The sequence below is a fragment of the Passer domesticus genome, chromosome 11 (assembly GCF_036417665.1).
Source record: "Passer domesticus isolate bPasDom1 chromosome 11, bPasDom1.hap1, whole genome shotgun sequence".
Taxonomy (NCBI): Eukaryota; Metazoa; Chordata; class Aves; order Passeriformes; family Passeridae; genus Passer; species Passer domesticus.
In genome coordinates this window covers 2,482,299-2,543,246 of record NC_087484.1, presented here as the reverse complement: position 1 = coordinate 2,543,246, position 60,948 = coordinate 2,482,299, and the positions used below count along the sequence as shown (strand labels likewise).

At 41.0% G+C, this 60,948-nt stretch overlaps 1 protein-coding gene and 1 long non-coding RNA gene across 4 annotated transcripts; one reads left to right on the top strand and one right to left on the bottom strand.

Annotated features, from left to right (window-relative positions):
• The first annotated feature begins 977 nt into the window (after window positions 1–977).
• On the top strand, window positions 978–42,728 carry SI (sucrase-isomaltase). The gene is made up of 48 exons (XM_064385158.1): window positions 978–1,148; window positions 2,593–2,713; window positions 3,448–3,521; window positions 7,831–7,951; window positions 8,028–8,137; window positions 8,778–8,929; window positions 10,310–10,481; window positions 11,793–11,892; window positions 12,486–12,598; window positions 13,569–13,694; window positions 14,187–14,318; window positions 14,486–14,602; window positions 15,214–15,327; window positions 15,551–15,635; window positions 16,236–16,353; window positions 16,717–16,888; window positions 17,462–17,578; window positions 18,066–18,220; window positions 18,492–18,576; window positions 19,316–19,372; window positions 19,737–19,861; window positions 20,221–20,309; window positions 21,519–21,568; window positions 22,835–23,005; window positions 23,478–23,627; window positions 24,943–25,149; window positions 25,981–26,135; window positions 27,137–27,305; window positions 28,150–28,246; window positions 28,640–28,752; window positions 28,839–28,964; window positions 29,668–29,796; window positions 29,901–30,008; window positions 30,105–30,167; window positions 30,425–30,556; window positions 31,172–31,256; window positions 32,146–32,284; window positions 34,303–34,436; window positions 34,964–34,998; window positions 35,090–35,206; window positions 36,404–36,552; window positions 37,073–37,157; window positions 37,251–37,307; window positions 37,908–38,032; window positions 38,242–38,330; window positions 39,567–39,616; window positions 40,831–41,001; window positions 42,144–42,728. The coding sequence occupies exons 2-48, from the start codon at window positions 2,593–2,595 to the stop codon at window positions 42,204–42,206; spliced, it is 5,424 nt and encodes a 1,807-aa protein (XP_064241228.1). The 5' UTR covers window positions 978–1,148; the 3' UTR covers window positions 42,207–42,728.
• Window positions 35,358–47,761, bottom strand: LOC135278591 (uncharacterized). 3 transcript variants are annotated; one of them, XR_010346037.1, is made up of 5 exons: window positions 47,330–47,761; window positions 46,989–47,067; window positions 46,613–46,790; window positions 43,652–43,873; window positions 35,358–40,545 (listed from the first exon to the last, which is right to left on the bottom strand). It is a non-coding gene; the product is annotated as an uncharacterized LOC135278591 (long non-coding RNA). The 3 variants fall into 3 exon arrangements; XR_010346036.1 differs by having other exon boundaries at window positions 47,496–47,761; XR_010346035.1 differs by having other exon boundaries at window positions 46,989–47,761.
• Window positions 47,762–60,948: the final 13,187 nt, after the last annotated feature.

Sequence of the window (60,948 nt, the reverse complement as noted above, 5' to 3'; positions counted from 1 at the left end):
GTTTTGGTTTTTTATTGACACTCATTAAGCAACATTTCTAGCAATTTTTAGCAATATTTCTGGCTTTTTCTTGGACTTAGGGGTTGTTCCCATGGAAAGGAGGGGTGAGGTTTGTTTGGAATATTTGGCTGCTCACCTGAGTCCCTGGGGAGGGAAGGGAAGGAAAAGGAAAAAAGGAAAAAGGAAAAGGAAAAAGGAAAAGAGGAAGGAAGGCCCAAGTGCTCTGTGTGTGCCATTGATTTTCCTTCCTTTAAGTGCTGACTAAGGAAAAGGGGCCCATTCCCTCTGTAATTCATCCGGAAATATTCCAAATTTCTCATTCCCGGAGCTCCACAGGCAGAGTGAGGAATGGAGGAATTGGAGTAAAAAAAACAGTACAAAAAATACAAGTGGTACTTCTCAGCCATTTCTTTATTATTGAAAAATCGCTTGTAAATACTTTAATAATATTCATTGAAAGCTTTCCTGCGGAAAATGCAGATTTAATCTTAGAATCCCACCAATCATCTGCAAGAAAAAGACAACAACCAGTTAGGTGTGGAGCATTCATATTAAGGTTATGATTGAAGCCTCTTTGCTATAAAATTATAACACTTCTGTGTTAATCTTTCATCTTTTTCATCTGCTTTTGACATTTATTAGTACTATCCCCTGATATCTGTTTATATTGATTTAAGATTAATCTTTTATAGTTAATTCCAATGAAAATTTTAATGGTCATAAATTTGATTCTCCCCTGCAACATGTCCAACAGCTCATTCCCTCATTTGAGAACGTTTAATGACTTCTTGTGGTGATTAAACAGAAATAGTACATGAGGAACATGAGGGTTCCATGAAGGTTAAAGTAACAAAGATATGGAAAAAGAACAGATTAAATAAAAACCCAGTCATGCAACTGGATGAGCTGATTGGCATCTCATGGCTGCTTTTCACTCCTTTGCAGAACTTGATGCTTCATATTGAAGTCCAAAGAGTGTTTAGTCCAAAGAGTGTCTGTAATCTGCCTGTAATTCTGCTGTGCCTGCCATTGGCCCAGGGCTCTGCAAACACAGCTGAGGACTGATAACAGCAGCGCATAAAGCCCCAGGTTTGATGTTGAACTTCACAGTCAGGAGCTGCCAATGAAGGAAACACAGAAACTTTAAGGTAAGGCTTTCGTTTGGTTAAAATATATATTTTGTTTAAATATATATTATTATAATATATATTCTTATTATATTTTATGTTGTTTAAGTATATATTATATTGCATATTATTTATTCCAATGTTCTGGACAGCTTTTCCTTGCTGGTGAATGGTCATCACACAACAGAACTTAGATTTATAAATTATAAGGATTTATTTCCAATGTTTTAGAGTTTGGAGGGAGACCAGGAGAAGAAAGAACTGAAATTCAATGAGATAGAAGGCTTTAATGATAAGAACTTGAATAAAATCTTGCTTTTCAGATAAACGAACATTAGGGTTTTTAAGTTTTAGGATGATACCATCTGGGGCAACACAGCAAAAAGGGGATTTTAGGTTGTGATGGAGAGAGGGTGATGGGTTAAAAATAGCAACAGGTGCACACAATTATTTAAACTGTTCACGCACAAAATAGTTCATTCGAAAGTATTTTTCATTTCTGTGAGTCACCACTAAAACATGTGAAAGTGTTCTGATGTGCCAGTGCAATGCACACGTGCTCCCACACTTCCTTAGCTAAAAAGAACCAATTTCTCTGTATTTAACTCTGTTTTATGAGGTTAAATGCTCTTAACCACCAGTTAAATGCAGTGGTAGCTGCCAGTGTGTATAGATCTGGCTGCTGAGATTAGTTTTAATTAGTTTTAATTAGTTTTAATCAGTTTGATTGCTGGTGCACAGTTCAGTGTTGATGGCTCTGGGCTGTTCTCTGAGCCAGCACAGCCCCCTTGGCTCAGGACGCATTTCTCACCAAAAATACAAAAAAGGAATTTGGGAAAACCTCATGTTTTCCACAGTCTTTTAAGGCACTGACTCCATTTAGTTATTTCCCATAGTTCAGTTGTGATTCCAGCAGCAACCACTGTGCCACGAGCTTGTACACAACCTGCTCTGCCACTGTACAAAAAAGCAATTTATCTCTGTCTTGCCTTCCCCACGTGTCCTGGACACGCCCTCAGAGTTTATTCCAGCTTCTCTCAGGTGTATTTTTAACACATCAAGATCCTCCTTTTTTAAATGAATAACCCTTTGTATGCTCTAAAGGAGAAAATAAAGTTTAGAAAAGGAAAAAAGGAAGATTTTATTTGTTTTCTGTTTCAGGAGTTTTAGTAACCTGTGGGAAACTTCATGGCTAATTTCAGGAGCAAATTGTTCTGTGTTAAGTGATTTGCAGGGACCAAAATACATTTGTCAGGGTAATAATTTCATAATCTGCACTGGGTGAATTATCCTGAAATAATTTGCATCTAATATTTAAGGAGAGTTTTATTTAAGCCTCAGGATTAGGTGATGTGGCTCAAAACCAAAACAATTCAATAAATTAGCAACATTTATAAACTGGAAATGCAATTTACAGCTGTCCCTTGTGTTTCACTTCGGCTGATGGAGTTTCTCTGGTTTCTAGATGGGCAGGAAGTTCAGTGGGCTGGAGCTCACCCTGATTGCCCTCTTCACCGTGGTCACTGTCATCGCCTGTGTCCTCATTGGGCTGCTGGCCACGGGGCAACCCGGAGTCAAATCTCCAGGTGAGAGCTTCCCAGGGCTGTGCAGGAGCAGAAACTCAAGTGGCATGTGGCTCAGGGCTCCTGCTCTTATCAGCATCCAAATGCTCTTATCGTTACCCACGGGTGAATCATGGAAAGTCCTTCCTGTGGGTGATCCTATCAAAGTTATGAATGCAATAAATGGTGTGAGTCAGGGTTTATTGTCGTGAAAAACCTTTTATCTCTCCCTCCACTGATTGGACTTTCTCTGGAACATAGAGCCCAGATAATTTCAATTTTTTGGAGTATTAAAAAAAAGATAACTGAAAAAAATTTGCCCGATCCCTATATGGGAGCAGCCAAATTGTGTGGAGCATCATTATGATCCTAACATCCCCCAGTGTTTCTTGCTGATGTACTGATAAATCAGGAAACCCTTGTGTTCCAGGGATGTGATGCAGAGCACCTGCTTCACTTCCAGTCCCATTTTTGTTCACACACAGGGAGTGGAGCAAAAAACTTGGGGGTGAAAATGGCAGAAAAATAAAAATTGTTGCTATATGCTCAAAAATTTACAGTGAAGTTTTCATATCTGAAATAATTGTGTGCCATTTTCCAAAGGTAAAAATGAATCACAGAAACAATGGTTGATGGTGATTTGGATCTCTGTTGTTGTTAGGGAAGCAGGCAGCAGGAATGCTGAGTTCAGAGGGAGTCGAGTTATTCCTGCAGTTTAGAGATCCTGGTGTTAACCCGTTGCTTTATTTCCCTGACAGAATTCTACCCACAATGTCAGAATACACCAGTAGCAGAGAGAATTGACTGCATCCCGGATCAACTTGCAACAGAGGTCTGGTAACATTCTGGAAAACACTAGAAAAGATATTTCATCCCATAAAACTTCCTGCTTATTTATAAAAAGCTCATTTGTCTCTACCAGAGCAGGTGTTCCCTTAACCTGTTTAAATGTGTGATTTTGCCAGTGTTTGCAGGGGAGCTCCACTCCTCACAGCCATTTCAGCCCCACTGACAGGAGGTCGGATTTCTCTGGTTCGGGGAGAGGTGGAAAAAATTTTGGTCAGACATCAAGCAGTTAAAAGAGTCACCCTTGGTTTTTAACAACTTTTTCTGACTGGTTTCATTTGGTGTGATGGTCAAAAAGTGGCATTTATAATAATTCAGAAATGCTGGCCTTTGCTGAGATGTGCAATTTTCCAATGTTCAAGGTGTGGTCAGAGTTTCCTTTCAGACCCACTTTGGATCCCAGTTTGGTTGGGGTGTCTGAGAGAGCAGAGCATGGAAAAGACCTTTTGGCTTAAGAATCTTGGAGTTAAAATTCCCAGTGAAAAGCATCATCTCAGGCTGGGTGAGGCTTGGAGCAGCCTGGGATGGTGGAAGGTTCCCTACCCATGGAAGGAATTGGAATGAGAGGAGATTTGAGGTCTCTTCCAACCCAAACCCTTCCATGATTTTATGATGCCCTTTTTTTTTCAGTGCTTTCACATTGAGCACCTTTCTGTAATAGTTACTCTTGAAAGACTATTATTAGTATAATGATTATTTTTCATCTTGAGTATGGATTTTCTTGTTTTCTGGTGGATGTCTGGTATCTATCTTTGATCTGGGGAGGGGCAGCTTAGGAGAAAAAAAAACCCCAGTGTGATATGGGTTACTTCTGTCATTCACAGAGGTATAAAAATTGTTACCCAGCTGTCTGAACCTTGGAGGAAATTCCCACCTAATTCCAGAGCTAGCTGTTGTTAAAGCCTGTCCTGCCGTGGGTTTTGTTATGATTTGTAGCTCAATAAAGTCCTGCAGGGGATGGGTTAGGAAAGGTTCAAATCACAGCCTGTTCCTCGCCTCTTCAGGTTCCTTCCCTGCCCCAGGAACAGGCAGAGCACTGCAGGAGAAGCCAGGCAGATCATTTAAATCTGTAATTACTGCCTCTGAACCACTCACCCCACGTGCAGGGCTGCACTCATCAAGCAGGGAGGGGAGCAGTGCTGCTCTGGTTGCAGCTGCAAGGCTGGTGGTAGGAGAGAATTAAAGACAGTCAAATCATGGCTTCCAGCAGAAAAGTAGATGCAGATTGCAACACTGAGGGTGCCTGATCTGGAATTAGAGGTAAAATAAATTATTTCTGAATATTAGTGAAGAGCAGGCAGCAGATCTGACAGGCTTAGAGATAAATATCACCTTTACTCCATGGGGAAAGCCAGAATCCCATCCCAGTGATTCCATTCACCCCTTGCTCATTTTGCCCTGGAAGTGATGTGGTTGTGCCAGGCTGCACTAATGCAGGAATCTGTAAAACTGCAGGTCCTGCATCACTCCTCTGCAGTGGTTTGTGTTAGGGGTTTTCAGAATAAACAGCAGCTGGGAAAAATGGTTTGGCTAAGCTGATCTACAAGGGTTAGTGTCTGCCTTGAGTTCCTTGGTCACTGAAGATGTCCAGGGTGGAGCCAGAAAATGAGTAGGATTGCAGAAATGAGAAGTAAATAGAAGAAAGAAAATGAAAGGAAGGAGGAAACAAGGCAAACAGAAGAGGAAGGCAGAAAGAAAAGACAAAGGAAGGAAGAAAGGAAGAAAAGAAAAATGAGGGAAGAAAGGAAGGCAGAAGAGGAAGAAAGGATGAAATGCATAAAAGAGAATGAAAGAAAATAAATAGATTTTTTAATTTGATCATGTGGTTGGTGAAGATAGAGATGCTGGAAGAAGGAAGATATTTAGGATCTATTCACTGCTGTGGAAAATTGCCTGGAGGTGTGATCAGACAAGCAGAACACAGCAGTAAAACAAGAATTCCACTGAGCAGAGCTCGTGTAGGCCAGGCTGACACTTGTGAAAGCTCAGGGAAGGGGGAATTGTTGCTTTGGGCTTGGTTTCTATGCTTTTCTTCCCAAAATGCCCTGCTGCTGGAGGCCTGTGTGGAGGCACAGAGCAGCACATCTTAGTTCAGCACGTGGCCAGGCTCTTCTTGGAGCCCTTGTGCTCAGTTCATGCTGCACCCCAGTGTACACAGCTTCCTCGTATCCAGGGTTATTCCTAATTAAGCTTTGGGTGCTGGTATCTATTGTGCTGCTTTTACAGCCCCCAGACTGGGATCACATCTTTATTTATAGCAGATGATTGCTTTTACAACAGGCTCCCCAGTGTCTCTGGTGAACTCTGCTCCTTCCCCTGTGCCAAGCACAGCCAATCCTCAGCTCCTGTGTTTACTTCCTTGTGCAGAAAGCTCAATATGCCACAAAAATAGAAATCTGCCAGGATAAGATCCAGCTGGAAAAATATCACTGGACTGTGAAGGAACTGCTGAAAATAGTTGAGGAGTATTCAGGAGAAATAGTTGGGGAAAAGAAGAAGATGCTTGGGCAGCTTGGAATGTGGATGCTTGAACTGCCAGGTTCTAGGAAAATCAGTTTATTCTGCTTTTTATGGGATGGTCCCTGGTCTGGAAAGGGAGGAGAGGATGGAAGTAGTAAATCTGTTCTTATATTTAGGATATTCCCCAATATATGAAGGAAATGAAGTAAGGGGATAAAGCTGAGATCTCTGCACTCCTGGAGGACTCGGTGCTTCCTCTCCTTTCCCCTGCAGTGGTTTATAAATGGGAAATGGGGAGTTCTCAGGTGGCATCTGGGGAGGTGGGAAGTGATCCCACGTTTTTCACAGCCTTACAAAGGGCTGTGTGTGTCAAAGGGGGGAAATGAGTCCCTACAGCTCTCCTCCAGCCCTTAATTTTGGCTTGGAACCTGATGGAAATGACAGTAAATGTTTTCTGATGGGATGAATCTCAGACAGAGAGGAAAAACATTTACCTATTTGGTGAATCTGGGGTTTATTTTGGGTGGTTTTGAGTGATTTCTGTGCTCTGTAAAACCACTATCAAATAACTGCCTTGAGACTTCCCAAGCCAGTGGCTTTGTGAGCTCCCTCAGTGCTTCCTTCAGCACCTGCCCGATTGCTGGGCTGGAGCTGCCTCATCTTTTATCTGCCCAGAGCCTCTCAAAATAATTTGACCTGCACTGACCAGTTTGGGCTCTCCAACCCCAAAATAAGGACAGCAGCAATGAAGGTTTGGGGTCATGTCTACTTATTTTGAGCTGCAGAATATTTTAAATAATTATTACAAGTACCAAAAGCATTTGAGCATAATCAGATGAAGGCAGAAAGAGCTTCTGGTAGTGGAGAGGTGAAAGTGAGGTTTGGAGGGTGTCCCTTTTGGAACTGGGTACCTGAGATCACTGATGGAATCACCCTTTGCCCTCAGTGAGAGTTGTTTTGCCACTGTCCTTTGCCCTAAGTAATGAATGGGGGTTTAAGGAGAGAAAAGGGTGGAAACTTCTGTGATTCATTGCCCCAATCTTATCTCCAAACATAAACCTCACACACAGAGCACGTGAACAGGTTAATTTCTAAGAACAAGGGGAAGGAATTTCAGCTTTCTAGTGAATGTGTGTGTAAAGCATGGTGCCACTACACTGAGACAGAGGCTTGAAAAAATAGGTGTTTTTTTTTTTTTAAATATTTATTTCAATTTGAGGTTATGCAGAAGCAGTCTGACTATTTCTGATACTGGAAAATTACATTAAAATGTAGATATTATACACAATGTTCAATTATGCCTATATAGATGTTTATTAGATGTTAATCCCATGATAAATTTCACCCCCTCTCCAGTGCATGGCTTTTGGTTATGGCTCTGCTGTATCTGTCACAGCTCAAATGTTTCAATAACTCTTTTAAAATGTTTATTTTACCTGTGGATCTTGTGGTCTTAAGAAAGAATACATCTCCAATAAGCTAGTTTACTCTGATTCCATAAAAAAACCCTCTTTAGTGATTTCTGTGCCACCACTGGGTTCACTCCATGGGGTTTTGTTTACTCTGATTCCATAAAACCCTCTTTAGTGATTTCTGTGCCACCACTGGGTTCACTCCATGGGGTTTTGTTTACTCTGATTCCATAAAAACCCTCTTTAGTGATTTCTGTGCCACCACTGGGTTCACTCCATGGGCTTTTTCAAAGGAGGCTTTGACCCGAGTGCAGAAATCATTAAGGTTCCTGGTGTTTGGGGTGAAGTGTGCACTTTAATTGGTTTGGCATGGGTTTTTTTGTGTAAGCCCAGCTGATTTGTGCCCCTCCTGTCCTTGCTCAGAGCACCTGCTCCCTCCGTGGCTGCTGCTGGAGCCCCCAGAGCGATGCCAACGTGCCCTGGTGCTTCTTCTCCCACAAGCACGGCTACCAAGTGCGGGGCTCCCAGAGATCCACCAAGGCAGGTGAGCCCTGGCCCGGGCCCCCAGGTCCCCCCCGTGCTGTCCCAACCCACACAACACCCTGTGTTTGTGTCCCAAGGGTTCGAGGCCACGTTGGACAGGCTGCCATCCCCTTCCCTCTTCGGGAATGACATCCAGACCGTGCTGCTCACGGCGGAGTATCAGACCAACAACCGCTTCCGATTCAAGGTCAGGCTTTGTCCTCGTCTGCTCCAAGGGCTGTGTGCTCTGCAAGATGTGGGGCTGCTGTGCAGGGAGCGCAGGATTGATGCCTCTGCAGCACTCTCATGATTCCCACTGAAGTTCTTTCGCTGTTCTCCCTGCTGTTGCAGTGCCACAGGCACTTGGCATGGTGGGAATTCTGTATGAAAAATCACTGAGATTTCTGGAAAGCTCAGCTTTTCTATTATCTACCATTTGTCCTCATCACAGGAAGATTTGGGGGGGATAAATGTATTTACTTATTTCTTGTTTATGGCCCAATCACATCACTCAATCATTTTGACAGACAATATTAGCTTTTCCAATGGTTTGTTTTCCATGGAGAGCTCAATAGTCTGTGCCATGGATGTGGGGTACCAGTGGCTTGTGGGATTATGGACCTTCTGTGGGAGATTTTGTCCTGTGGTGGGTTCCTGAGAGTCAGATATTTTGAAGAAAATGGCTGAAAATGAGTAATTAAACTTGGAAGTGAATAACAGTAAAAGCAGAGGAGAAGACTGGGATAAAGGTGGAAATACCCTGAGTCAGAACTGTGGATAGTGCTAGAAAATATCTGTATTGAGGATTAATTTTGTAAAGGCCCAATGTGTTGTGTCAATATGTGCAGATCACTGACCCTAACGCTCAAAGGTTTGAGGTCCCCCATGAGCACGTGAAGCCCTTCGAGGGATCCATGGCCTCCAACCCCAACTACAAGGTGGAGCTGAAGCAGAACCCCTTCAGCCTCGTGGTGACCAGAGCCAGCAATGGCAAAGTGCTGTAAGTCCTGGGGGGCCTTCCTCGGTGGCACAGATGTCACTGGGCTCCCTGAGAACTGGTGGTGCCACACCAGATGCCACCTGTGAGGTGTTCTCTTGGGCATAGACCCTACTTCTCCCCTCTTCTTGACTGGTGGGTGTCCCTCAAGGACTCTTGGGATGACTTTGGGAACAAAGTCTGAGGTGGGAAGCTCTGTCTGAAGAGTTTCAGGTGTGGCTCCCTGATCACGTTTCCCCAGTGCTGGGGAAATCTCAATATGGGGAAATTTTATTACCTGAGGGACTCTGCCAGTGCTTCAAACCATGTGAGAAAACTCCTGATTATCTTTTGTCTTCTTTACCTTTTGACCTTTTTTTTTTACCTTCCTTTATCTTCTTTACTACACTTGTGCTGAGGCCCTGAACCACCAAAATCAGGCTGCCCTTTGTATCACCACCAAAATCAGGCTGCCCTTTACACCTGTGCTATCCAAGGACAGCTGGTCATGTAAGCCCGTGTCTAAAATATTTAATGAACTTGAACATTGGACTGCCTCATCCCATTTATGTTCTAAAAATAAATAAATGAAACCAAACCCACCAAACCACAGGTGTCCAAGTGCCCTCAGAGCAGGGAAGTGCCAGGATGAAGGTGCTCATTAAATCAGCCAGGAATGATTACCTGTCACAAGGCTGGGCCACTTGGATTAGCAAGGCTTCGAGTTTCATTAATTGAGGGTTGCTTTTTGCTCTTATTAGTATTGTTGTCTTGCTTGGAATCCTCTGTAATGATTGATTTGCAATTATAGAGGGCACAGAAGATGGACTTGGCAGTCAGCAGTGCCTGACTGATTAAACAGGTACAGGGAGTGGGATGAGACACCTGAGGGACCACACTGAAACAATTCTCTGGAATATTGTCTAAATTTCCTTAGGCCTTTGTTTAATTTTATAAAAGTGTTTCCATTTGGGTTCTAAAGAAAACATGATACTGATGTTGGACTCTGAGTTTGAGGATCTCAAAGGAAGTTGTTGCTACCGTTGGATAAGGGCAGAGATAAATCCTTGATAAATTTCTTTGCACAAGGTTTGCACTGATTTTCCCCAGCTCTTAAACAGCCCAACAAGAGAGGCTCTTTAAAGAAGGAGAATGTGTTACAACAGTTCATTAGCAAAATCCTGATTATTCTGGTAAAGTCTGTAAACTTCCACCATTTTTTGTTCCACTTGAGGCCCCAAAAGAAAGTTCTGATTCCAACAACATCTGGAAGAAAACCTGAAAGATCTGGGTGGAGACCTGACTCTGCCACTCAGCTCCAGCTGAAATGAGCAGAAACACTCCTTGCAACAACTCTGTAAAGCTCTTCCCTTTTTCCTCATTTATTTTGCCCTTTTCCACCAGGTTTGACACCAGCATTGGGCCCCTGCAGTACGCTGACCAGTTCCTGCAGCTCTCCATCAAACTGCCCAGCAGCAACATCTACGGCGTGGGCGAGCACGTGCACAAGCAGTACAGGCACGACGTCAACTGGAAAACCTGGCCTCTCTTCAGCAGGGACACTGGCCCCTCTGCAGTGAGTCTGGGGTGGTTTCCCCTCAATCTTTGCAGTTCTGTCACCTCCCGGGCTGTGAACACATCCGTCAATCCACTGAGCTTCCCCTGAAGATTTTTCAGGCACTGCGTGTTGTTGCTAAAAGCTCCGTGGTACTGATGGGTGTTCCTTGATTTCTGTGTTGGTGTGCAGTGGAAAACCAGTGGATAAAACTTAATAGATGAGTCTCCAGCTTCTACTGATAATCAGAATAAATAACATACTAATAAATAACAATAGGCTTTGCTGAGGGCAGGGTTCAGTTCAGATGGTCCAGGCTGCTTCAGCAACATCCTTGGAGCTCAAATTATGGAAAAATTCTCCTTAGCAGTTGTTTCTTTCCAAGATAAAAGTATGTCTGTCAGCTGTTATTTGTTGCTAGAGTTTTCTGGCTGTCCCTTTATGAAGCAATTTCTGTGACACCCATTTTTTGATAATTGTGAGATTATTTTCACCATTACCTCAGCTTCATAAAGCAACTCCCTGCTTTGAGAGAGAACTTTTGTTCTCCTGTAATAGGAGATAAATGGACTGAAACCTGAGGGTGAGATGTCTGCATGCAATTAATTAATAATCTGGAATTTGTACCCATTGCCTTGAGATTCTTCTTCACTCTTTGCTCTGGATTGAAGATAGTTCTTAACTGAATGGCTCCACTGAGTCTAGACTCCTTAAGCTAAAATAACACTGAACATCACCAAGTTAGGCTGATGTCAAATTGCTCAGGTTTTGTTTCTTGTTCATTTGAACTGAATTTATTTTTTCAGGAGAAAAAGCACAACTATTGCAACAATTGTTAGTGTCTCTCAGGGGTTATGTTGCTAATAATAACAGCAGAAATAAAAAAAAGAATTAGAAAGGAAATGAAAAAGCAGCAAGGCACTCTCCTATTTCCATAGATTAGGCATCAAAATTATTGCCTTGTAGGATGAATAGAAATATAGATTAGATGTAAAACCTAATCTGTGGTGAAAGGGATGTAAGCACCTCTCAAGTTCTTGATGAGCACATTTATTCCCCAGAAATAGAGCTGCAATATCTGCCAACTTTCCTGCAGATCCATCAGATCTGTTATCTATTTATTGGGTAAATTCTTGTTTTAATGGAAAATAAAGGAGAATAACACCAGGAAAAACAGAACATATAAAACAGGGAAGTGTCAAGATTTAAATTTCTTCTGTTTGCTCCATTTTGAGATGTTTTGAGTTCTACCTTTGATATATTTTGAAATATTCCAGAGCAGATCCTGTTATTAGATGTTCATCAGCTTGCCTGTTCCCTTTATTATTTTAGGCAATGGATAACTTGTATGGAACCCATACTTTCTTCCTGTGTTTGGAAGACAACACTGGAGCCTCCTTTGGTGTTTTCCTCATGAACAGCAATGCCATGGGTAAGAAATCTTCCTCTGGGGCTCTGAGAAAGTTGACTTTCTTTTGAAATTATTGCAATAAAACTGAGCTGATGTAAGTGTCCCTTCTTAAAAACACCCCCAATATCTGAGAGCAGTCATTTCAAACACAAGCAGTGAGTAGCTCCCAGTTAACTGGAGGGATTTGATGGAATTCTGAGGGTCAGGACCTCATCCAAAGGCTGTACAGGTCTGCACTAGAATAAGAGACTAAATTTGGAGGGAACAACACTTGGAAATAAATGTTCTTTAATCCCTTCAGATAAGTGTATTTATATTTATGTTTACTGAGGTCTGCGCATCTTTGGGCTGGAAAGTTGTACTAAAAATTCAGAGATAAAAGGTTGAACCATTGGATTTCTTCTGATGCTCTTCTCTGTAGGATGCAAAGGAATGGAAATAGGGACACATAAAGAGTTGACTGATTTCCCCTTCTTTGCAAGTTCAATTAATGATTTGGGTTCTTTAGGCATTCTGTGGTTTTTACTACAGTAAATTTTCTAATCATCAATTAGAAAAGTTACTTTAGAATTTCTTGTCCTTCAGACCTGTTTTTGTGCCTTCTTGTCTGGCAGAATTTGTGGTGCAGCCTGCTCCAGCAGTGACCTACAGAACCATTGGAGGCATCCTGGATTTCTACATCTTCCTGGGGAACACTCCAGAGCAAGTAGTCCAGGAGTACCTGCAGGTACCTTTACTTACAGGGATTATGCATTGGACAGATTTTTTCAAAGTGCTTGGGATTTATATTATCATATTCTTTTTCTCTGGGTGCTGAAGACCATCTCCCAGGTCCAAGAGCTCCAAAATTCATAAATCTGTAATTTACACCGTGACCATTGCAGCTGGAGATGGTCTCTATAGTAACTTATGTTTCCTTGCTCTTGTCATAAGGAAAAGTTCATGTTCACATGGCAATATTATGGGATAGAAAGTGTGTTTTCAGGATGTCTGGATCTTATGATCACAAGATATCACTGGGTATCTTTTGCACTTCTCAAGATCTTCCTTGGTTCCAGTGACACCTTAAAGAATGGACATTGTCCCAAAATACCAGTATTTATTAAAATAAATAAATAATAGGGAAAATATTGCAAATATTGTATTTAGGGGTGGGCTATTTGAGTAGATTTGAGAAATGTGGTGATGCGTTTTCAGGACTACCTAAACCAGAGGGCAGCCAGAGTGCAGGGAATAAAAAGCAGTTCTGTTTATTGCAGGCCCTTCAGGTACAGCCAGGGCAGGCCAAGCCCCCCAGGGCTGCACCCAAAATGCTCCACGGCTCACGGGTTTCACACTTGGATAAGTTTGGGCCATTTGCATTCTGGGGGTTCATCCTCCAGTTCCAGCTCCAGCTCATGCAGTCACTGACCCCCAGTTTGCTCCCCCAGCTCACTTTTGTTTCCATCTCTGGCCCTGAGGCAGGGAGGTGTCCTTGACTGCCAGGCCTGGAGAGGAATTGTTGTGTCTGCCCAGGATGGGGAAGCAGCAGCTGGCACTGGGTGTGGAGCTCAGAGTTACACACTGAAGAGCTGCAGGGGTACAGATACATGGAAATAGAAAAGATCAAATCCTGAGGCACCAGTGGATGCAGGGAAAAGGAATGAGGTGACACAGGGTGTCCAGCAGCACGTGGGGTTTTTGTTTTCCTCTCACAGCTTGTGGGACTGCCAGCACTGCCTGCCTACTGGAACTTGGGATTCCAGCTCTGCCGCTATGGATACGCCTCCCTGGATGAGGTGATGGAAGTGGTGGAGAGGAACAGAGCTGTTGGACTGCCCCACGTGAGTATGGGCTTGGGGAGCGCTCCAAGGTCCCACAAGTGGCTTGTTTTCCATGAACTTGGGTTAGGAAATGAGTGGTGTCAAAGGTTTTTGTGTGTTTTGATGTTAGACCCATTATGAGAACATTGGAGGAGGGGTGAAACATTGAATTGTCTCATCCCATCTATGGATGTCCTATCTAACTGTAGTTAGATTCATTCAAACACTTTCTTGTAATGATTTTTCTTAATTTCTTTCCAACTCTATCCAATTTTCTTCTCTTGAAACACTTTTGTTATTGTCCTATGGACAGTTATGGAACCATATATTAATCTTAATTGACAGTCACAGGCAAAGTGCAATTAACTTTTAAAATTAGTTTTTAGGGGCCATGAACCTGATGTCATCAATAGAATAAAAATACCTAATATTCAGCTAATATTTAGGAAGAAAAATAATAAAAATCATTACCTATCACTTCTCATGGAAAAGCTGAACTCCTTTCTCTTTCAGGATATCCAAGTCATTGATATTGATTACATGGAGAACAGGAAAGATTTTACTTATGACAAAGTGAAATTCAAGGACCTCCCTAAATTTGCAGCTTATTTGCATGACCATGGACAAAAATATATCATCATATTGGTAAGCACTTAATTACTCCTTTTTTTCCCCTTGTGAACACTTTCATTACAGTTATTCATTATTGTTATTCTTTGCTTATTCTATGCAATTACTTCATTTACAGCCAGTAATAATGGATGGACTATCCTGATTTTTTTCTTTTCTTTGTTGTTTCCTAATTTCTTTAGGATCCTGCTATTAGCACCCAAAAAATGGCTGATGGAAGTTCCTATGGAAGCTACGTCAGGGGAACGGAGAGACATGTCTGGGTTAATGAGTCAGATGGAACAGCACTGGTTGGGGAGGTAATTGTGGTTTTACACATTTGAATTTGATCTGTTGTCGCTGTTGTGATTTAATTTAGCTCAGGGGACTTATCAGTGAGAGCAAAGTTTGTAAGGTCTCTTGTAGACTATGATAATTCTCAACCTTTCTTAGCTGTTTTTTTTTTTTTCAATTGCTTACATTAAAAAGGTGTTTTTCATTGATTCTACATCAAAATGAATATTTTTTTAAATTTTAATTTTTTAAAGAAAAAATAGAACTAAAATAACAATTAAAATTACACTTGCTCACATTAACCCTTTTTTTTTACATTAACACTAACATTTTTTTACATCAAAGGGTAGTTTGAAGGCTCAAGGGACATTTCATCAACCAGCTCCTATTTATTTCCAGTAGCAACTGAAGAGCCAGAACTCACATTATCCTTTTGATTTATAAACTTAACTTATATTGAGAAGTTTCTCAGTTGTGTATTGTTGACTCACAGGAAAAACAATTGAAAAATTCAAAGTTAAGAAATTCATACTCTTTGTGTTCTTCAACCTCCATCCAACCTGAGCAGGTCTGTGATCCTGACAGTTTTTTAATCTCATTCAAAGTTTCATTAATTATTTTCCTTTGAATATTCCAGGTGTGGCCAGGAGAAACTGTGTTCCCAGACTACACCAGCCTCGAGGCCACGAACTGGTGGACAAACGAGTGCAAATTGTTCTATGACATGGTGCCCTATGATGGAATATGGATTGTGAGTAACTCAGGATTTTTATTTTTATTTTTAAAATGTAGGTGGTAGCAGATGTTTATTACATTGAATTTTTATTGGATTGAAAGGTATTTTTGCAATCAGAAAGGAGAGGTTGAATAGCTACTAATGATTCCTTAAAGAAAGACAGAATAGATTGGAAGAATTTTTTTTAGGGAAATGTACTTAAGGCAACTTTATTTCATCCTGCATTTTTCCTTTCCAGGACATGAATGAAGTGTGCAACTTTGTTCAAGGCTCAAAAAAAGGTTGTGCAGACAATAACTTAAACTACCCTCCTTACACTCCCAGTAAGTCCAGCTACTTTAATCAGAATAATAAATTGTCAAATAAAATGTTAATTGCCTTCAAAGATACAACATGATTTTAGTGTAGTTCTTATGGGTGGGGTTTGGACATTCCTATTGACAGAAAATATTTATGTGTTTGTATTGTATACTTCAGGAGTGGTTTACAGAACTGCCTCTTTTATCTCATCAAATAAACACTGGATATTGTCGTTGCCTTAATTACGTCTGATAATGCAATGATCCTCTTGCACTGTCAGTAGTTTTTCAGATATTGGTAGAACTAAAATGGAGTTCATAGTTTGTAGTAATAGTAGATTTAAGTAACCTTTGCCAGTGTGCTGTCAGATGGTGATTCAGGAATTTAGAGCACAGTTCTCAGTTCCCTGGATGGGTGCAAAGCTCAGGAGTGGAAATATCACAGAGCAAACATCAACCAAACCAACAGCCAAGAGCAGCATTCTGGTTTTGGAGTAATTAAACTGCCTGAGTGAAAGAATAAAGAGGAAAAACAGGTTTGAATATAATAAATGTGCATTAAAGATTGGAAAGATTAATAATAAAATGTACCTTACCAGTGCTGTTTGTATTCCTTTCTTTAAGAGATCCTCGACAGAGTCATGTACTCCAAGACACTTTGCCTGGATGCAGTGCAGAGCTGGGGCAAGCAATATGATGTCCACAATCTTTATGGATATTCCATGACCATATCCACTAGGAAGTAAGGAATGCATCCTAAAATCCTGCAGAAAGGTTTCAGAACAGTCCATGATCTGTGTTTTACAAAGCACCATGAGACTTGACTGCTAAAGGAACAAGATTCCTGGAAAACGCTGTGTTACGTTTTATCCAAGGCAAAATCCACAGCTGGAGTTGGTAGGAAAAGCCACAAATTGGCTGCCAGAGCTGTGTAAAGAGATTATTTCAAATTAATATCTTGAGCTTTGCTAAAACACACCTGCAAAGGCATCCCCATCCTTGGGGTGAATAATGAGTACAAATTGGTGTAAATCTGCTTTGTTCAGAATTGTCAGTGTCTGAGTTGTCTTTTCCTCTGTGTAACTCTGGCCCCATTCCTTTCCAGAGCCATTGAGACGTTGTTCCCAGGAAACAGAAGCTTCCTCATCTCGAGGTCCACTTTTGCAGGATCAGGAAAGCACGGGGGACACTGGCTGGGGGACAATGCAGCCACGTGGGATCAGCTGAAATGGGCAATCCCTGGAATGCTGGAGTTTAACCTCTTTGGAATTCCTTATGTAGGACATCAGTTCATGCCATCCTTTCAAAACAGAGAACAGATTATCTAACCAAGCACTCTCAAAATAACCACTTACACTGGCACCTCAAAATTAACCCTTTTGAAGAATCTCCTTTGAACATTTCTTTTCAATTATCAATTTTTGATTTAGGCTGTTTGATTTTTGTTGCTGTCATGATATAAAAGTGGGTAACAAACTTATTATCTTATATATCCCAATCTACCTCTTATTTTTCTAATTTCTAAACACCGGTGGGGGATGTGAAACAATTCCTGGTTTTCTTATCATTTCAAATTAGAGACATCCACTTAGAAGGGAAACAGCCAGAATCCTTTTTATGATTTAAATCTGAATGGCTTTGAAGCTTTTTTCTCATTCTGTGCATATGATTACCAAACAAGAAGGTAAAATTTGGAAGAAGCAGAATGATGAGTAGTGTTAGTGAGGGGTCAGTTTAATTTGTTGGTCAGTGTAGCTGGATTTGGGAGAGGAAAGTTACAAACACGTTGTACCTTTTGAGGTGCACTGTACATCCAACACATTCTGATTTTTTTTAAATTTTTTTTAAAGGTTGGAGCAGATATTTGTGGTTTCAGTGAAGACACCACAGAAGAACTTTGCAGACGATGGATGCAAGTGGGAGCATTTTACCCATTTTCCAGGAACCACAACGGTGAACATGTCATAGTAAGTTGTGCTTTTTCTTCAAAGCTGCTTTGTGTTACACGACCACATTTTCTTTAATATCACTTCTAATCCTCACCATCACTGCCCAGCTTGAAAGCAGAACCTTAAGCTGTGTTTATAAAATTATAGATGGGAGAGGTTGGGTTCCTTAAGGGTTAATTGAGAATCCAGTTGTTTGGCAACAGTTTTATGAATTTTGGTTGCTCCTACCACCAAGGAACACCGAGGTCTGTGTGAGCCACCACGCCAGGCCCTGGGAGCTCCTTAGCATGAACCTGAGTGCCAGGATGAATCCTGGAATGACCCTGATGGACAAGGAGGGATGGGAATTGCAAACAGCCCAAGAGGGACGGGACACCAGGTCACAGCACCAGAAAGGAGAATTCAGTGCAGAGCTGCCCCAAGGAACCCCAGCCCCCCTGAAACAGCTTTTCACACCTTTGGCAAAGTGTTTCTGGCAAAAATAACAGTGGATTTTTGTTTCCAGCATCAAGATCCAGCTGTGTTTGGACCCAACTCCTTGCTGGTGAACAGCTCCAAGCATTACCTGAACATTCGCTACACCTTGCTGCCCTACCTGTACACGCTGCTCTACAAAGCTCACACCCAAGGGGCCACAGTCACGAGGCCACTGCTCCACGAGTGAGTCTGGGAATCTATAACCAACAGGGAAATCTGACACATTTCATACTGCTAGGGGACTTTCTAAACCTCTATCCTCTGAAAATGCACATTGGGATATCCATAGGTGACTTCCCAATTGGTGAATCCCCATTTTGGTCTAATCAGGAGGTGATTTTTTATGGCATCCATTAGCCATGGTTGTGGACAATCAGTACCCTGAAATCTTGGGGTTGCTGCTGATATAAATCACAAAAAAATAATTTCTGCTCTATCCGTCACGTTTATTCAGGTTCTACTCTGATGAAATAACATGGGACATCGACAGGCAGTTCCTGTGGGGCCCTGGGCTGCTGATTTCCCCTGTTCTTGATCCGGTAGGTTTGGCTGGTTTGGGATCTCTCTGGTGGCCACGGACCATGCTGAGTCACCAGCTCCTCTCCTTCATTTACTGCTTCCAGTGAGAGAGCCCACAGCACATTTTTACCCCTGCTGAAACAGAAAATCTTGCAGTGAAATCCTACTCCTGTTTGCCAGTCTTCTATGGAGTCAAGGATATCTGGTGTGATATTCTGCTTCACCTCATCTTCACATCATCTCTGAATTTCCTTTGGAGTCAGCTTCTCTTGCTGCATTTCAGCTTCTCTGTGGTGCAACAAGAAAACAAAAAAGTTGTGGCTTATTCTGTGGCAGAATCTTGTAAATAATGATTTCTCCTGCCAGCAACACATATGCCATGGAGGAACAAAAAACATTTGTTAAAGACAGAAAGGGAAAGCAAGAATCTGGAAGGTGCCAGCCCCAAAATAAATGGGAATAAAGAAGATAGAGAGATACCCGTGGATAGGATCTGGTTCACTGGGATTAAGCATTGTGGCTTTGGGTGGCTTTCAATGAGCTGCACTTTGCAGAGCAGCAATTCAGTCACACCCCAGCAGCTCTGCAGAAATCTGCTGGGATTGCCCTTCCCCCTGTCTGGACTCCATCCTAAACACCAGGAAACAGCAGAGTACAGGAATATCAATTATTTTCTCACACTGAATTTCAGCATTATTGGAAAATTGAGTTTATCTGATTAAGTTGAAATATGAAGGTTGTTTCTTTATTCACTTTTAGGGTGTGGAGTCCACTCGTGTGTACTTTCCTGATGCAGAGTGGTACGAGTATGACACGGTAAGGAAATGCAGGGATATTGTGGGATATTACACCATTTTCTAAATGAGAATGTGATGAAATAGGATTGTCAGCCCTGCTTTGGGGACAGAGACCTGAAGGAAAGACTTTGGGGTTACTTGGGAGACAAGGGATGAAGGGTGGAGGGATAAGCACAAGAACTGGTGGCTTAAGAAAGGGCTCGGATTATTCCATTAAATCAGAGTGATAAGAAATTATTTTATGTGCCCATTAGTCCATACATATTTACACAACTTAAGCTTTTTTTATAAGGAACAATTTGATGAAACTCAGGACTTAAGAAAACACTCCCAGCAGTGGGTAATGCAGAATTCCTGTTCTCTTTTCAATCTCTGTCCACAAGGGTGAACCAATGCAACTGAAGAAAGTATGGCACAACATACCAACCCCAGGAGACAGAATGGGGCTGCACCTGAGAGGAGGATACATTTTCCCTACTCAGAAACCAAACACCACCACAGTGGCAAGGTAGGATCCCAAACAGAACCCTTTCAACATTTTTTTTTCCTCTCATAACAGGGCTGAGGACTTTTAGGCTACAAATAATAGCAGCCCACTGTATTTAGGATTTTCACCTAGAAATGTCAATAGCTATGAGCCAAACCTCACTTCCACACCTTTAGTGATGAATTATTTGCATAGAAATTTGTAAACTCACCGAGTATTTTAAACTATTTGCATGAAAATGAAAGGAAACCAAGGATTAAACTTATTAAGGCAATTCTCCAAGGTTTGTTACCCTGTTGGGTGTTTCACTCTTGCATGAACATGCAGGATGCACCAAGAATGTTCAGATGTTTGTTACACACATAAATCTCTTTCCACAGCCGCAAGAATCCACTGGGACTCATAATTGCTCTGGATATCAACAATGAAGCTTCTGGGGATTTGTTCTGGGATGATGGAGAATCCACAGGTGAGCAGCCACCAGCAGTGAAATAAATATGGTTAACAAAGATCTAATGTGCTCAGATTTCAATGTTCCTGCTGAAAAGAAGGCATTGTAACACACTGCTGCTATTTGCTCATAAATCAAATGGTTTTCATCACTTTGAAGCAGAAAACTGTGACTATTATTAATGTAAGATTGAAGTCACGACATAATTCTACAGAAGTAAAGAAAAAAGACACAAGGCTCTACTCTAAGGTCAAACCTCTGGTTTTCAGGAGAAATCTTTAGATTGTCAGGAGGTGACAGGATGGGATTTTCCCATGGGATTTAGGCAAACCACTGCTCATCCAGGGAGGGATCTGAACACCAATATTGGAAAACTTCTTGCATTCCACTCGTACAACTCCTTTTCCTTGTGGACTGCACCAATCATATCTCCCAGGAAAACTCCCAAGCCTCTGCTTTTTGGAATTTAGTGAAAGCTGGGGCTGCTTTTAAGAAATAGAGCAGTGATTCAGCTGATTATTGCTGCCATAAATCCAGCAGGCCTTGGGTGGCTGCTGTGCATGGGGGTGACAGCTCCATGTGCTCCTCTGGCCTAAAATAACAAAGCCATTACTGCCCTCACTGCTGCTGCCAAACACAGCAATAAAACATTTCATCATTTTATGGCCTGCCCAAAACTTACAGGTTGCAGTTTTACAGGGGAACCATTTGCAATTTGCTTCTGATGGCAGGATTTGTCTTTTCATATGTGAGGAAAAAAAAACCAAACCAGATTGACCATGCTTTGTTTTTATTTTCCCTGGTCATGTGTTATTTCCTCTTATGGTTTTCATGGCATTTATAATCATTATTATCATCATCACCACCATTATTTTTGTATGAAGAATCCTTATTTAGCTTATGTTAAAGGATTAGTTTTGATTAAAACTTTTATATTTAGGACAAACTAAGAAGAAATAACAGTAGAATAAAAAAACCACTACATTTTAGAAGAGCTGCTTTCAATGAATTTTTGTGGAAAAAATTAGATCTCCTGGGAGACTGGCCAAAGGAAAAAGGGACTTTTCAGTTCCTCAAACAAACATTAGTAAATATTTGAGTTGCTTAGTGCAGCTTTGAATGCAGTGCTGATAATTAACAGTTCACTGGTCTCTAGCAGTGGCACAGCCCTACTTTAATTTTACTGTTTTCTGCACTCCAACTGTAACTTCTTTTTTTACCTTTTAGATACAATTGACAAGAAAGCCTACATTTACTATGAGTTTAAAGTTTCCAACGTAAGTATTTGATTTTAATTTCTGATTTTTATCTTTTAAAAGTGCTCTTTTCTCTCTTTATTCTCCTGTAAGATTTGCTGGAAAACAAAACATTTTCCAACGCCGAGAGGAATCATGTTCAAAATACTCCCATTTAACTGGGATGAAATCTGTTGTGGTTTTTTCTCCTATTTAATAGAAATATCTAAATAATCCTATTTCCTTCCACATAATAAACTCAGCAGCAATATTCACTGAACAAGAATTCTAAAGCACAAGAGACATTTAAAGCAGAGTCAAAAAGGAGAAGCATGGAATGTTTGTGATTCTCAAAATAGTGGCACTGTAAAAAAAATATATTTTTATGCTGTAAAAATACAGCTGAATATCTCCAAAGAGTGAGGGACACCCACACCTTGCCTGAACCCTCAGAAACTACATCAGTTTTAAGTTTTCTTCTGTTTTTTTAAGCTGAAAGTGCCTTTGCAAGGTTCATTGCCATCAGGGTGGAGTCCTGATAGTGTTTCTATCTAATATTGACAGTAACTATCACAAAACAAAGATTTCCAATAACGTGGTAATATATTATTTGTACAACAATAATAATAACAACATTAATATCAGGTAAAGGTATTCATTCCTTTGCCATGATGAAAGAACATAAACTAAGTGAGAGGTGCAGAGGAACACGAGTGGAGCGCATGAATTAGTAATTTTTTAAACCATAACTAATCAAAGAGTCATTTGTAGGTGAGGCACCCCGGTTGCTGTTGGAGTTTGAAACCCCAGCAGCCAAACCACGACTTGACAGTGATGACATTTGAGTTAACAATTACCCTCAACGTTCCCATGGAGGGCAATAAGGAAGTTCCACACACGTGTGACAGCCATGGTGCACATCCTCTGATTGAACTCTTAATCTAAAAATAACTAATGGAACAGAATAGGAAGTGGTATTTTTATACCAAGATAAATGAGAACCTTTGGATGTTGGAACCCAGTGAGTCTGGAGTTTATCTGCCCTGCCACAGGCCCACCCCAGCCTTTCTTTATTTCTCAAGCGTGGAAAATAAAAGCTGAAACACAACTCTGAAGATTATTTTACACATGGTAGAAAAGCTTTATTGTGATAATAACAAGCAGAGCAATAATTGATATGTGTGGGAAAAGATATTGGTTTATTTATGGTACAATGTGAAAATCTTCATAGGAAAAAAAAAAGTTAAATCAGGAGGACTTTTGGCAGATTTTTTAAAAGAAGAATATGACCACTGTATTATTTTTCAGAATGTTCTACAAATGACTGCTACACACAGCAATTATGCTGATCCAAACAACCTGAAATTTGAGGAAATCAAGATTCTGGGATTGTCCCAGGAAATAGGATCAGTTTCTGTGTCTCAGAACAATGTTGCGCAAGATTATACTGCTGATATCACCTATAATCCTGCAACAAAGGTAAAGCAATAACAGGGAAATGGAAAGTAAACATGTTTAAAATTGCATCAACTTTATTTTATATATTGCAAGGGACAGTAACTAGTGCCAATGTTGTTTCAACGAAATACAATGTGAATTTTATTACAGAATAAAAGTACAATTGCATTCAGCTCTGCTGCATAAAAGTGCATCTAAGTTATGATGACGGTGCAGCAGACAGCTTATTTCATGTATTTATTCCTGCTTGCTTCCAAAGAAGGTGTGGGATTAACTCCATATTTTTAGTGTCTTAATTCTTCAGATTTTATCTGTAAAAATATCAGTTGTGTGTGTCCGTAAAAGTGAGACTGTACCAAATCTTACAGGATGGGGTTTTGTGAATTTTAAATTTTTAAGTATATTATTCTTAAGGACCAGCACCTCTTCTGACTGAAGGAAAGCTGGATGGGATGTGGCATTTAATAACTGTTCATTGTTTCATATTTATAAGGTTGCTGTTATAAAAGGACTTCAGCTTGAACTGGGAAAATCTTACACTATCGAATGGAGTCTAAAAAAGAATATCAATGAAAGATTTGATTGTCATCCCAGCCCTAATGCAACAAAAGAAAAATGTCAACAACTTGGCTGTTCCTGGGAAGTAAGTCATTATTTCTCTAAACTAATTAGACAAAAAAAAAAAAAAATCCAGAATAAAAAATCTTTTGTGGCTGTTACAGAATAGGAGTGGTCTGAGAGATTTGTCAGGTTTAAATAAAATGGGCCTTAGCTGGACTGTACTGATGGATTTTATTTACCTCAGTAGCTGAGAACCATTTAAATTCTACCACATTGTATCAGGAGTTGAGTAAAAAAATGAGGTATTTCTTGAAAGATGAACAGAAATAATATTAGAGTTATGAAAATCAGAAAAGCATCTTCAGCTGCCTCTTCTGCCACCATGGCCTGCAAGGCTCAGCCCCTTTGTGTCACCTTTGTGTCACTCAGGGACATTTTAAGTCAAATTAATTCCTCTGAATCTCAGTTTGAGAGGAAATCCTCAAATTCCACAAAAATTTTGATTCATTTGTAAGCTTGTTTATATCTGCATCAAGGAGCTGCTTCCAAACCTTCATCTCCAACATGAAGATCTTTAACACATGGTTTTATATATTATTATTAATTATTAATAAACATGTGGGAGCAACACGACCTGGAAGGGTTGAACTTCAGAGGGTGCCTCCAGCTAAATTATTCTCCATTCTTCTAAATCTAAAATGCCTGTTTTGGGCCTTTCCTGTAGGACTGAAATCCAAAATTCAGTGCTGGCTGCTCCTGCACCAGCACCTGCTGAAGCAGTTGATGAGCTGCTCTGGTTTTGATGAACTACTGAAAGGAGTTTTTATAATTTTGGACATTTGGAAATGTCAGGAGATCTCAGATGAGTAGGATGTAATTTTCACTGGATATATTAAGGATAATTTGTGTGAATAAAGCCAGTGGAAAGATCTGCTCTGATGCTGCCTGAGTATGAAATGGTTTTTGGGCACATTTCCTTGAAGGCGGCCAGAGAGAAATGGGATTAAAAAGGATGAAGTTTAGGAGTTCCCACAAACCAAGATTAAACCATGCTGAGGGATTGATCTGAAGATCACAGAGATGGGGAAATTAAATCTTTCTTAATTGCACGAGGATTCAGTTTCCTGACTGAACTATTTGTACAGACTTCACTGGATAGCTTTATTACACCTGAGTCAACATAGAGATTACTCTGTACTATTTCTTTATATTCCATGTCTTTATTATTTTGTTTTCTAATTATTTCTTTATATTCCATTAATTAAAGCATTCCATTAATTTCCCCCCCGCCAAATTCTACATTTGACACAGATCTGATAAAAACAGGATTCCATGCTAATAGCTAATAAAAAATCCAGCTGATTTGCTAACCTGAAACTCCTTTCTGTTTGCACCAGGAGACAGCAAATCCAGATATTCCTTCCTGCTACTACAGCTCCAGCAATCCTTACCTCATAGACAAGGTTGAATATTCCTCCACTGGAATTGTAGCCACCCTCAGCTTGGATGACTCCAAAGTCAGGGCTAACGACCCTTACACTGCCCCAATCAGCACCCTGCGCCTGGAGGTGAAATATCATCACAACAACATGCTGCAGTTTAAGGTAATGCCATCCCAGAATTCCTCAAATGTTTTATTTATGGAAATTCAAAGGGCTTTTTTATGGCCAAATTTGTATTTCGCAGACAGAAGCAGCCTTGTGTAAATACGTCTCTCCTTCTGAGCAATTATTGCTCTTAGCTTGCATCTTTTTTTGTCCTAGAATCCTAGCACTCAATTTTAAAAAGAAATTACATTAATCAAAGGTATAATGCCAGTGTATATGTGTAATGCCAACCAGGAACTTTGAAACTGAAGGTATTTTGTTAATATGCAGGTAAATTTACCTGGAAGTGCTCTCATGACTCTACAGTTTATTTTTACATCCACCATTACACTTCTATTCTAAAATTGTCCATGCACTGTTTTTTAACTGTAATTTATTGCCACGTGTTTAACAAGATTGAGTGGTCAGACATTAAAAACTGACTTCTATCAGCTTTCAAAATACAGAAAACCTGAAAAAGAATCCTAAAGGTTGAGTAAACGAAGAACTAGAAAATTATTTATCATACTTGCAAAGTGTATATACAAAGTATATACACCAAAGTATATACACCTATGTACAAAATATATACACCAAAGTATATACACCTATATTCTGAAGATAAGTATATTCTTTAAATTCATGTAGAGAATTAGACGAGCCATTCCTGATCCAAAACAAATCTTTAAGTTTCGTTGGTTGAGATTCTTTTCCCCCCCCCAACAAAATCCTGTGAAGGTCAAGAATGTGCATTTGAAAGAAAATACCACAGCAGACGTTTTAAAATCTGTATCAGATTCAGATTTCAGAACAACTGACTTGTTTAACTAACTGACTTTTTCTTCACAGATCTATGATTATGCAAACCCACGGTACGAGGTGCCCGTGCCCCTGAACCTCCCCAGCTCCCCCACGAGCTCGAGCCAGGACCGGCTCTACGACGTCTCGCTCCAGATCAAACCCTTCGGGATCCAAGTGCGCCGCAGGAGCACGGGCACGGTCATGTAAGCCACTGCCACCCTTTGTTATTTTGTGTCACAAGGTTATGGTGGTTTTTTTGGCGCCAGACCCTCTCTCTGTGCGTGTTCTGGAGTGAGGAACACTGGCGGCTCTGCAGGCTGTTCCTTGTGTGTTCCCCTAGTTTCTGGGAGGCAAAAGGATGTTCTACAGTTCCTAAAATATTCCTTAGGTGACCACAGCACTGCTCATTCAGGATTGCCCATTTGGGTCAGTTTTGGGGAATGGTTAAGGAAAAAAATAGTGGGAAGTGGTGTTCCAATTAACTTGAGATGGGTTTTGGTAACACAACAGACGAGTCTGGCAGGAGCTTCATTTTTCCTTGATTAAGTCAGAGTTAGAAAACGGAGAACAGTTGAGTGTGTTATGTTTTTTATTCAAAAAAACAATTTTATTTAATTTTTTTAAGTACTCAAAACTTAATTGTGAGTTGAGTTCCCTTTGCCAACCAGAATAATAATTCAACCGGCAATTGAAGCTTCTGGAATGATGAAATTCTCTGGCAGAGCCCACCAGGCTGCAGTTTGATTTCTAACTGGAAAGATGCTGATTTATAATAAATGTGACCTGTGAATGCAATTCCAGTGTAATCTGCACAGAAAGCTCAGTGAACTGTAAAAAGCACTTTGTTTACTATATTTCATGTGGCTCCAGTGCTCGGTCTGAGAGGAAAATAGGATTGCAGTGTCCTAAAATGCATTTACTGCCTAAATTGCCAAGATACGGCAGAACTTGCAGGGCACGATGTCTGTGTGCTATTCCTCTCTGAAAGACACAGAGAATTTGGTGTCCCTGAACTCTTCAGCAATTCTTACACACCCCCATTTCATGTCCTTTAAGTTTTTTTGATAACCACAACAGTTTTAGTCCACTTTTACTGAAGAGTGAGGTTTCCAGAGAAAAAGAGTGGCTCAAAAGGAAGTGTCTGCCAGAAACACAGCCCTGAGTACGCTGTAGTCTAATTTTTTCTTCCCTCTTCCCACCTCAGCTGGAATTCAGGCCTGCCCACCTTCACCTTCAGTGACATGTTCATCCAGATTTCCACCCGCTTGGCGTCCCAGTACATCTACGGGTTCGGAGAAACAGAGCACCCCTCCTTCCGACACAACATGAGCTGGCACACCTGGGGCATGTTCACCAGGGACCAGCCTCCAACTGTAAGTAGGAAAAGAAGAAGAAAATGTGATTTCTGAACCAGTGAGCACAGAACTGTTCAGCACATCTTTAAAATCCAGTGGATGTCACTGGTACTGGGCACTGGCTCTGACCATATTTATCATAGTTTACAATTTCGATGGTGTCTCCATGGCAAAGGTCATCTGTAAACCCATTATTTGTGACCTGCAAGAACAATGTGAAGAGCTCAGGCCCTCAATCAGATCTTGGAAGGTGACAGATGGCTTAAGAGTAACAGCACGTTCCTCCTTTTTATTATTCTTCTCTGCGCATTGTTTTGAAAATTAGACATGAGTCAGAACAATTCCTGTTGCTTGGGGATTAATTTAGTATTACACAGGTAAAGCAGAAATCTTATCTCTGTTTATTTGTCTTATTTCCTTCAAGATAGCAAATTTCCAATTATCAGGGAATGGCCAATGAAATAGCAGCAGCTAATGATATCTCTAACTTCCAGTTCAGGCTGGAACACATTTTGAGAAAATTAAATATAATGTCACCAGCACCTCCTGAGCACACAGACACCTGGTTCTGTTTGCAAAGAAGGGAAAGTTTTGTCCTGAGGAAGCACCTTCTCATTAGTGAAATTTAAGTGCAGCTATGCCTTTGCTTTCCTTCCTGCCTGAGCAAGGCTGACAAGTTGTGAGGCTCCGAGTGACCTTCTGCAGGTCTGTTTTGTGGTTAGGTAGGGTTTAGGTGCATAAATTTAAATTTTATTTGCTACGTTTGGCAATCGTCTCATCTTTTATTAAATTTATTACCAAAAGTTAATATGTAAATGTCTGCAATGTTTCCCCAGTACAATGTATTTTGTTTTATTTGCAGTACAAGTTGAATTCCTATGGATTTCATCCATTTTATATGGCTCTTGAAGAAGATGGCAATGCCCATGGAGTTCTCTTGCTTAACAGCAACGCAATGGGTAAGAAAACCTTCACTTTATCTCATAAAATCATGGAATGGTCTGGGTTGGAAGGGACAATAATGCTCATCCTGTTCCACCCCCTGCAGGGACACCTTCCACTGTCCCAGGCCACTCCAAGCCCTGTCCAACCTGGCCTTGGGCACTGCCAAGGATCAAGGGGCAGCCACAGCTGCTCTGGGCACCCTCAGGGCCTCACTCCCCTCACAGGGAGGAATTTCTTCCCAATATCCCATCTTAGCTTCTTCTCTGTCAGTTTGAAGCCATTCTCCCTTGTCCAGACTTCTGTAATTTCTCTCTGTCCTCCTCTGCGTGTTCCATTTTTACAGTCAGCGTTTTGCACTGGTGGCAAACCCATCCCTCCTGTTCTCACTTCCTTCCCTCCACTTCCAGATGTGACTTTCCAGCCCACCCCTGCCCTGACCTACCGCACCATCGGAGGGATCCTCGACTTCTACATGGTTTTGGGCCCGACCCCCGAACTCGTGGTTCAGGAATACACCGAGGTAGGAGCCTGACTGCTGCTGGGCTTTGCTGGGTTGGTTTGGTTTCTCTTCCCCTCCTCACCACGAGCATCCTTTCCTCTTTCCAGCTGATTGGGCGCCCAGTCATGCCACCCTACTGGTCCTTGGGATTCCAGCTGTGCCGCTATGGATACGCCAACGACGCAGAGGTCGCCCAACTTGTGGAGGAAATGAAGGCAGCTCAGATTCCCCACGTACGTTGGGAGCAAATAACATTTGAGCTTTTGGCTCCGTAGCATTGACTAAATCCATTTAAATACTAAAGCAGTAGCCAACCAAAAAAACCCCACCGTGGTAGAGAAGAGCAGGTTTTGTGCCATGGACTCTGGGTTGTGTAAAATATGTTTAATTTTCTTAATTATTCACACCAAAGAATGAAGGAAGGAGCAGTGATTAAGGAAAACCAGCCGGGAGAAAAATGAAGCAGCATAATTTCATTGCCATAATGCTCTGTGTCAAGTCAGCTGTGATTTGGCCCAGGTTGTTGTTGGGGTAGTAGGAATAGCACCTAGACCTAACAAAATTATGCTATAAATTGAATGTGGATTAATTTTAAATATAATAATATCAATGTTTCAATAGAGAACAATATCCCATTGTTTCCTCATAGCTATGGAAATATAGGTGCAGTTTCTGTGTACATATGTACGGACAAATCAATTTTCTCTCTATTTTGTATCAATTTCTCCCCTCAGTATAGATGCAGCAGTGAAAGGTTTATTTTGGTTTGCACCTGCTCATAGATTGTGTAATATTCATTTAACAACTTCAGCCTGAAGTTACCACTGCTTCCAATTTTACACATGGAAAGTTCCATATTTTACTTATTTTCAATATTTGTCAAAAAGGAAGAGAAAATAACTTAAAATTAATTGTTTGTTTGTTTTTTAACTGCAGGATGTCCAATATGTAGATATTGACTACATGGAAAGGAACCTGGACTTCACCCTTTCCCCACGTTTTGCTGGATTACCGGCTCTGATAAACAAAATCAAAGCAGAAGGAATGAGATTTATCATCATCCTGGTCAGTTTGGAATATTGGTTTTAAATTCCAATACAGCATCACAAAATAGAGAATATATTCAATGTGAGATTTGAGCATAAGGGTAAAAGTGTTTCTAATTGTAGGATCCAGCCATTTCTGCGAATGAAACCAATTATCCTGCCTTCGACAGAGGTGTGGCTGATAATATCTTTGTGCAATGGCTTGATACCAAAGAAATTATGTATTCCAAGGTACTGTCCCAGGATGAGTATTTAAACCTGTGTGTTGTAATGCTCAGTTTGTGTTTAGTGTGGCTTGATGATTTAAAATATTCTTTGTCCTATTAGGTCTGGTCTTTTCTTCCCAATGTCCAAATCAATGAGTCACTGCCTCATGAAGACCAAGTAGAGGTAAATACTGACATGGTTTGGTTCTGGACTCAAATATAGACATTAATCAATTAAAATAGCAGCAAAATCATTGATAAATCTCACGGCAGGAATAAAGTGCAGACACTGGTTAAGCCTTCCTAAAAGCCAAAAAATTCAGTGAACAAGCAATTATTTTTTGTTGTCTTTTAATTATTTTTTATTTTTAATTCCAGAGTTTTAACTATGGAACACCTTCAGCCCCCCTTATCTGTCTTGTTTTCCTTCTGTTTTTACAGAACTACGTGTCCCATTGTGCTTTCCCAGACTTCTTCCGTAATTCCACATTGGAGTGGTACAAGAGGGAAATCCTGGAGGTCTACAACAATCCTGACCCCTCAAAAAGCCTCAAGTTTGATGGCCTGTGGACTGTAAGTGTGGAGATGCATCTGATTTCTAGATTTTTTTTCTCTGCCCAACACTGGTGGAGAGGGCCCCAATTCCTGATTCCCAGTATCTGCACTGCTTTGGCAGAAGTATCCCATGCTAAATTTCCATTAAGGAAGGGCTGGACTTGACAACCTTGGAGGTTGTTCCTTGAAACAAAGAATTGCTGAATCACAGAATAGTCTGGGTTGGAAGAGATCTTAAAAATCTATTCCCATTCCCTGCCATGTGCAAGCAACCTTCCACTATCCCAGGTTGCTCCAAGATCCAATGTTCAACCTGACCTTGGACACTTCCAGGGATTCAGGGCAGCCACAGCTTCTCTGGGCACCCTGTGCCATGGCCTGCCCACCCTCACAGGGAACAATTCCTTCCCAATACTCCATATAATCTTGCCCTCCTTCAGCTCAAGGCCATCCCCCTTTTTCTGTCACTCCATGCCCTCATGGAAAATCCTTTTCCTGCCTTTTTATCAGCCCCTTTATGCAACATGGGATATCCAGCTGAGGCTCCTGAGGAACACTGCCATGCTGTTTGTGTGCAACTCAGGATTGATGGTGTTCTGTAGCAAACTAAGGGGTTTTGCTCTGTGTTTTTAGGACATGAATGAACCAGCAGCTTTTATGAATGGCGCCATGGGTGGCTGCAGGAACAACCTCCTAAATTATCCCCCCTACATGCCTCGTAAGTCTGATTCTTCCTTAAAAGAGTTTTAGGTTTTTCTGGTTCCTACATAAATTCTTACCTGGTATATGGGGCATAAAAGCCAAAATAAAGATGGGTTTATAAACCCACAGATCCTCACTGAACATGGCCCCTTATTCCTGAGATTATGGGCACACTGCAAGCCCAGATATTTCAGCACTTTGTAAAAGTAAAACAGCTCCTCCATGCATATGGATTTTGGTCCCTATTTTGTGCCTAAGTGCTTTGCTTGAGGCATGCCAGAGAATTGAGCTCTCTGTTTTGCACTTTTCTCAGATGAATAATGCAATTAATTAAATATTTAGAAAATATCCATGTGTCTCCTCTCATTACCATTTATGTGAGCAGTCAAATGCTTGAAATGCTTCGCTTTCTTAGCTCAGCTTTCCTGAAGTACTGGTGTAAAGTAGTACTAATTAGGAATTATTTATTAATGGTTTATTAGCATACTCTCACTGCTTACTGTTGTATTCAGGTTTCATGAGTGGTTTCTCAGGAATTTCCAGGAAATTAGTATTCAGATACACAGATCACACCCCCACCACATCTATTTTTCTGTTTATGTGATTAATGTGACAGTGTTCAAAAAGATTTGAAATATTTTCTGATATACTGTTTATTCTTTGAGCCTCTGTAGTAAGAGCATCTCTAACTGAACTATTAAAACATTCAGAGGCTCAGATACCTGCACAGGAATATTGAAACTATTCCATTTTGGAAATGCTATTTTTATAATTATAAATAAATAAGTGACAGTATAAAGAGACTGAATGCCTAACAGATTATGAAAATTAAGGAAAAGCAACTCAAATTATTAATACATGCTTATTATTAATAATAAAAAATATATTTCTTCCCTTTGCACAAGATTTGGGATATAGGTCAACAGGATTAATCCACAAAACTCCATGCATGGAGGGTCTACACTACCTCCCAGACGGGACCCCAGCCAGACACTTTGATGTCCACAGCCTTTACGGATGGTCCCAAGCCAGACCCAGCCTGCTGTAAGTGCTTTGCATGTTCCGTGCTGCCTCCAGGATATGTTCTGATGCTCAAGGAGCTGCAACAGAGGCTAGATGGAGTTAGGAGTGATAAAAGTGGATATTTATTGAAGTGCCTTCCAAGGCCACACCCTGGCAGGAACAGAGCCACAGCCATGGCTCTGCCTGGATGGCTCCAAGATGGGAGCAAAAGAGGGTTTGGTCATGAGATTTTCATAAGTTTTAGTCCATTTGCACGTAGGACTTAACTGTCCAATGAATAGCTTCAAATGATGAAGTTTCATCCTCCTTGCTTGCTTGCCCACCCTCCCCTTCTCATATTGTTCATGCTTTGGGCCTGAAGTTTGAACAGCTCCAGTTGCTGTTGGGAGCTACATCTTCCCTTTCTTATTCCTGTTATCCCAAAGTCACTCAGTGCTGCTGATGGGTTCAGCCATGGGCAGGTCCCTCTTGGCTCTATCAGAAACGAGGAAGCTCCAGAAGTTTCTCATTGGAGCAACCCCTGCCAAGACCTTGTGCACACCCAATGGAGTAGACAAGAATTTGATAGGAAAAGGAGTATCACCATCATTTCTGTGTTTTAAATATGAACTGTTTTCCTCTGTTTTGCAAGGCACTGCAACAGAAATCACTACAATAAATCTCACAGCTCACACAGATACTCGCACACTGGAAATTTATAGCAAATGTTATCTACAAAATATATATACATATATTTCCATCCCAAATTTATTTTTTGGCAGTAACTGAAGGGGTACTCGTGAAACTGAAGAAATGTAGTAATTTATTTTGATGCTAAACCATCCAAACAGAAAGATTATTTGCGCACAAAACTCACGAAAGACTGTAACTGAGAAGTGAATCAGTATTTTATGTAACCTGGTATCATTTCAGTTCTCCATCCATTAGACACAGGAACTTCGGGATATTGCCTTGATGCTGTTCTTTTGTAATGAGGTTTTTGCATAGCCAGAGTTCCTATTAGTAAAAACAGGAACTTTTTGGAGGTAAATGCAGCCTTTGTGACCTGAATAATTGTTTTTCATGGCTAGAGCTATGGAGCTGCAGGCCTGAGGCTCCAGGCACGGAACACTCAGGTCCTGCTCATCTCTGAGCAATTCTACACGTGACATTTGCTGTCTTCACTCTTGGAATTTTAGCTGCCACTTCCAAAGCGTTATTGACACAGGGAAAGCAAGCAGAGAATTAAAGTGTTGGACAATATGTTACAAAGGAATAAAGGATCCTAGGAAAGCTACTGTTTGTCTTGGAGGAAATAATTGTGGCACATTAGTGAGGTTTAATTGCTGTGGTAATTTAAGTGACTTGTGTATCTTTGCTGTAATTATGGTGTCACTAAAGATGCAAATCCTATAGAAAAATAAGCAAATAGTGCCTTATTGAAGCAGCAGCTTAGGCAATTACGGAGAGCAGTGGGATTTAATCAGGGTGACTTTCTGGCTAATATTCATATTGATATCCTGTCACCTTGGTCTTTCAGAAGGGACTAAAAATCCCTATTTTTTTTTTTTTTTAATTCAGCACCTTTCAGTCAACTAAACTTATTCTGAGAGGTCCAATTTTTCTGCTACCTATGTTTTGACTCTTTAGGTTTAATTTTTGCTAAATTATTTCCAACTGTTGCTCCAGTTTTTGGGTACTCTAAGAAAGGAAAGACATGCCCTCGCACACATTGTGGAGCACCTAGAAAATGGGCTTAGAAAAGTCTTGCTACATCCCTATTTTCCTACAGAGGAGTTACCCTGAGCTGGAAAACTCCCTTTTAAATCCTCATGTTTGCCAGTTCTCTTTGCAGCTGCAGGTTTGCCAGCCAGCTTTGCTGGGACTGTGTCTGGATCACATTAAATTGCCACAAAAAGCAGGAACGGACTGGATGTACATGATGTAGCCCTTCACTAGGATAATACAAACCCAAATATTTCTTTCCAGAGGCTCTTCTGCAGTAAATCCCCGTGCAGTATTTCTCCTGTAACTTGTTCCTGTGCCTGTTCCCAACTCAGGGCTTTGCAAGGTGCCACCAAGGAGCGCGGGATCGTCATCAGCCGCTCCACGTACCCCAGCAGCGGGAGATGGGTGGGACACTGGCTGGGGGACAACACAGCAGCCTGGGACCAGCTGCACAAATCCATCATTGGTAGGTGCCAGGGAAAGGCTCTGCCTGCCTGCCACCACCGAATCACGGATTGGTTTGGGTTGGGAGGGACCTTAAACCCCTAAATCCAGTTCTGCCTCTGCCATGGCAGGGACACTGTCCACACACCAGGCTCCTCCAGGCATTATCCAACCTGGCTTTGCTTCTCCTTCACCTCCTTGCCTTTTGTATTCATGTGATTTTTAGATGAAAAAACTTGTTCAGCAACCAGAATTTGTGGTCCATTCCTTTTTCACTTTTTCTTCTGTACCAGGTACTAGAAACTCCTTTAATTCCCGTGGGATCAGGCACCTCCATGCCCTGTGTCCTGCCACTCATTTTTTTTCTTTGCTCCTGTCCACCCACATCCCATCTCCTTCTGTAGCAGGAAAACATGACACGTTAGAGAAGTTGTGGGGTTTGAATTTGCTTTTTTCTCTTCTTATTCAGCAGTGTAATAAACACTGTCTATCTAACCACAAAGTAAAAAAACAAACCACCAAGTAACTCCAATTTATTTCTCTTTTCAGGCATGATGGAGTTCAGTCTCTTTGGAATATCTTATGTAAGCTAATGAGTTATTAACTTCTATTTAATTACTGTGATGCTGTACATGATAATACAGTTTTTCATTTGGGTTATTCTGAAAATTTCAGACAGGAGCTGATATCTGTGGCTTCTTCAAAGACTCCCAGTATGAGCTGTGTGTCCGCTGGATGCAGCTGGGTGCATTTTACCCATATTCCAGGAACCACAACGAGAAAGGAACACGGGTGAGTTGCAATTTTTTAATAGTTCTTAGCAGCTGGGCCTTTGCAACACAGGCAGAACCAGCCAGAATAATGCACAAGTGCCCTGGCTCAAAAAAAAAAAAAAGTACATTCCAAGTAAAATGGAGAAAAACAGAACACTTTTGGCTCTTTATCAAATGAAAACTGTCATTATGTCTATGCTGTCTCTGCTGTGAGCCTCCCCATCACCTGGGAGGTTTTGTGTCCCAGAGGGGCTGCTCTGGGATTTGGACATTTGAAGGAAGCCCGTTCTAACTTTGCTTTCACTGAACCAAACTCTACATATTTTCCCCTCTGTGCTATTTGGATTTCAATGAGCTACAGCAGGGCTAAAATGGAGATTTTATGGCAAACACACTTCAAGAAACAGAACTGACCTTGGTGCTCTCGGCCCTAATTGCCCATAATTATACAACAAATGAGAAAATGGGGCAGTGTAATAAGATGCTGGAGTGAGACTCGGGAATTTCTGTGCTCTGCCTGTTTGCCACCATCAGATATTGTATTTCTGCTGAAAGGAAAGGGAAATAATTGCCTAAATGCAGGCTAAGGAGTGGAGTGGAGAAAGCTGTAAAACAAGATAACTGGGAAAATGCAGAAAAGGGAAACAGCACTTGTGTTCCAGGGAAAGCTTCAGGTCTAGCAGAGTGGAGCTATTTAGGTGGCAAATATCTAATGGATTAAAGTCTCCTTTTCAAAGGCAGCTGCTTTATCTCACAGCACACAGCTTCCACGGGCCCTGAAAGCCTTCAAAATGCAGATTCAGGGTTATCGTGGTGCTTCCAGTGCTGCCCAATTTGCCAAGGTATTGTTCCCTATGTTTAATAAAGACTTGAGGCTCTCCTGACACCAGTCCTTGGTGCCTCGGACTCTTGCTGCGAGCAGAGGGCCGATGGGTGAGGTACCCTGGGACGTGTCACACCTTGGGGACACTTTGCATTAAACATTTTTACTGCTTCCCCTGGGTTTTTATCAGCTTTCCTCTTTCTAGTTCCCTTCCTGGGGCTGACAGTGACAGCCACAGTTTTCACTTGCTCCTGACGTGAAGAATAAATAAACGAAGATGCTCTGCTTCAGAGAGCAAACTTCCTTGGTTTATTTTGCTGCGTGGATTTGGTTTTTTTAGCTTCCTCACGCAATCCAGCCCAGCTTCTCTAACAACACTCTCTTCTCTTTCAGAGGCAAGATCCTGCTTCCTGGGATGACAAATTTAAAGAGATGTCCAGGGACGTGCTGAACATAAGATACACCCTGTTACCTTACCTCTACACCTTGCTGTACGATGCCCATGCCCACGGCAGCACCGTGATCCGCCCTGTTCTCCACGAGTAAGTGCAGCTCCCCTGCTCTCCTCACCAAGAATTCCCATTAAAACTCCTCTGGTTGTGACCCCCTAACAACAGAGTTGTCTCTTCGTTACAGCATTTCCCCCTTCAATTTAAAAATACCAAGTCTGGGCTGGGAAAAACTGAGCTTTTTGCATGTAGTGATTTGCTTTTTTCAAAGAAGCTCAGAAAACAGTGGCTCAAATTGAAAAATCTGTCCCAGTCTGCCCAAGATTTTATTACTGTAAATAATAAGCATAAGAATTTCAGAGTTTTGTTGTCCCAATGAACTGAAAAGCAAAAGCAAAGAAATGGACCAAAACCCCTAAAGCTAAGCACTAAACTTGCATTTCTCTAATGAATGTCACATCAGGATCTTTGTGCAGCCATTAATTGATCTCTTAATTATTAACAGCAATAATGAGGAAAGAGATACTAGAAAGAGTAGGTGAAATTACTGAAATTAAAAGGGTCTTCAAGGAGGAATTATTTGGGAAAGCTCAGCTCTGTCTCTTCCTGACAGGTTTGTGGGAGACAGGACCACGTGGAGCATCGACGAGCAGTTCCTCTGGGGTCCTGCCCTGCTCATCAGCCCTGTGATGAAAGAGGTCAGCTTTTAAGCTTATTTACAACTGAAAGTCAGTTTAACTAAGCTTCACTTTTCCATGTGAGGTGCCCAAAATTTGTGTGTTTAATTGCAGAATGATCGGAGTGTGAGGGCTTATTTCCCCGATGCCCGCTGGTATGATTACCACACAGTAAGTCATCCTAAAAAAATTCTATTTTAAAACTTGTATTTTCTGTCTTTCCACAGTGCTGAGTGTGGCAGGGGGTGGGAACATTCCCCTGCTTAATTTGCATTTAATATAAGTTCTTAGAAATATAAAAAGAAATAATAAAAATCCTCGATTCCTTTATAATAATGTATAATAACATGACCAGAGTTATGATAAATGAAAAGGCGAAGTTAATACCTTTAATTTAGAGTTCTTTTCACTTTTTGTAACCCTCAAATGATACACACAAGGTTTTTGTAATGGCATGTTCTAATAAAGAAAGAAAAAAACAGGTTTAGCTGCATAATTTTTCCTGGAAAATAATAAAAGATTTGGAAATAGGAAGAGCAGGATCAAAACTCCCTTCAATAATCACAGGTTTGTGTTTCACCTGCTTGGCCCCTTTGGTTCAGCTGCCATCACCCATGGTCAGGCCATCCTTTTATAGACCCAAAATTTCAGGGTTTCTCTTATTAATAGTTACTCCTGCAGTAACAACTCCTAATTAACCTGTCTAGAGAAATATTACTTTTTGTTCTGAAGGAAAACTCTGTAAAAATGATTTTATTTTTTTGTACATAGAATACAGATACTGGCTTTAGGAAACAATTCCAAAATCTATCTGCTCCTTTGGAGCACATCAACCTGCACATCCGAGGTGGCTACATCCTGCCTTGGCAAAGACCTGCCAATACAACTGCTTACAGGTAGGAAGAAGTGAAAAATTTAAATTTAATTTGACTTTTTGGTGTTTTTTTGGGGTTTTTTTCCTAATGGTCTTTAGTAGTATGGGATGGGCAGATGGCTGTGGGAGGTCAGTTGGGTGGTACATGACTTCACTGTGAAGAAATTACCATTTGGGGAATATGGAATGTGATTAGCTGAGGGAATTGAGAGAAAATTGTGTTTTTCACAGCCGGAAAAACCCGATGGGACTCACGGTGGCCCTGGATGACTCTCAGATGGCAGCAGGACACCTTTACTGGGATGATGGGGTTCGCATCGGTACGTCCAGGCCTTCTCCCCTTCCTAAAACCCTTCTTTTTTTGCTGTGAGAATGGTTGGACACTGCCAAGTGAGCCTCCATCCCTGGGGGCATTCAAAGCCCAAATTCAAGCAGAAAAAAACAAACCCAAGGATGTAAACTGAGGAGAGAGGGAACAAACTCTGGGGTGTCCGAGGAGGAGCAGAGGGAAGGGATGGACTTGGCCAAGGCCATTTCTGGGGGACAGATTTGAACTCCCCTTCAGAGGCAAAACTGAAATGAAACCTGCAGACCAACATTACAGAAACATGATTCCTCCTGATTGAAGCCACACCGGGCTGTGATTTACAGAATTAATATGTTGTATAAATGACCTCGTGTCCTGGGCCTGAGGAAAGGCAGAAAACAAAGATTCCTCCTCAAACCTGAGGGAACCATAACCACAGATCGTGTGAGAGCTCTCACTGATTTCCTCAACATGGCTAAATTTAAATTGTTTGCCAGTAAGAGACACTGAGCTGGCATTTCTCCTCCCCACCCAGAGTGCATGACCCTTGTAATAACAATGAGATTCCCACCAGGAATGCAGGAAATGTGCCTTGCACAGTGACCTGGTGGGGGTTTGCAGGAGGCTGGAGGTGGATCTGGAGGTGCTTCACACCCTCTGCCAGCACTGGAATCCAGAAAGGATGGCCAAATTTAGGAAAAACTGGTGATGAATGGAATTTGGGTGGAGTATCTTGCTCCAGGAGTGTGGGATGGCAGGACAGGAGCCCCAGTGCCCAGGATCAGCACTGCTCCGAGGGCAGGGACAGCAGAATCCCAGCAGTGCTGGGGGAACACCAGCAGTGACTTGAGAGAGGCAGCAGCCCCACCACCTCAGGTGTCACCTGGAATTGTCACCTGGCAGTGGAGGGGGATGTGGGAAATGACTCTTCATTACTTCAATGTTTCAAACAAACATTTTTCTCCCCATCTAAACTGCCCTGATCTCCCTAGTGCTCTTTCTTTGCCTGCTGTTATATCTTGCCCCTAAAATGTTCTCCTTTTATCCTCACTTCAGCTTTATATACACTAAAAGTATTTTATGTCTAATAGCATTCATCTTCTGGAAATGCACAACTTCTCTTTATTTACATATAAATACATCCCTTGTATTTGTAAGCTGTCTGTGGACAGAAATTTTTATAATGTATTAGATAAGGCAGCCAGCAAACACATTTTATTTAATTTCTTTCACTCTTTCTTTTTAACAGATGCATATGAAGACGGTGTTTACCTACTGACATCATTTACTGCTAAGCAGGTAATCACATTAGCTCATATTTATTTAATAGTCACTTCAGATGATTTTTTTATATTTTTCAATATGGGTCTTTTGATTTGGGTCTTCCTAATGTCTACATATCCCAACCTTACATTAAATTGTGCTCACAGATGATTAGGCTACAAGAAATGTGATTAAATTGTGTTAAGAATGAATTTAGGAGTGAATCTGAAGAGTATTGTTAACTACAATTGTCAGATTTCATTTCCATAACCAGTGGAATATCTGGAAATAAATTAGGCTTTAATTACAGGGACTTTTGGCTCAAAAGAAAAACTCTTTCTATTGTAGGAGAAAACACACTTTCTTATTTCATTATTTTCCAGTGTGCCACAATGTCTTCTAATTTTATCCTCACTGTTCTTTCTTCTCATCTAATTCTGTCTTTGTCAAATAAAAGGGTGTTAATTGCTAAGGAAGGGAGTTTGTTTTGCTAACACTCAATATTTGCAGTTGTAAGGAGATTATAAAATAAAAGCACCTTTCCCTGCTCTTACAAAATCTTACCATAGGAAAAGCCTAATTAAAGAGGTCTTGAATCAGCCAACAATGAGAAACACTCACCCTCTGAGCACCAAATACATGGAATTATATCACAGCACTTTTGGGTACACCCTAAAGAAATCCAAAACCTACTTAAAACCACAGTAGTGAATGAGGGGGACTGTGAGTGCTGAGGGAGGAATGGGGAGGCAGGAGCTGATCTGGGAGGGCAAAAGGCAGGAGGAGAAGAGCCTGGAGCAGCTCTGGAAGGTGACACAGGGCAGGGAGGGAGGGCTTTGTCCTGCAGCTCTTGCTGCCCACCCAGGGGTTGAGAATTTCTTGTTCTTCACAGCTGAGTGGCAACTAAAGCACAGCAGAGCCCAGGATTTGGCCAGGTTAACAAAGTGGAGAGAAGCTTTCAGTATCTGAAAAATAAATAACAACACACAGCTATTAGGAAATAAAAATTGAAAAAAAACCCCAAATCTGGAGTGAGGACAGCAAATGAAAAGCTGAAGTGGACCTCACAGAATTAGAGAATGGTTTGGGTTGGGAGGGACACAAAAATCATCTCAATTCCAAGGCAGGGATACCTTCCACTGTCCCAGCTGCTCCAGGCTGGCCCTGGGCACTGCCAGGGAGCCGGGGCAGCCACAGCTGCTCTGGATTTGTACCAACCTCTGAAATTTGCCTTCCCCTCTTCCTTCCAGAATGTTCTGGAGATCACAGTGACACATCAGAATTACACGGACCCAAACAACCTCATGTTCACTGACGTCAAGGTCCTGGGGGTGCCCAGCAGTGTCACTCAGGTGACAGTGTCACAGAACGGGGCAGCCATCCCCTCAGACCACAAGGTTACCTATACCAGCAACACCAAGGTGAGATGCTGCTTGAAGGGTTAAAAACCTGCATTTGTGCTCTGAAACCTCTGGAGATTCAGCTGGGATACCATAATTTAAATATTTATGTATTTACCAAATTAAAATATTTTTGCTTACCATATTTAGAACATATATATTTAGCATATTTAAAATTTTTATATTAGCTGTTAAAGGTATTTATGTATTTACCATATTTAAAATCTTTGTATATTTACCGTATTTAAAATATTTATATACTTACCACATTGAAAAATATTTTTACTTACCATATTTAAAAATATATATATTTAGCATATTAAAATTTTCATATTAGCCTATTTAAAATATTTCTATATTTACAATATTTAAAATATTTTACTTACCATATTTTAAACATATATTTAGCATATTTAATTTTTTTATATTAGCTTATTTAAAATATTCATAGATTTACCAAATTTAAAGTATTTTACTTACTATATTTAAAAAATTTGTATATTTCCCATATCTAAAATACTTAGCATATTTAAAATATTAGTATATTTACCAATTTAAATATTTGAAATATCTGTATATGTAGCATATTTTGAATTTTTATATTAGCATATTTAAAATAGTTGCCATATTTAAACTATACATCTATTACCATATATAAAATAAACCATATTTCAGAAAGAGGCACAAGTTGCCATCAGGTAATGATTCTTTAATACCATTTAATGCCACTTCTAGCAGTGAATTTTGTTCCCTAACACGTTCCTTGCAACCTGGGGATGTGAGAGGAGGAAAAGCTTCTCTGAGCATTCTCTGAGATTCTGCTGTTGACTTTTTGATGGGAAAAAATTCATATGCACTGTTGAATTGCAATGTATTCCAAGTTTTTCTACTCAAAAAAATTCCTTTATTTTTAAACCAAAAGGAACCTCAGCTCTGAAAGAGCTGTGGGTGAAATAAGGGATCAGAGAGTCATGGTCAGACTCTCCCAGATCTGTGCTGATTAAACTCTGTTTGTAGTGAGAGAAACACAAATGTAAATTAAAAAAGGGAAATAAATTCTTGCAGTTTAAAAAGGGAAGCCAATTTCTCCCTGGAACACAGAAAACACCGTGGATCTTCAGAGCTCAGTTACTAAATGTGCATTTTGTGTGTTTTATTCCCAGCTCCTGGAAATCACCAATCTCCAGCTGAAACTGGGCCAGAGCTACACCCTGCAATGGAGCTAGGAAGGAAAATAACATCAGCCACGCCTCTGCATTTTCTCACATTTTAAAAACCATTTTTCAATTTTCAAAGTGCTTTTTTGTCACCTTGGAATGCTTTTTCCCTTCCCAACACAGCAGTAAAGTCACTTCACAGCCAGGTGCTTTGTGTACAAAGCAGCCACGAGCCAGCAGTGCCACTTTAGGATAAAGTTCATCTTTCAAAGTGAGAACTGAAGGGGAAAACTCTGTTTTTTAGAGTAAAATTCCTGTCTGACTTCATATCTGATCAATTTTGTAAAAAAGATGCAGTTGACGTTACCAAAGTGGATTTGAAGTTGTAATTCTACCTATATTTAACTTCCATCCTAATTTTAATTATACCCATGCAAGTCATTATTATGGAGAATTTAAGGCCAAATAAAGTAGAAGGAAATGTTTTGAGATGACTGATTTAGCATGAAATAATATTTCAAGATGTTGGTCTATAAAATATTCAGATACTTGAAAAAATAATTTGGATTGTGGGGTGGGGGGGGGGTTGTATGACTTCAGCCAGATTTGTGTTCCCTGTATTTTGACTTGAAGTTGTAAAAATAAACCTGAAATTTTAAGGTTAATTAATGAATGTTGGTCTCTGTTTATTTCACTGAAGGAAATGTTGTTGTTGTGTGTTTACCATAATAATAATTCACGTTAAAGCCTCTTTTTATCCCAAGAGTGCAGCATATGAACTAAAGAGACTGGGAAAACATATTTACAATTAAATTTGATGGGAATAAATGCTGCAGGAGGGAGTGTGACTGTGCTTTACATTCATTTCAAGGATTCCTCTTTGCTTAAAAATTTTGGAGTGCAAAACTCAATAACCAACATCTCATAGGTGGATTAATGCAATGATAGGGGGTTAATTTATTGAAATTTCACTGTGAAGTGATAGTGAAGTTGGCAAAGTGCTCATTTAGGAGTAATTTTTATATTTTGACACATAAAACTTCTGTTTCTCACAGAGCTGATGCAGATGTGTGTCTGCTGCAGAGAGGAGTGAGGGGGTACAGAACCTTTAACCCATTCCCTTTCACTTTGTGTCACCATTTTTTCCCCTCTCATCTGACACTGGAAACATCAGGGACAACCAAAGACTTCCAAAAAAAAGAAAAAAAAAAGCCCCAGTTTTTGCTTATTTATTTGGGGAACCTTGTTATTGGCTTTTTTTTTTCTTTTTTTTTTTTTTCTTTTAGCTTTGAGACCCTTCCAAAAACCCAGGTTTTTTTTATTAATTTGGGGAACGTTGTTAATGGATTTTTTTCAGCTTTGAGACCCTTCCAAATAAAAAGATTTTTCCTTATTTACTTGGGGAACCTCATTCTTGTCACTTTTCCAGCATTCAGAGTCCCAGAAAATCGACTGAATCCCGTGTTTCAGCCCCAGGGGAAGGTTTTACTGATAAGAATTCCTCAGGAACTCACCCAAACTGAGAAATCCCAGCTTGAAACTCTCTTGGCCCCGCCTGGGGTTGTCCCCTTGGAGTCTGTCCCACCCCACAGAGACCCTGGATCCAGCCCCAACTGGAAAAATGAAATCCCATGAAAATCCATCATCCTGAGCAGTCGAAGAGTTTCCAACAGAATTCCACATCCTGCTTGTGCTGGGATGGGATTTTTTTTTAACTCTCCCTCTCCTCTTAGCACCTGTAAAATAACAACACAATCCTGCTGTACATCCCACCAGAAAATCCTCACTGAAGGCAAAAAAGTCTTCCCTGAGAGCCACAAAGTTCTGCATTCCAGATCTTTTTCCTGAGCTGCATTTTCTGGAACTCTTGGAATTTTGTTGGAATTCTTGAGGTTTGACAGCAGCTGAAGAGAAATGCCCATTTGTGGCAGCTTAGAGGGAAACCACCACTAATTGGTGTGGGCAGAAAGTGATGGAAAACCAGCTCTCATTCCATCAGTATCATTCCAAAAGGTTCCCAAATGATCCCTGCACGGAAAATGCTCCTCCTGGACCCAAATTTTGGGAGAGACTGGATGGGGTAGAACCGGAGCAGATATTGCTGCACTGAAGAGCCACAGATGGCCCTGGAATTACAATTCTGCCCATGGAAAAGAAAAAACCCTGTCACACTTGGCTGTGCATGTTCTGATGAAGCTGCCAGAAATGCACAGGTAATTGGATTTTTCCTTGGAGCTGGAAGGAGCAGCTGGATGGCAACATCTGGCAGCACAGCTGGAGCGTGGTGGGCTGGGAAAAAAGAGGGTTTGGCATCTTTGGGGATTTTCCCTTTCCCTTTCCCTCCCCTTTTCCTTTCCTTTTTCCTTTCCCTTTTCCTTTCCTCTCCTTTTCCCTTTCCCCTTTCCCCCTCCCCACAAAAACATCACTTTTGTGATTTTTGTCCTCTCAGCTGAGGAACTTCTGGGTTTTTTTCAGCTAAACCAGGATGTCTTTGATAAATGATGCAGAGTTGGAAGTTCCTCTTTACATTTCCTGGAAATCCCAATCTCCTGTGATTCCAAGGATTCAGTCATGCTTGGTGGTGTTTTCAATTACCACTACAAATATTTTTCAATATGAATTTTTGAGTTGTGATTATTTGCAAGTAAAATCTTAAAAATTAATCCAGTGCAGTGCACTTCAAATTAGCCCATGCGGAAAGTTTAAGTGTTTAAATACACATTTGGTGTGTGCTATATTTACATATATAATTCATAACTGCACGGTTAAGTGTGCACACTTAAACATACCCTATGTATATTAGTTACATTATTAATATTTTAAATTCTATTATGTAAAATAAGGGGTTTGTCCCTTTATTATATGGTTGCTCTCACATTCAGAGTCATTTCAGTTGAATGTTTAATGCATATGAGGCATTATGCACATTATAATAATTATGGAATAAGAGATTCAGAAATGCTCCCTGACCAGTGGGTCCCTTTTAATCATCTCAGGAGACCTTTCAGGTGGATGTAGAGCCCCATTTCCTCCCCTTGATATAAACCCCACACTCAGGGTCAGCCCAGAAAGCAACTGATACTGAAATATCCCAGCTCTTTTTAAAAATGGATAAAATTTGCATCAAGTACTCATACAGGAAAGGCAAATAAAATGGCATTTAAACAGAATGTCCAAAAAAGTACCTCTTAAAAACATTATTAACTGAGTCTTGAAAGTACCACAGGCTTGGAGGAGATCAAAGAATCTGATCAAGAGGATCCCTACAGATCCTCCACAATATTCCAACTCCTTTCATGAAATCCTTCTCCCACTGTACTCCCGTTCTCCCTTTCCCATTTTTCCTGGCACCTTTGGCTCTGTTCAGTGCTCTGAGCTGTGCCAGGCTGGAGTAAATGCTTTTCTATGCCCTGCTATTCCATCTCTACATTATGTCTCAGGTTTAGGTGAGTGTGTATTCATTTCCCATCTGTCAGAGCTGGGGCAGTTCTCTCTGTTCATGGGGCAGTTTTTTCTTTATCTCTCCCACAACCAATCCTCCCTCCAGGAGATCTCTGCTGTCCATGGCCACTGAGTGTCCCTGCAGGGCTGAGAAAATTCCCTCATCCCATGGGGAGATGCTCCGCCCAGGGGAGGAGCCAAGCATTCCTACCTGGATACAATCTGAGCCTGGAACAGCACAGCAGCCTTTGCCCACTGCATTCCCAGAGGAGCAGCTTTCTCCTGCCCTGCATTCCCAGAGGAGCAGCTTTCTCCTGCCCTGCATTGCCAGAGGGAGAGCAGGCCCATCTCCAGCAGCCCTGGAGCTGCAGAGGAAAACTGCAGCCTTGTGCAGGATCCCTGCTCCAGCAGAAGCACAGCTGGCACTGCAGGAGGGCTGAGCCCCCATGGGATGGGACTGTGCCACCACCCTGACCCACAGGGCTCAGCTCCTAAACTGACTCTGGCAGTGGTTTGGTTTATTTGTACTATTGCATTTTTAATTTTAGTTTTCCCAGTAAAGAACTGTTATTCCTACTCCCACATCTTTGCCCAAGAGCCCCTTAATTTCAAAATTATAATAATTCAGAGGGAAAGGGTTTATGTTTTCCATTTCAAGGGATGCTCCTGTCTTCCTTAGCAGACACCTACTTTTCAAACCAAAACACATTAGAACAGGAAATATTTCCTTGCCACCTCTGCACGCTGCAATCCTGAATGGATCCCATCAGTTCTGCCCTCTGCCCTTTATAACCAGAACCATTTTGGAGGGAAAATGGAGATATCCCATCCTTTGGAGAGCCTAATCCCTTTCCACACATCTTTCCAAGCAAGAAAAACAAAGTTTGCCTGACTTTGAGAACTTCCCCTCAGCACAAAAGCCTTTTCCAAGGGTTTTAATTGAAGCCAAGCACCTATTTGGGTTACGATGTCCTATATTTAACTTGAATGGAATAATTTCTTTTCTTGTATTTAACCTTTGATCAGCTGCCTACCTTTGAACTCTGGATATCGATCCCCTCCTTGTTATCCTTGTCCCACTTCTCCTGAAGCTCTTGCATAACCTCAGAAGTCAAAATAAAATTCTCTCTTTGCTGAAATAACTTCTTTTTCTTTTGTTCACAGGGATGGCTTCACTTTGTTCTTTTGTTTTTTAATGTAAGCACCACAGATCTGGAATACAATAATGAAGATGTTTGTACAGTTTTAAATCAAATTCACAACTGGGGGAATGTGTGGTTGCACAAACAATAAAAATTAAAGAAAAACTCTAAATTCAGGATAAATTTAAAAACTAACATTAAAAATCTTGTAATGGTCTGAATTTTCCTTTTTTAGTACAACTTGGAATGTTCTAAATCATGTAATTACCTCGTTTCAAGTGCTTGCAATAAATGATTTGTTGCTTCAGAGTGATGCAGATAAAAATCTTCCTCAGTGATATTTGTTCCTAAATGAATTCCGAAGAGAGAAGTGAATTTCTGCACTCAGGGTGCACAGATAAATAAACTCTCACCAACCCCCTTGTCCCCAAATCGTTTCCAACTACCCAGACCTAAGTTATAAATCCTGTGCCACTCTCAGGCTTGGGGCACATCCAAAGGTGTTTTTTCCCTTTTTCATCCTTTTTCTTTGGAAATATCCTTTCATGCCACATCCCACCCCACTCCTTTCACTGTCATATTTCAGATGGAAAGTGAACATTTTCTTACCTAGGGACACAGAGAAATAGAACTGGTTTTAGCAAGACCAGCAAAAAGCAAATCCCACACTGAGCAGTAGCAGCACTTCCTCAGCATTCCTTGGAGCTGGATTTTCCCAGAATTCCTGTCAGGCAGGTCATCCCTGAAACCTCTGGAATTACACAGATAAACCTACCAGGACAGAATTTCCATTTCTTTTCAGGCAAGAGATTATCCTGACTGTTTCTCAGAGTTTGCTGTTCCCATTCCTGGACATCACTCCAGCCTTTCTTGTGCTGATTTTCCCCAAACTGGAATTTTGGCCATTTCTTCACCCTTTTTTCTGCTTTCCTGCCATTCAAGGAGTGAGTGTTGTCACCAGGCTGTCACTGGCAGTGTCCCATGCACCAGAGCCTTTCTGAGTCCCTTCCAACTTCAGAAATTCCATGATTTAAATACTCAGGACCTGGAAAATAGCAACACTCATTAATATCTTATGGGAATAATTTTGGGTCAGGCTTTTGCCTCGTACAATGCATTTTAATGCACTTCTTATTGAGCCTTCCATTAGAGCTCTGCAGAGGTAATTCGGATTTTTCTTTTATTCACTATTTCCTCACAAGGGAATATCAAAAGCTGGAATTCTCCACATCCTGTGAGATAACTCCTGTGGGATTTTTGTATTTATTGCTTCTAGGTGTCAGACAGGGAATTCACTTCCCACTGTGCCATAAGGCAGATTTATGAGAATACAAATGCATATATGGGTCAAAATGAAATATTTTTTTTCCTTAAATAAAGGGGGAGCAGAACTAAAAGAAGCTTTTAAAATAATGACAATGCAGTGAAAATGCCCAATTTCAGGTTATATATTTCCAACATTCAAAGTTCCATACAGAGGAATAAATCAGAACTTTTTATTTTTGTTGTTCTGGTGTAGAAAGAGCACCTGAGAGAGGAAATATTTTCAGCTCCTGGAAATGTGGATTTCACACTCATCTATAGCATCAACCTATGGAGGATGTGTTTGTTATGATAAATATTTACATGTGCAGACATAAATTTCCATATCCTGCAGAACTGATTATGTCAAAGGAAAGTATGTGAGTACTTGACAAAAAAATCCCTCTTTGATTTTTCTTTCCTCTTTCTTTTCTTTAATTTCTTTTCTTTGTAAATTAAAAAAATATATAATTCATATTATATAAAATATAATAATAATATATTAATTCCTCTATCTTTGAAGGATAGAAACTTCATGCTATGGAGATTCTGTAAAAATTAACCACCTTCAGAGATCAATTTTAATCAGAGTTGTTTTTATATATATTTATTTATATTTTAGCTTTATCTACATGCCCTGTAGTCACATATGTTCACCTATGGATGGATAGGATGGATACAAGCAGTCTGCTTCCTTAATTTTTTTGAGATAAGTTTAAATAATAAAGGAAATCCCTCAATAAAGTACCATGTAAGACCACATCTAAAAATAAAATAAAAATAAAATAAAATAATAAAATAAAATAAAATAAATAACACACATACAGTAACAAGGTTAGAAATGCTACATTCTGAATATCTGGGTAATTACCTTCAAGAATGAGGACAAAATAAATGTTTATTTTCCCACAGTCTGATTTTTTATAATTTTTAGACACGTTTGTGATTTTTTTAAATATTAAAAAAAATCCCTGAAAGCCCTCACTTGTTTTCAGTATCCTGGAAAAGTAAAAGTAGCAGTAGTAATAAAAATTTATTACCAAATGAATATGAGAACATCTTACAGATGTTCTTAGTACAAAACAAGTTTGGGAGCATTTGAGGTGCTCACCAGAGGCAGCACTGAGTATCTGCTGCAACTGCAAACGTGATTGTGCTGCAGGAAATCCACAGAATTTTCCTACCAAACAGCAGCAAGAAATGTTTTGCATGGAGAGAAAAAGCATCGTGAGCTCCTCAGTGCCTCTCCTGCAAGGATCACACTTCTGTTCTTATTTACTTTACTTTTATAATATTTATACCTAATAAATACTTAATTTGAGCAGGGCCCATGGAACAAAGCGAGCTTGGAGCACAAGGTAACCCAGGGGTTCCACCTGCAGGGACAATCAAAGGTTTATTGCCCTCCTACTGGAATAGCTGGGGCAGGAAAACATGGAATTCTAGACTTGGTAATGTTGGAAAAGACTTTTAAAATCATCAGGTCCAACCAGGACCCAGCACCACCACCACACTCCCACTGAACCTTGTCCCTGAGTGACACATCCAGAGATCTTCTGAACAACTGCAGGGATGGGGACTGGACAGTTCCAGGGATGGGGACTCAACAACTGCCCTTCCAATGCTTTACACCCCTTCCCATGAAGAAATTTTCCCAAATATCCGCCCTGAGCCTGCCCTGGCCCATCCTGAGGCTGTTCCCTCTCCTCCTGTCCCTGTTCCCTGGGATAAGATCCCAAATCTCCCCAGCTGTCCCCTCCTGGCAGGAGCTGTGCAGAGCCACAAGGTCCCCCCTGATCCCCCTTTTCTCCAGGCTGAGCCCCTTCCCAGCTCCCTCAGCCCCTCCTGGGGCTCCAAACCCTTCCCAGCTCCACTTCCTTCCCTGGGTATGCTCCAGTATGAGAAAAAAATACAAGGAGGGACAGCCCATGTCCTCCCAAAATCCCAAACTCTACATCCCTGAATGCCAAGGGCTCCCTACCTCTCTAAATCCCTGCAGCTCCTCAGCAGGATGGGAGGGATGAGGCCACGAGCAGGGGTGAATCACCAAGAGCTGCAAACAAAGGAGAAAAAAGTTTGCTTGTAGTATGTGAAAAACAAAAACTGGGAAAACTTCTCCTGTCTTTGCTCTTCTTCTTTTTTAAATGCTAAGTCACAGATTTTAACAACAAGGGGGGGGAGGAAAAAAAAAAAAGAACATTGTTGTTGAAACCAAAGAATTTCAACTTCCCAGCCTTCTTTATTGTTGTCAACTTCAGAAATTTCCAAAGCCTAACAACATCACTTCAAAAGCACTTGGTCTAAACGAACACCAGATAATGAAAGAACATCCTTTAAGCATTATTTCCAGAGACATAAAAACCCCCAGCAAGCTTCCACGAGCGACACTTTGACAAACGACGCTCCCAAAGAAATAAAAACCCCTGAAAAAATCTGGGCACGGAACTGAAGGTGCTGGTGAGAGTGACACTTTCCCTCCTGCTAATTGACAACTTGGGGAAACAAAGCCACGAGAAGAGAGAGGTTCTGCTGCTCCTCTGGTGCCTGGAGCCTGTCAGGAGCTGGAAGCAGCTCGGGTTTGATCTCAGCAGCGCGCGGAGCCGAGAGGGGGAGCAGAAGGATCTGGCTGCCAGAGCACAAAGAGATGCAAGAGGCAACCCAGGTGTGTTTGAAGGCCCATAAGGAGCATCCAGGGAGGCTGGAAAAGCAGAATTTTCAATATTTTTAGTGCTCTGTGGTTTCTTATTTAACAGCTTAGTGGGGCTGCATTATTCCAGCCAAGTGGGAGATAGCTGCAGGGTGGGAGTTGGGAGGGTGAGATGCTGGAGACAGCACTGGGCCACTCTGGATTCTGGACAGTGGAACACACCCAGGAGTTCTGCTTGGAGAAAAATCCAGAAATTTTGGCTAAAAAAGTGTTCAAGGCCAGGTTGGATGGAGCTCTGAGGAACCTGAGCTATGGAGAGTGTCCCTGTCCATGGCTGGGGTGGAACCAGAGGAGCTTCAAGGTCCCTTTCCAGCCCAAACCATCCCATGATTATTCTGTGATTCTGCTGACTTATTGGTTTTAAAAAAATCCTAAACTGTGTTTAGTAATAAATACTACATTTAATCCTAAAAATAGGGATTTTCCTTTTTTTGCAGTATTCTGAGATCAGTAATTATTTGATATGCTTGCTATAGAGCTCTCTATTATACAGATTGATAGATATAAATCCCACTATCACAGCAGCCAATACTTTTTGTCTTGTGCAAAAAAATCTGAAAAATACTGAGCATTTTATTAACCCTTTTTAAATGCACTCACTATGCAACCATGAACCAGCCTTGGGTTTTACACTGGAAATTTCAGCTGAAATGATTACAAATCACATGAAAAGAAATTTAGGATTTAACAGTCTCTTATCAGATATTTTTATTATAATCAGAGATCCTACAGCATCCAGATTAGATGCTCTGCTGCTTTTTGTTCCCTTTAACTTAGCAATAATCCTGTGTCTATCTGTACCAAGAGGGCTCTTAAAATTCTACCTTTACATGCAAGAACACTGCTCTGGTGGCTTTCCCCCCCAATTTTTTATTTCTGTCTCACATAAAAACCAATTCTCCATGAACTTACCACCAGTGAGGCCAATAACAGAAAACAAAATGTACTGATGGAGATTTTAGTGCCGAGTTTCATGCTACAACCCACCCTCATGGCTTGGTTAGAGGGGCAATAAAATCTACCTTGTTTAGGGAAAAGCTGACACTTTCTTTTTATCTCTGAATCTCTAAAGGCTGGGCTGAGGAGTTTGGATGATTTTGCCATGGGAATTATGAAAACTTTTATGAAAAAAGGCCAGCTGACGTCATATTTTGCATCAAAAAATAATGTATGGAGCATTCAGGTTTGTTATTTGGAATAGTGATCATGCAATTTAGCAAATTATTAAAAATAATGACAATTGCACATCACATTCTGGGCATTTCCTCTGCAGGCTCAGCCGTGCAGTATTTTATTCCACTTTTCAGAGAACTGTGTTTGGTCTCCTGCAGAAAGATTAGCATCAAATATTAATAGTTTTTCCTTATGCAGAGTCAGAAGATGGGAAGTGTTTGACTGTTTTCCATCATTCTAATAAACTGTTCTAAGAAAGAATTATGGAGTGTCTCAGGTGGTGAAAACATTGCACTGGCAGTTAAAAAATGAGCCCCAGTTCTGAAAATCACAACAGAGAGCCAGTCCAGAGGACTGATGGGGGAATGTTGGGGCTCTCCAGGTACAAATGCACCTTGTCCATCTTTGTATTTCTCTCAATACCAGAGCACTTCAGACACTTTTTCACCCTTTTCACCCATTTCTGAAGTTCTGTGGGAGGCAGTGACCAGGAATGAAAGCTACCTGGAGGTTTGAGCACGTTGTTTTGAAACGCCACCCATAGAAGTTCATGTAGATCTCCAATAAATGAGGTGAATAACATCCTGCCTTTCAAAAAGGAGATGGGCAGAGCCTATCATTCACCAGGAACTTGTTTGCCTTTGCTGCAAATTCAAAATTTTGCTCTTGTAGCAGAAATTATTGACTTTGAGAAGGTAAACAGATCAGGTACAGATTCAATTCTCATGCATAATATGGGCAGGAAGGAACTCAGCCTCCAGACCCACCTGCAACTCTGTGTCACCTCTGGATCTCATCACCTCTTTTCTTGTTTGGAGGCATCTAGAGGCAACCAGAACAAAGCTCAAACAGCTCGAATTCTTCAGAAATGTGTACTTCCTTCCTGAGAGGCTTTTAAACAAGAGCTGACTCCAGGAGAAAAAAGACAACGGCTCCAGATAAAAACGATGCCGTTCCTTCCACAACATTTTAGATCAAATTAATGATTTAGTGGGTACAAGTATTGCTGCTATCAGGCTTCCACAGCACTTCCAAAAAAAGAAGTAGATGTCTGGAAAAGTCCTGTGGAGAATTATTGCTCACACAGACGGGGCAGAACAGAGTTACAGCTCTCGCCAGCGACGAGAGCAATAAACTCTGACGAAGACAATGCAACAAACATAATGGTTTGCTTTGCATCTTAAATAGATAATGAAGCAACCAGAGGCAATAGCTCCAGCAGTTCCTGCGCTCAGGGCTCCATAAATAACAGCTCAGAGCAGCAGGATTTACTGTGCTAATAAAGTTAACAGACGGCCGAATTCCGGCGCCTTTACTCACCCCGCTGGTGATGTTCTCCCCGGGAAGTTGGGGGCAGTCCCAGGAGGGAGGCAGCAGCAAAGTTTGGAATAGTGAAGCCAAATATGAGATAAAATTATGTTTTGTGGATTGGGAGAGGTCATCTTCAGGGATTGTGAATCAAATGTTCCCAGAGCAGGTCCCCTGGGAGCGTTCCTTCTCCCTCCACAGCTCCAGCCCCCAGGAGAAGGCTCCAGACACTTCTCCCTGTCCTAACCACACCAGCCTCAGTGATTCAGTGATTCCGTCCTGTGCTCCTGCTGAAGTAACCCATTCTGGGGCTCCCCTCACCTCCTTTTAGCTGCTCACACAGCTTCAAGCTGAACAAAGCTCCCCAGCTTCTCCACCTGCAAAAAATCAGCCAGAATTAAAGCATTAGAGCAAAAATAATTTTTTTTTTTTTGATTTAACAAAGTGTCTCAGGAGGAGAAGGGAAGCAAAAGTGTTGTCCAGAAGTTGAAGATTCATTATTCCAAGTGTCCCAGGCCAGGTTGGATGGGGCTTGGAGCAACCTGAGCTTATGGAAGCCATCCCTGCCCATGGGAGGATCCTTGAGATCCCTTCCAACCCAAACCATTTTGGGATTCAGTCTGGAGAGGGATGAGCTCTGACAACAACGAGGTGGAGATAAACAATCACCCAACAGCAGCAGAGGCTCAGGCTGAAATGAAACAATCTTGTACCTAAATGTTCCCTTTCTATTCCCACCAAGAAAATCCTCTCGACATAATTTAATTACACCTAAGAGGACATTACACCTCAGCAGAGGCAGGGAATTCTGAGAACGCTGTGTCAGAGCTGAAGACATTATCTGAGCCACTTTTGATGGGATTAATGTTGTTTAAGGGGAGCTGAGGAGAATTTTGCTGCACGAGATAGAACAGCAACAGAACAACAGGTCCAGAGGGTGAACACAGCTCTTCCAGGCAGCGGTGGATAATTATGAAATGTAATTATCCTTGGAGTTTCTCAGGGAAAAGAGCAAGGCCTGATAAACATTTTAGCACATTCTTGCTGTTAGGAGGGAAAGCAAGGAGAAAAAAAAAAAAGGACATTTCAAGGAAATTAAAAACCTAAGGCAGCAAGTTGGAAATACTGAATTCTGGGATTTGACAGGTCATTTAAATACGTGAAAATGTTATTTAATTCATGTAACCTAAAACTGTACAAATAAAAGTAAATAAGAGGGAAGAGGACTATCTTACAGCTGTGTGGGTGTGCATGTCGGATGGGAATTTTAAAATCTAGAACTAATCAAGGCCTAAACCCAACACAGAGCCCCCCTCTCCTTGCTGGTGGCTTCTCTTCCCCCCATCCCTCAGATCCATCCCATTCCAGCAGCTCCAGTATGGAATGGATCCAACCCAGGTGCAACTTCCTAAACTTTTCACAATATTCTGAACAAAATTATATAAAAACCCCACATGGGAGAGGAATAAGACAAAGAATCCTGTTTATTCTCTTCCCCTTTACTTTTGCACTGAATTGTGAGTAGCTCACACCGATATTGCCTAAATGGACTTAAACTTCCTTATCTATTATTAATTGGGAAAAAGAATAAAATAAGACTGACTGTGACTGCCAAAATCACCAAGCAAAGTGGAAAAAGCAGCAAAATGTTTGTCCACTCCTTATGATTTATGTTGAAATAAATTTTTTGCACATAGCAAAAAATAAATACTATTAACAATGTGCTCCCTCTCTGTCCTCTGCATTTCTACATTCCGAAAAAATGGGATGGGTTTTGCCGAGGACCCTGAAAACACAAAGAAAGCTGTAAAGGAAAATATTTTAAGGGAAATCTTTTTTAAAGAACTCTATTTTAAAATATTTTTCAGTATTACTTTAAATAACTACCATTTGGATACAGTTCAGTTCCAGAAAAGGTGACTCCTCAAAATTGTCATAAAGTGTCAAATAAAAAAACTCTGCTCCTTGGCATCATCCCAGCACAGGGACTCCACCTCATCCTGCTCCAGCTCAGGACAGCTGTTGTGGGGCCAGAAAGGTGTGATGCTGCAGAAACAGATGTGCTACAAAATGTGCAAATCTGGAGCTGCCTGAGCTGGCATCCCTCGCCTTTTGTCACTTCAAATCAACATTTCCACGTGTGCTTCTGCACGGCCGGGGCCGTGCTGATGAATCTGCTTCTGACAGGACTTCGCATACGTGGAAAGGAATATATGGAATTTTGATTCCAGCAGATGAAAATCTCACAACACAATCAAGGACAGATTAAAAATGCTCGTTGTGAGGTTCGCCAGGAGTGACTGGGGGATACATCCAAGTGTGCATCTTTTGTCATGTGGTGTCCCCCTGAACAAGAAAACTCTGCCAGCTGTCAACGTGTCAAGGTGTGTTGGCTTCACAACAAGCAAAACCTTCTGGAAGGGCCCAGGAATAGAAATGCTGCAAGAGAAAACTTTGGCTCAGCAGACATTTTTCAACATTTACTCAGATCAGGTCTCTAAAAATAAAGATGTCTGCCTTTCCCACTAAATTAGCCTCAGCCAGGGATTCTTGTCAGATACATACATTACATAAAGCCAAAAAGAGTCTTAAAAATAGAAGAAAAATAAATAAACCAAAAAATAGAAAGCCAGCAAATCTCTAGCTTTGAAAGGAGAGATTTGCTTTCATATATAAAAATACAAATGAGTCTTTTATCCTGGCATGTGTAGCCTTAATTAGTGCTGGATGTACAGGAATTTCCAGGCACTACAGAGGAGGTGTCAATACAGATCACAAAGTACATCTGAATGGGTGCACAAAACCCCTGGGTGCAGCAATTCCTGCTGCAGAACAAATATTGTTCCTTATTTGTACTTGTTGTTCTTCAAAACAAATTTTAAAAAATCAAAAATCACTCCTGAGCTGAGTATTTAATGGAGAGATCAAAATATCTTCTCTATTTTTTAAATTTTTTTCTACTAAAAACAATTCTTCACTCTGTTTGACTTAGTGCAGCATCAAAGGGGAATAATTTTTACCATCCTGGTAGATTTCTACCCCCTGATACATTCCTCTCCTCGTTATCCATGGAGTTGTTTGGCTTTTTGTCCTGGGAAAACTCAGGCAAAAATTGAACATCCTGGACTGATCTCCATGGGAATGGCAGAGGGGAAAGGGAGAAAAAGGAAGGACAGACAGACAGAGGAATTGCTCCAGGAATTGAGTTCAGAACTGCAACCTTTCAGGAAGGAAATCCCCAGCAAAGGAAAAGTTTGGGCACAAAATGTCCTGGAAAATTATTAGAAATGTTTGGAAATCCAGCAGGGTTTTTTCATTAATAAAAAGCATTGTGAAAACACAATCACCTCCCACACTGGTGATGGGAGTGAAGAGCATTTTTTTGAACGTTCAAACATTTTCAGAGTCTCATCCAAGAAACTTCAAATTTAAAGCTTGAACAAATTTAAACCCAGTAGGAAACCCAATTCGTGAGCAGTGAACAGGAAGATTCTAGGAAGATTTTAGATATATTTAGATAATACAAACAGATATTTAAAGACCTTATCTATTAACAGCAATATTTGTAATTTCCTGAACTTCTGTGCCATTCCTTCTGGGCAAGAAGGGATTTTTAACCCTGCTGAGCACAGACAAAATGCAGGTGTAAGAACACATTTGTACAAAAATGCAGATTCAGGTCACCAGAACTATTTATATCTAATTCACAAGATTTCCTCATCTGAGGGGAAAAAAGTTTTGAGCAGACATCAAAAGGTGTTGGGTTTTTTTGTTTCAACATTTCAAAGCAAAATTGTTGCTATTTTTTACTTTCCATGTTTCATTTCAAAGTACTCCTTTCTTAAAGAGTAAAACATGAAGACATTTTGAAGATTTTTGTTTTGTTACAGGAGCTAATGAAAATAGTTTAGACTGACAGAAAACAAGCCAGGAGCTGTCTCAGGCATTTTGGGCTCACCTGGCAAAGCAAGCAGCATTTAGTGATTTATTTCAGATCTTCCTAAGTCAAGTAAAATTATTACATTTGAGAAAATAGAGCACATCACTTGATAATAATGTAAAATGAGTAAAATACACTCAAATCGTTATAAATTATTATAATGTATGTGAACTCTGTCCTGAAATTATATTTTAATAAAGTTTTGTTTTAATTTTCTTAGTTTTTATGGAGTTGTTAATATCAAATAACAGGAATCCATACAAACACCTGCTGGTCTGTGCTGATATTCAGGTTCTCGTATTAGGCGTGAATATTAAAATTATATATATATATATAAAAGTTAAATATTTATTACGCACCTTTTAGTTTCTATACGCGTGTTAAACACTGTAATACATATTCAAATATGCATATTTTCTATGCATATCTATTTGTGTATAACTACAGACACTCCACACCAACATCCTCATAGAACACCACTGCAGAGTGGAGAGTAAATCTGCATTTTTGGTTCCTACTCACTTCTCTGCCTCGGCCACAGAGATGGACGTGGCACATTTTGGGAGCTGAATGTTGTTTTTTTTCTTTCTGTTCCTTTCCTTTCCAGATCTTTTTTTCCTTTTCAGATTGCTATTTGCTCAGGAATTTGCTGTTTGTTGGGAAGGAGCTGCCTGCCTGTCTGGCTCCAACAGAGGCAGCTTGATCACAGCTGCTGCTCTCAGCCACAAAACTCACCAAAAACATCAGCCCTCAGCACCTTCCTTGGAGATACAAACCCCAGCAATCTCCTCTTTTAACCACATACCACAAAGCCAGGAATATTTGGGAATTCTGCCCCTGGGGTCCAGCATGGCAAGGACCTGGAGCAAATCCAGAGGAGGCACCAGGATGGTCAGAGGGATGGAGCAAACCCCAGGGTGGTAGGATTGCTTTGAAAACCTAAAATTAAATAAAAATCAAGTTTACAGACTGCACTCCAGAAGAAAAGTGAAGGAACAGACTCTGTGAGAGTCACTCAAATATGGGAATTAGACCCTAAATAAGGAGCTGTTTTTACAGCAGGACAAAGATTCAAACTAAACTTCAGGTATGGAGAGAGTTCCTCAAAGCTCACTGGGAGAAGCAGCACTCCAAACCTAAGAGAAAGGAAATAAAACTGAATTTCTCAGCTGTATTTCCACTGAGAAGGAAAACAAGCCAGCAGGAGACTTCTCCTTCAGGATCAGTTTCCAGAGAGCCACCAACCTCCCCAGGCAAGAGCACAAATCCTGCAAGAGCCCACGATCCCCATCCCAATCCCCTCACAATCCCATTCCAAACCAGGATCTTTGCACTCGGATGCTGTTCTGATTCAGCATCTCAACTCACCGGGACACATTTCTTTGAAGATCTCACAAAGATCATTCTGTAAGTTGCTTTGGGACCATTTTATCATAATAGAACTGAAAGCCAAAAATAAAGAATTAAAGAGGCTGGATCATACAGAGTGCAGTATGAACACACGTGTGCACACAGAAATAGCACACTTCAGCTGTCTCCCAAATGCTCTGAGCACCAAAATAATTACAGTTCACAACTTTAATTTAAAAATCTGGGTTTGCTACTTTTCAACCCTTTTCTGCTTTAAATGTTGAGGGAAAAGTGGAGAATGTGATGTAGTGAACTCTTCTGACTCAGGCAGTTCTGGAAATCTCAAGAATTAATTTGAATTTGTGCTTTTTATGTTTTCTGTAGCTTTCTTCAAGACTTGTAATGAAAATCTGATCCATGAATTGCACAGAAACCAGTTCCTGGAGGCTCCTGCTCTGCTGGCCTGGCAGTAAATCTCACTCCTGCAGAAATACAAGGAATTTTTCCTTCTTCAATACTCACCAGCAAAGCCAGTTGAATTTTTTTTTTTTTACTCTGAAAACTCAGCCCTTCAAATTTTAAACTTCTCTCAGAGATGCAGGGTGATACCACAACTCGTCCAGAAGCCTATTTGGATTTAGGAAATGAATTTTCTTGGGCTGTCCTCAAATCCAGGCCATCCACATTAGGCTTACGGGGAAAGCACAGAATTTTATTTAGCACAAAGCTTATTCCTCTTGTGGGAAATGGATTTGTAAAGAATTTTAAAAATTTAATAGAAAGTTTATATTGTTTTGTATACCCAGGAGAGGTTCAGGGTGGATATTAGGGAAGATTTCTTCCCTCAAAGAATGCCCAAGCACTGGGAAAGGCTGCCCAGGGCAGGGTGGAGCCACCATCCTGGATCTGCCCAAAAACCAGTCACGGTGGCACTTTGGGATTTGGTTTAGTGGTGATGCCTTGTGCAGGCTGCCCTGGAGCAGAGGCTGGCCAGAGTTCCAGAATAAAGCAGGGATGGATTCAAAGGATCTCCTCCATGGATCCCCCTTGGGCAGCACCAGAGCCCAGCCAGGGCTGCCCCCAGGATGAACCCAAATGTCCCAAAATGCACGAGCGCTGCCGGGGTCTCTCCCTGGGCTCAGCTCTGCTCCATGTGCACATTGCAGTTCAGTGTCCAATCCCACTGCAGCCCCTGCAGTCCCACCCTGCTTGTTTTTCTCTCTGCAGCCCACGGGGTTTGTGCTCCTGGGCTGGGATTGGGATCATTTGTCCTTGGTGCCCAGCTGGAGCAGGAATTGTTTTGTGTCCCTGCTCTGTGCAGAGAGCTCACCATGCCCTGATGTGAAGCTCAGAACTGCACACTAAAGCAGCACAGAACCTGAAACATAGAAAAGCTGAAACCTGAGGCACCACTGGGCAGGTTGGGGTTCAGCTGAAAGTTGGATTGGATAACCCTGGAGGTCTTTTCCAACCTTAACAACTCCACAATTCTTTCCCATTTAGAGTAAGAGCAGTGAAATAACACCAGTGACACATTTAGGATTGTGACACAACCATCCCCACATTCCATACAGACTGAGCATCCTCATGGAATCCCAGCACAGCCCTGGAGTGCTGTGCAAAGCCAGCCAATAAAATAATAGACAGGAATGAAAAACCTAGATTTTATTTACTTTGAAACAAACCAAGCCCTGCAACATCATAAATACTATCTGAGAAATGTGGGGACTGGGGCTTGGGACCAAACCAGGGAGTGAAACTTTTGACAGCAGAGATTTATTTGCAAACTCAAACAACTCTATTGTGTTTTTTTCCCTTTTAAATTTGTTGTTTCCCTCTTGGCTCCGATCAGAGGCATCTCCTCTTAAAGAAAAAGGAGAAATATGCATAAATATCACATTTCAAAAGTGTAATAAAAATCCGTTTGCCACTTTTTCCTCCCAAAAGCAGCAAAGCATTTGCATAGCAATGCCCAGGCCGTGCTTCTCCTCCCCACAGGCTCTGACACTACAGAAACACAAAGAACACAATAAAAACCAGTCCCTACTTCCATGACATCCCCTGATTTCAGCTGAGAGCCATTTCCCTGAGATGGATTTCTCCAGCTGGGAATACTCAGCACCAGTTCTCCTCCTCATCCTGGACATTTCCCCCACTAAGCCATCCCTCTCCTCTGAGGACAGGAGGAAATAGCACAATTTATTCTCATGGGAGACTGCCTGCTCCTGAAATGTGAAGAAGCTCATGGCAAATGGGCAGAACGTTAGGAATAAATAAGAAAAAATGGGGCAGCAGAAATAATTCTCCCACAATGACTTTTCTCATTCATTTCAAATGGGAAATGGCCTTTGCTGGGCTCCCAGGAATCCAGACACAGCAAATTTGCAAGTTGCATGGAAAAAAATGGGTTATCTGCTGTTTGAAATATCAACTGGAAAGCTAAATGGA

Bases quoted from the DNA above. Each gene is read 5' to 3' on its own strand.
- SI (XM_064385158.1), top strand. From the start codon at position 2,593: ATGGGCAGGAAGTTCAGTGGGCTGGAGCTCACCCTGATTGCCCTCTTC. The intron at 28,965-29,667 runs GTACGTTGGGAG...TTTTAACTGCAG, and splicing joins AGGCAGCTCAGATTCCCCAC to GATGTCCAATATGTAGATAT. The intron at 39,617-40,830 runs GTAATCACATTA...TCTTCCTTCCAG, and splicing joins CATCATTTACTGCTAAGCAG to AATGTTCTGGAGATCACAGT.